Here is a 72,089-nt window from a genome sequence, read left to right as displayed (position 1 = left end):
TGTTCACTGCAGTGTGCTATTTAAAGAAATCAATGTTTACTGCTGTGCTATTTAAAGAAATCAATGTTCACTGCAGTGTGCTATTTAAAGAAATCAATGTTCACTGCAGTGTGCTATTTAAAGAAATCAATGTTCACTGCAGGGCTATTTAAAGAAATCAATGTTCACTGCAGTGTGCTATTTAAAGAAATCAATGTTCACTGCAGTGCTATTTAAAGAAATCAATGTTCACTGCAGTGCTATTTAAAGAAATCAATGTTCACTGCAGTGCTTTTTAAAGAAATCAATGTTCACTGCAGTGCTATTTAAAGAAATCAATGTTCACTGCAGTGTGCTATTTAAAGAAATCAATGTTCACTGCAGTGTGCTATTTAAAGAAATCAATGTTCACTGCAGTGTGCTATTTAAAGAAATCAATGTTCACTGCAGTGTGCTATTTAAAGAAATCAATGTTCACTGCAGTGTGCTATTTAAAGAAATCAATGTTCACTGCAGTGTGCTATGTAAAGAAATCAATGTTCACTGCAGTGTGTTATTTAAAGAAATCAATGTTCACTGCAGTGTGCTATTTAAAGAAATTAATGTTCACTGCAGTGTGCTATTTAAAGAAATCAATGTTCACTGCTGTGCTATTTAAAGAAATCAATGTTCACTGCAGTGCTATTTAAAGATATCAATGTTCACTGCAGTGCTATTTAAAGAAATCAATGTTCACTGCAGTGCTATTTAAAGAAATCAATGTTCACTGCAGTGTGCTATTTAAAGAAATCAATGTTTACTGCAGGGCTATTTAATGAAATCAATGTTCACTGCAGTGTGCTATTTAAAGAAATCAATGTTCACTGCTGTGCTATTTAAAGAAATCAATGTTCACTGCAGTGTGCTATTTAAAGAAATCAATGTTCACTGCAGTGTGCTATTTAAAGAAATCAATGTTCACTGCTGTGCTATTTAAAGAAATCAATGTTCACTGCAGTGTGCTATTTAAAGAAATCAATGTTCACTGCAGTGTGCTATTTAAAGAAATCAATGTTCACTGCAGTGCTATTTAAAGAAATCAATGTTCACTGCAGTGTGCTATTTAAAGAAATCAATGTTCACTGCAGGGCTATTTAAAGAAATCAATGTTTACTGCAGTGTGCTATTTAAAGAAATCAATGTTCACTGCAGTGTGCTATTTAAAGAAATCAATGTTCACTGCAGTGTGCTATTTAAAGAAATCAATGTTAACTGCAGTGTGCTATTTAAAGAAATCAATGTTCACTGCTGTGCTATTTAAAGAAATCAATGTTCACTGCAGTGCTATTTAAAGAAATCAATTTTCACTGCAGGGCTATTTAAAGAAATCAATGTTCACTGCTGTGCTATTTAAAGAAATCAATGTTCACTGCAGGGCTATTTAAAGAAATGAATGTTCACTGCAGTGTGCTATTTAAAGAAATCAATGTTCACTGCAGTGCTATTTAAAGAAATCAATGTTCACTGCAGTGTGCTATTTAAAGAAATCAATGTTCACTGCTGTGCTATTTAAAGAAATCAATGTTCACTGCAGTATACTATTTAAAGAAATCAATGTTCACTGCTGTGCTATTTAAAGAAATCAATGTTCACTGCAGTGCTATTTAAAGAAATCAATGTTCACTGCAGTGTGCTATATAAAGAAATCAATGTTCACTGCAGTGTGCTATTTAAAGAATTCAATGTTCACTGCAGTGTGCTATTTAAAGAAATCAATGTTCACTGCTGTGCTATTTAAAGAAATCAATGTTCACTGCAGTGTGCTATTTAAAGAAATCAATGTTCACTGCAGTGTGCTATTTAAAGAAATCAATGTTCACTGCTGTGCTATTTAAAGAAATCAATGTTCACTGCAGTATACTATTTAAAGAAATCAATGTTCACTGCTGTGCTATTTAAAAAAATCAATGTTCAATGCAGTGCTATTTAAAGAAATTAATGTTCACTGCAGTGTGCTATTTAAAGAAATCAATGTTCACTGCAGTGTGCTATTTAAAGAAATCAATGTTCACTGCAGTGTGCTATTTAAAGAAATCAATGTTCACTGCTGTGCTATTTAAAGAAATCAATGTTCACTGCTGTGCTATTTAAAGAAATCAATGTTCACTGCAGTGTGCTATTTAAAGAAATCAATGTCCACTGCAGTGTGCTATTTAAAGAAATCAATGTTCACTGCAGTGCTTTTAAAGAAATCAATGTTCACTGCAGTGTGCTATTTAAAGAAATCAATGTTCACTGCAGTACTATTTAAAGAAATGAATGTTCACTGCAGTGTACTATTTAAAGAAATCAATGTTCACTGCATTGTGCTATTTAAAGAAATCAATGTTTACTGCTGTGCTATTTAAAGAAATCAATGTTCACTGCAGTGTGCTATTTAAAGAAATCAATGTTCACTGCAGTGTGCTATTTAAAGAAATCAATGTTCACTGCAGGGCTATTTAAAGAAATCAATGTTCACTGCAGTGTGCTATTTAAAGAAATCAATGTTCACTGCAGTGCTATTTAAAGAAATCAATGTTCACTGCAGTGCTATTTAAAGAAATCAATGTTCACTGCAGTGCTTTTTAAAGAAATCAATGTTCACTGCAGTGCTATTTAAAGAAATCAATGTTCACTGCAGTGTGCTATTTAAAGAAATCAATGTTCACTGCAGTGTGCTATTTAAAGAAATCAATGTTCACTGCAGTGTGCTATTTAAAGAAATCAATGTTCACTGCAGTGTGCTATTTAAAGAAATCAATGTTCACTGCAGTGTGCTATTTAAAGAAATCAATGTTCACTGCAGTGTGCTAAGTAAAGAAATCAATGTTCACTGCAGTGTGCTATTTAAAGAAATCAATGTTCACTGCAGTGTGCTATTTAAAGAAATCAATGTTCACTGCAGTGCTATTTAAAGAAATCAATGTTCACTGCAGTGCTATTTAAAGAAATCAATGTTCACTGCAGTGCTTTTTAAAGAAATCAATGTTCACTGCAGTGCTATTTAAAGAAATCAATGTTCACTGCAGTGTGCTATTTAAAGAAATCAATGTTCACTGCAGTACTATTTAAAGAAATGAATGTTCACTGCAGTGTACTATTTAAAGAAATCAATGTTCACTGCAGTGTGCTATTTAAAGAAATCAATGTTTACTGCTGTGCTATTTAAAGAAATCAATGTTCACTGCAGTGTGCTATTTAAAGAAATCAATGTTCACTGCAGTGTGCTATTTAAAGAAATCAATGTTCACTGCAGGGCTATTTAAAGAAATCAATGTTCACTGCAGTGTGCTATTTAAAGAATTCAATGTTCACTGCAGTGTGCTATTTAAAGAAATCAATGTTCACTGCTGTGCTATTTAAAGAAATCAATGTTCACTGCTGTGCTATTTAAAGAAATCAATGTTCACTGCAGTGTGCTATTTAAAGAATTCAATGTTCACTGCTGTGCTATTTAAAGAAATCAATGTTCACTGCAGTATACTATTTAAAGAAATCAATGTTCACTGCTGTGCTATTTAAAGAAATCAATGTTCACTGCAGTGCTATTTAAAGAAATCAATGTTCACTGCAGTGTGCTATTTAAAGAAATCAATGTTCACTGCAGTGTGCTATTTAAAGAAATCAATGTTCACTGCAGTGTGCTATTTAAAGAAATCAATGTTCACTGCTGTGCTATTTAAAGAAATCAATGTTCACTGCAGTGTGCTATTTAAAGAAATCAATGTTCACTGCAGTGTGCTATTTAAAGAAATCAATGTTCACTGCAGTGCTTTTAAAGAAATCAATGTTCACTGCAGTGTGCTATTTAAAGAAATCAATGTTCACTGCAGTACTATTTAAAGAAATGAATGTTCACTGCAGTGTACTATTTAAAGAAATCAATGTTCACTGCAGTGTGCTATTTAAAGAAATCAATGTTTACTGCTGTGCTATTTAAAGAAATCAATGTTCACTGCAGTGTGCTATTTAAAGAAATCAATGTTCACTGCAGTGTGCTATTTAAAGAAATCAATGTTTACTGCAGTGTGCTATTTAAAGAAATCAATGTTCACTGCTGTACTATTTAAAGAAATGAATGTTCACTGCAGTGTACTATTTAAAGAAATCAATGTTCACTGCAGTGTGCTATTTAAAGAAATCAATGTTCACTGCTGTGCTATTTAAAGAAATCAATGTTCACTGCAGTGTGCTATTTAAAGAAATCAATGTTCACTGCAGTGTTCTATTTAAAGAAATCAATGTTCACTGCAGTGCTATTTAAAGAAATTAATGTTCACTGCAGTGTGCTATTTAAAGAAATGAATGTTCACTGCAGTGTGCTATTTAAAGAAATCAATGTTCACTGCAGTGCTATTTAAAGAAATCAATGTTCACTGCAGTGTGCTATTTAAAGAAATCAATGTTCACTGCTGTGCTATTTAAAGAAATCAATGTTCACTGCAGTATACTATTTAAAGAAATCAATGTTCACTGCTGTGCTATTTAAAGAAATCAATGTTCACTGCAGTGCTATTTAAAGAAATCAATGTTCACTGCAGTGTGCTATATAAAGAAATCAATGTTCACTGCAGTGTGCTATTTAAAGAATTCAATGTTCACTGCAGTGTGCTATTTAAAGAAATCAATGTTCACTGCTGTGCTATTTAAAGAAATCAATGTTCACTGCAGTGTGCTATTTAAAGAAATCAATGTTCACTGCAGTGTGCTATTTAAAGAAATCAATGTTCACTGCTGTGCTATTTAAAGAAATCAATGTTCACTGCAGTATACTATTTAAAGAAATCAATGTTCACTGCTGTGCTATTTAAAGAAATCAATGTTCACTGCAGTGCTATTTAAAGAAATTAATGTTCACTGCAGTGTGCTATTTAAAGAAATCAATGTTCACTGCAGTGTGCTATTTAAAGAAATCAATGTTCACTGCAGTGTGCTATTTAAAGAAATCAATGTTCACTGCTGTGCTATTTAAAGAAATTAATGTTCACTGCTGTGCTATTTAAAGAAATCAATGTTCACTGCAGTGTGCTATTTAAAGAAATCAATGTTCACTGCAGTGTGCTATTTAAAGAAATCAATGTTCACTGCAGTGCTTTTAAAGAAATCAATGTTCACTGCAGTGTGCTATTTAAAGAAATCAATGTTCACTGCAGTACTATTTAAAGAAATGAATGTTCACTGCAGTGTACTATTTAAAGAAATCAATGTTCACTGCAGTGTGCTATTTAAAGAAATCAATGTTTACTGCTGTGCTATTTAAAGAAATCAATGTTCACTGCAGTGTGCTATTTAAAGAAATCAATGTTCACTGCAGTGTGCTATTTAAAGAAATCAATGTTCACTGCAGGGCTATTTAAAGAAATCAATGTTCACTGCAGTGTGCTATTTAAAGAAATCAATGTTCACTGCAGTGCTATTTAAAGAAATCAATGTTCACTGCAGTGCTATTTAAAGAAATCAATGTTCACTGCAGTGCTTTTTAAAGAAATCAATGTTCACTGCAGTGCTATTTAAAGAAATCAATGTTCACTGCAGTGTGCTATTTAAAGAAATCAATGTTCACTGCAGTGTGCTATTTAAAGAAATCAATGTTCACTGCAGTGTGCTATTTAAAGAAATCAATGTTCACTGCAGTGTGCTATTTAAAGAAATCAATGTTCACTGCAGTGTGCTATTTAAAGAAATCAATGTTCACTGCAGTGTGCTAAGTAAAGAAATCAATGTTCACTGCAGTGTGCTATTTAAAGAAATCAATGTTCACTGCAGTGTGCTATTTAAAGAAATCAATGTTCACTGCAGTGCTATTTAAAGAAATCAATGTTCACTGCAGTGCTATTTAAAGAAATCAATGTTCACTGCAGTGCTTTTTAAAGAAATCAATGTTCACTGCAGTGCTATTTAAAGAAATCAATGTTCACTGCAGTGTGCTATTTAAAGAAATCAATGTTCACTGCAGTACTATTTAAAGAAATGAATGTTCACTGCAGTGTACTATTTAAAGAAATCAATGTTCACTGCAGTGTGCTATTTAAAGAAATCAATGTTTACTGCTGTGCTATTTAAAGAAATCAATGTTCACTGCAGTGTGCTATTTAAAGAAATCAATGTTCACTGCAGTGTGCTATTTAAAGAAATCAATGTTCACTGCAGGGCTATTTAAAGAAATCAATGTTCACTGCAGTGTGCTATTTAAAGAATTCAATGTTCACTGCAGTGTGCTATTTAAAGAAATCAATGTTCACTGCTGTGCTATTTAAAGAAATCAATGTTCACTGCAGTGTGCTATTTAAAGAAATCAATGTTCACTGCAGTGTGCTATTTAAAGAATTCAATGTTCACTGCTGTGCTATTTAAAGAAATCAATGTTCACTGCAGTATACTATTTAAAGAAATCAATGTTCACTGCTGTGCTATTTAAAGAAATCAATGTTCACTGCAGTGCTATTTAAAGAAATCAATGTTCACTGCAGTGTGCTATTTAAAGAAATCAATGTTCACTGCAGTGTGCTATTTAAAGAAATCAATGTTCACTGCAGTGTGCTATTTAAAGAAATCAATGTTCACTGCTGTGCTATTTAAAGAAATCAATGTTCACTGCAGTGTGCTATTTAAAGAAATCAATGTTCACTACAGTGTGCTATTTAAAGAAATCAATGTTCACTGCAGTGCTTTTAAAGAAATCAATGTTCACTGCAGTGTGCTATTTAAAGAAATCAATGTTCACTGCAGTACTATTTAAAGAAATGAATGTTCACTGCAGTGTACTATTTAAAGAAATCAATGTTCACTGCAGTGTGCTATTTAAAGAAATCAATGTTTACTGCTGTGCTATTTAAAGAAATCAATGTTCACTGCAGTGTGCTATTTAAAGAAATCAATGTTCACTGCAGTGTGCTATTTAAAGAAATCAATGTTTACTGCAGTGTGCTATTTAAAGAAATCAATGTTCACTGCTGTACTATTTAAAGAAATGAATGTTCACTGCAGTGTACTATTTAAAGAAATCAATGTTCACTGCAGTGTGCTATTTAAAGAAATCAATGTTCACTGCTGTGCTATTTAAAGAAATCAATGTTCACTGCAGTGTGCTATTTAAAGAAATCAATGTTCACTGCAGTGTTCTATTTAAAGAAATCAATGTTCACTGCAGGGCTATTTAAAGAAATCAATGTTCACTGCAGTGTGCTATTTAAAGAAATCAATGTTCACTGCAGTGCTATTTAAAGAAATCAATGTTCAATGCAGTGCTATTTAAAGAAATCAATGTTCACTGCAGTGCTTTTTAAAGAAATCAATGTTCACTGCAGTGCTATTTAAAGAAATCAATGTTCACTGCAGTGTGCTATTTAAAGAAATCAATGTTCACTGCAGTGCTATTTAAAGAAATCAATGTTCACTGCAGTGTGCTATTTAAAGAAATCAATGTTCACTGCAGTGTGCTATTTAAAGAAATCAATGTTCACTGCAGTGTGCTATTTAAAGAAATCAATGTTCACTGCAGTGTGCTATGTAAAGAAATCAATGTTCACTGCAGTGTGCTATTTAAAGAAATCAATGTTCACTGCAGTGTGCTATTTAAAGAAATCAATGTTCACTGCAGTGCTATTTAAAGAAATCAATGTTCACTGCAGTGCTATTTAAAGAAATCAATGTTCACTGCAGTGCTTTTTAAAGAAATCAATGTTCACTGCAGTGCTATTTAAAGAAATCAATGTTCACTGCAGTGTGCTATTTAAAGAAATCAATGTTCACTGCAGTGCTATTTAAAGAAATCAATGTTCACTGCAGTGTGCTATTTAAAGAAATCAATGTTCACTGCAGTGTGCTATTTAAAGAAATCAATGTTCACTGCAGTGTGCTATTTAAAGAAATCAATGTTCACTGCAGTGTGCTATGTAAAGAAATCAATGTTCACTGCAGTTCGCTATTTAAAGAAATCAATGTTCACTGCAGTGTGCTATTTAAAGAAATCAATGTTCACTGCAGTGTGCTATTTAAAGAAATCAATGTTCACTGCTGTGCTATTTAAAGAAATCAATGTTCACTGCAGTGCTATTTAAAGATATCAATGTTCACTGCAGTGCTATTTAAAGAAATCAATGTTCACTGCAGTGCTATTTAAAGAAATCAATGTTCACTGCAGTGTGCTATTTAAAGAAATCAATGTTTACTGCAGGGCTATTTAATGAAATCAATGTTCACTGCAGTGTGCTATTTAAAGAAATCAATGTTCACTGCTGTGCTATTTAAAGAAATCAATGTTCACTGCAGTGTGCTATTTAAAGAAATCAATGTTCACTGCAGTGTGCTATTTAAAGAAATCAATGTTCACTGCAGTGCTATTTAAAGAAATCAATGTTCACTGCAGTGCTTTTTAAAGAAATCAATGTTCACTGCAGTGCTATTTAAAGAAATCAATGTTCACTGCAGTGTGCTATTTAAAGAAATCAATGTTCACTGCAGTGTGCTATTTAAAGAAATCAATGTTCACTGCAGTGTGCTATTTAAAGAAATCAATGTTCACTGCAGTGTGCTATTTAAAGAAATCAATGTTCACTGCAGTGTGCTATTTAAAGAAATCAATGTTCACTGCAGTGTGCTAAGTAAAGAAATCAATGTTCACTGCAGTGTGCTATTTAAAGAAATCAATGTTCACTGCAGTGTGCTATTTAAAGAAATCAATGTTCACTGCAGTGCTATTTAAAGAAATCAATGTTCACTGCAGTGCTATTTAAAGAAATCAATGTTCACTGCAGTGCTTTTTAAAGAAATCAATGTTCACTGCAGTGCTATTTAAAGAAATCAATGTTCACTGCAGTGTGCTATTTAAAGAAATCAATGTTCACTGCAGTACTATTTAAAGAAATGAATGTTCACTGCAGTGTACTATTTAAAGAAATCAATGTTCACTGCAGTGTGCTATTTAAAGAAATCAATGTTTACTGCTGTGCTATTTAAAGAAATCAATGTTCACTGCAGTGTGCTATTTAAAGAAATCAATGTTCACTGCAGTGTGCTATTTAAAGAAATCAATGTTCACTGCAGGGCTATTTAAAGAAATCAATGTTCACTGCAGTGTGCTATTTAAAGAATTCAATGTTCACTGCAGTGTGCTATTTAAAGAAATCAATGTTCACTGCTGTGCTATTTAAAGAAATCAATGTTCACTGCAGTGTGCTATTTAAAGAAATCAATGTTCACTGCAGTGTGCTATTTAAAGAATTCAATGTTCACTGCTGTGCTATTTAAAGAAATCAATGTTCACTGCAGTATACTATTTAAAGAAATCAATGTTCACTGCTGTGCTATTTAAAGAAATCAATGTTCACTGCAGTGCTATTTAAAGAAATCAATGTTCACTGCAGTGTGCTATTTAAAGAAATCAATGTTCACTGCAGTGTGCTATTTAAAGAAATCAATGTTCACTGCAGTGTGCTATTTAAAGAAATCAATGTTCACTGCTGTGCTATTTAAAGAAATCAATGTTCACTGCAGTGTGCTATTTAAAGAAATCAATGTTCACTACAGTGTGCTATTTAAAGAAATCAATGTTCACTGCAGTGCTTTTAAAGAAATCAATGTTCACTGCAGTGTGCTATTTAAAGAAATCAATGTTCACTGCAGTACTATTTAAAGAAATGAATGTTCACTGCAGTGTACTATTTAAAGAAATCAATGTTCACTGCAGTGTGCTATTTAAAGAAATCAATGTTTACTGCTGTGCTATTTAAAGAAATCAATGTTCACTGCAGTGTGCTATTTAAAGAAATCAATGTTCACTGCAGTGTGCTATTTAAAGAAATCAATGTTTACTGCAGTGTGCTATTTAAAGAAATCAATGTTCACTGCTGTACTATTTAAAGAAATGAATGTTCACTGCAGTGTACTATTTAAAGAAATCAATGTTCACTGCAGTGTGCTATTTAAAGAAATCAATGTTCACTGCTGTGCTATTTAAAGAAATCAATGTTCACTGCAGTGTGCTATTTAAAGAAATCAATGTTCACTGCAGTGTTCTATTTAAAGAAATCAATGTTCACTGCAGGGCTATTTAAAGAAATCAATGTTCACTGCAGTGTGCTATTTAAAGAAATCAATGTTCACTGCAGTGCTATTTAAAGAAATCAATGTTCAATGCAGTGCTATTTAAAGAAATCAATGTTCACTGCAGTGCTTTTTAAAGAAATCAATGTTCACTGCAGTGCTATTTAAAGAAATCAATGTTCACTGCAGTGTGCTATTTAAAGAAATCAATGTTCACTGCAGTGCTATTTAAAGAAATCAATGTTCACTGCAGTGTGCTATTTAAAGAAATCAATGTTCACTGCAGTGTGCTATTTAAAGAAATCAATGTTCACTGCAGTGTGCTATTTAAAGAAATCAATGTTCACTGCTGTGCTATGTAAAGAAATCAATGTTCACTGCAGTGTGCTATTTAAAGAAATCAATGTTCACTGCAGTGTGCTATTTAAAGAAATCAATGTTCACTGCAGTGCTATTTAAAGAAATCAATGTTCACTGCAGTGCTATTTAAAGAAATCAATGTTCACTGCAGTGCTTTTTAAAGAAATCAATGTTCACTGCAGTGCTATTTAAAGAAATCAATGTTCACTGCAGTGTGCTATTTAAAGAAATCAATGTTCACTGCAGTGCTATTTAAAGAAATCAATGTTCACTGCAGTGTGCTATTTAAAGAAATCAATGTTCACTGCAGTGTGCTATTTAAAGAAATCAATGTTCACTGCAGTGTGCTATTTAAAGAAATCAATGTTCACTGCAGTGTGCTATGTAAAGAAATCAATGTTCACTGCAGTTCGCTATTTAAAGAAATCAATGTTCACTGCAGTGTGCTATTTAAAGAAATCAATGTTCACTGCAGTGTGCTATTTAAAGAAATCAATGTTCACTGCTGTGCTATTTAAAGAAATCAATGTTCACTGCAGTGCTATTTAAAGATATCAATGTTCACTGCAGTGCTATTTAAAGAAATCAATGTTCACTGCAGTGCTATTTAAAGAAATCAATGTTCACTGCAGTGTGCTATTTAAAGAAATCAATGTTTACTGCAGGGCTATTTAATGAAATCAATGTTCACTGCAGTGTGCTATTTAAAGAAATCAATGTTCACTGCTGTGCTATTTAAAGAAATCAATGTTCACTGCAGTGTGCTATTTAAAGAAATCAATGTTCACTGCAGTGTGCTATTTAAAGAAATCAATGTTCACTGCAGTGCTATTTAAAGAAATCAATGTTCACTGCAGTGCTTTTTAAAGAAATCAATGTTCACTGCAGTGCTATTTAAAGAAATCAATGTTCACTGCAGTGTGCTATTTAAAGAAATCAATGTTCACTGCAGTGTGCTATTTAAAGAAATCAATGTTCACTGCAGTGTGCTATTTAAAGAAATCAATGTTCACTGCAGTGTGCTATTTAAAGAAATCAATGTTCACTGCAGTGTGCTATTTAAAGAAATCAATGTTCACTGCAGTGTGCTAAGTAAAGAAATCAATGTTCACTGCAGTGTGCTATTTAAAGAAATCAATGTTCACTGCAGTGTGCTATTTAAAGAAATCAATGTTCACTGCAGTGCTATTTAAAGAAATCAATGTTCACTGCAGTGCTATTTAAAGAAATCAATGTTCACTGCAGTGCTTTTTAAAGAAATCAATGTTCACTGCAGTGCTATTTAAAGAAATCAATGTTCACTGCAGTGTGCTATTTAAAGAAATCAATGTTCACTGCAGTACTATTTAAAGAAATGAATGTTCACTGCAGTGTACTATTTAAAGAAATCAATGTTCACTGCAGTGTGCTATTTAAAGAAATCAATGTTTACTGCTGTGCTATTTAAAGAAATCAATGTTCACTGCAGTGCTATTTAAAGATATCAATGTTCACTGCAGTGCTATTTAAAGAAATCAATGTTCACTGCAGTGCTATTTAAAGAAATCAATGTTCACTGCAGTGTGCTATTTAAAGAAATCAATGTTTACTGCAGGGCTATTTAATGAAATCAATGTTCACTGCAGTGTGCTATTTAAAGAAATCAATGTTCACTGCTGTGCTATTTAAAGAAATCAATGTTCACTGCAGTGTGCTATTTAAAGAAATCAATGTTCACTGCAGTGTGCTATTTAAAGAAATCAATGTTCACTGCTGTGCTATTTAAAGAAATCAATGTTCACTGCAGTGTGCTATTTAAAGAAATCAATGTTCACTGCAGTGTGCTATTTAAAGAAATCAATGTTTACTGCAGTGCTATTTAAAGAAATCAATGTTCACTGCAGTGTGCTATTTAAAGAAATCAATGTTCACTGCAGGGCTATTTAAAGAAATCAATGTTTACTGCAGTGTGCTATTTAAAGAAATCAATGTTCACTGCAGTGCTTTTTAAAGAAATCAATGTTCACTGCAGTGTGCTATTTAAAGAAATCAATGTTAACTGCAGTGTGCTATTTAAAGAAATCAATGTTCACTGCTGTGCTATTTAAAGAATTCAATGTTCACTGCAGTGCTATTTAAAGAAATCAATTTTCACTGCAGGGCTATTTAAAGAAATCAATGTTCACTGCTGTGCTATTTAAAGAAATCAATGTTCACTGCAGGGCTATTTAAAGAAATGAATGTTCACTGCAGTGTGCTATTTAAAGAAATCAATGTTCACTGCAGTGCTATTTAAAGAAATCAATGTTCACTGCAGTGTGCTATTTATAGAAATCAATGTTCACTGCTGTGCTATTTAAAGAAATCAATGTTCACTGCAGTATACTATTTAAAGAAATCAATGTTCACTGCTGTGCTATTTAAAGAAATCAATGTTCACTGCAGTGCTATTTAAAGAAATCAATGTTCACTGCAGTGTGCTATTTAAAGAAATCAATGTTCACTGCAGTGTGCTATTTAAAGAATTCAATGTTCACTGCATTGTGCTATTTAAAGAAATCAATGTTCACTGCTGTGCTATTTAAAGAAATCAATGTTCACTGCAGTGTGCTATTTAAAGAAATCAATGTTCACTGCAGTGTGCTATTTAAAGAAATCAATGTTCACTGCAGTGTGCTATTTAAAGAAATCAATGTTCACTGCAGTGTGCTTTTTAAAGAAATCAATGTTCACTGCAGTGTGCTATTTAAAGAAATCAATGTTCACTGCAGTGTGTAATTTAAAGAAATCAATGTTCACTGCAGTGCTATTTAAACAAATCAATGTTCACTGCAGTGTGCTATTTAAAGAAATCAATGTTCACTGCTGTGCTATTTAAAGAAATCAATGTTCACTGCAGTGTGCTATTTAAAGAAATCAATGTTCACTGCAGTGTGCTATTTAAAGAAATCAATGTTCACTGCAGTGTGCTATTTAAAGAAATCAATGTTCACTGCTGTGCTATTTAAAGAAATCAATGTTCACTGCAGGGCTATTTAAAGAAATCAATGTTCACTGCTGTGCTATTTAAAGAAATCAATGTTCACTGCAGGGCTATTTAAAGAAATGAATGTTCACTGCAGTGTGCTATTTAAAGAAATCAATGTTCACTGCAGTGCTATTTAAAGAAATCAATGTTCACTGCAGTGTGCTATTTAAAGAAATCAATGTTCACTGCTGTGCTATTTAAAGAAATCAATGTTCACTGCAGTATACTATTTAAAGAAATCAATGTTCACTGCTGTGCTATTTAAAGAAATCAATGTTCACTGCAGTGCTATTTAAAGAAATCAATGTTCACTGCAGTGTGCTATTTAAAGAAATCAATGTTCACTGCAGTGTGCTATTTAAAGAATTCAATGTTCACTGCAGTGTGCTATTTAAAGAAATCAATGTTCACTGCTGTGCTATTTAAAGAAATCAATGTTCACTGCAGTGTGCTATTTAAAGAAATCAATGTTCACTGCAGTGTGCTATTTAAAGAAATCAATGTTCACTGCAGTGTGCTATTTAAAGAAATCAATGTTCACTGCAGTGTGCTTTTTAAAGAAATCAATGTTCACTGCAGTGTGCTATTTAAAGAAATCAATGTTCACTGCAGTGTGCTATTTAAAGAAATCAATGTTCACTGCAGTGTGCTATTTAAAGAAATCAATGTTCACTGCAGTGCTATTTAAAGAAATCAATGTTCACTGCAGTGTGCTATTTAAAGAAATCAATGTTCACTGCTGTGCTATTTAAAGAAATCAATGTTCACTGCAGTGTGCTATTTATAGAAATCAATGTTCACTGCAGTGTGCTATTTAAAGAAATCAATGTTCACTGCAGTGTGCTATTTAAAGAAATCAATGTTCACTGCAGGGCTATTTAAAGAAATCAATGTTCACTGCAGTGTACTATTTAAAGAAATCAATGTTCACTGCAGTGCTATTTAAAGAATTCAATAAACTCTTCTGTGTCAATCTTCACCATAGAAATAATATTCATGATTTCAAAATGGCGTAACATGGCGATATACCAGACCGTTTGATGGACAGTAATTGAACTATGTATGCTGGGTTATATAGATTTTGAATGTAACCACCAATGGAAAGGCAATGTCAAGTCTTACACGTTAAGATAGATCTAAACATCCATATTTCATTCGGCTCCACAGGTTGGGATACTGTTGAGGTACGCTGAGTGTGAATGAACCCCAAGTGAGCCATTCTGTATGTAAGTTTTACACCATCGTCACAGGAGACAAAAGTATTTGAGGCCTATTTGTTCAGATTGTTGATTGTCCTATTCAGTAGATACTCAAGTGTTATGTAGAGCACTATTTCCAAAACACCAATGTCTAAAAAAAAACAAAAAAAAAAACTGTGAATATTTGAAAGAGTTAATATTACCGAACTTCACCCAGTAATCTGAGTGGGACCTGGGTTAAGTTCGATTTGGGAATTGACGATAATACAGAAGTGGATGCTGTGCTGGCATCACGAATGTCAAACTTTTATTTGTGCACTAGGACTCTGTTAAGGATAACAATAAATAGTTCCTGTCGATTCCTAACGTATATTCTTGTATCTGTATGTAGGAGTTAGTATATACCGTAATAGTAAACAAACAACAAAAAAAAAACAGAAAAAAACAAACAAACAATTCTATCTACCAAAGTTCTTACATATTGTTTACCTGTTTATTATTATTATTATTATTGAAAAATCGAACACTTTAGTAAATAATAAACCCTGTAAACACAGTGTAGGAGTCACTATTCTTTAGAACATTTCATACTGCAGTAATAAAGTTTACATTAATTTATTCCACGTTTTGCTATATACATATCTATATATTGTTAACTGAAAAGCCTTGACTGACTCACTCACTGATTCACTCACCTACTGACTCACACAGTGACTCACCCACTGACTCACCACTGACTCACCACTGACTGACTGAATCACTCACTAATTCACTCACTGACTCACCCATCCACTGACTCACCCACTTACTCACCCACCGACTCACTCACCTACTCATTCACATACTGACTCACTCACAGACTCACTCACTGACTCACACACTGACTCACTCACCCACTGACTCACTCACTGCCTCACCCACCCACTGACTCATCCACTGACTCACCCACCGACTCACTCACGGACTCACTCACATACTGACTCACTCACTAACTGACTCACTCACTCACCCACTGACTCACTCACTGACTCACCCACTCACTCACTGACTCACTCACTGACTCCTCACCACTATTGCGCTGGACGAAGAAGTAGAAAAACTTAACCCTTTGTGTGTAAACAGTCCAACTCAACCATTATAACCATCGAAACCGTAGCGGTTAAATTTGCCAAAAAACGTTTTTTTTTTGTTTTTTTTTTTTTGGGGGGGGGGATCAGTTTTTGATGTAATATGTATTTGTGTTTAAAGCCAACTTATCAAAAAGTACAAGATAATATTTATTTGTCGTTGTTTCTAAGCACTGTGTAAACTCTTTTTGTGTTTAAATTTCAAGAGCCCTCCTTGGCGCATAGATTCCTTTTATAGAATAGCAATCTTTTTTTGTGTGTGTGTGTGTCAATCAAAACTGGGACAACGTCCATATTTGTACAAAGCCGCCATTGATTGATGACATATTTTGTGTTGAAGACTTTTCAAATCCAACTGAAATGTAGGCATACCTATATTTATGTGTGTGTGTGTGCTGAGGAAGGAGATTGAGTTCTTGGGTGAGATACACTAACGGATGGGGGGGGGGGGAGGTAGGACCGATATGCATAGAAAATCATTTACTTATCTTAATAATATATACTAATTATTTATATTTAAACCATTTTTTAATATATTATTTCGCCATCGCCCTCTCTGGGATGTTGGTCTATACTGTGGAAGTTTACAGGGCTCCTCAGAAAAAAAGCTGGCTAAGATGGGGAGCGAAGATTTTTTTTTTTTGGTTTATCGGGAAGGCGCCACTGGTTAAAGTTTAAAAAAAAACCCATTGATTTAAACTCTACATTTAACGTCGCACACTCTACATCTTCAAAGGAAACAAGAATTTAGCGTGCAAATTTGCCCCGAAGACTACTCCATAACTCAAAGTATCTTTGACAGAGGTGTAGAACAATGGAGGATATACCTACGAACGTAAGTAGGAAAAAGTTAAGTTGGTTCAATTCAAGTCTTGAACTGACTTTATGGGGCTTCATTGACCCCCCGCGACCCGTGTCGACTTCCAGTGAGGGCCATGACGTAGACGTCCGTTACTTGTTGCGTGACATCCAACCAAAGTCTGGGACCTGGTGGTTCATGTTGTACTTTTAGAGTCTGATCGAATCTCATGTACGTGTGGGGGCGGGTGGGGGTGCAGGGAGAAGAGGAGTGTGTTCCAATACAATAACATTGTCAATATTAACATGGGGAGAGGGCGCGGGAAGGAGGCATACACCATTTCAAAGTTGTAGTGGAAGTGCAGAGACACCCCCCCCCTCTCAACCTAATGTCAGCATCGACCAATATTTCAACATTGAAAGTTAAAGGCGCGGTCCTTTTCTTCTAAAGTGACTCCCTCCGAACCCATCCCTCTCCTTTTTTTCTTTAGGCCTACGTGTGTGTGTGTGTGTGTGTGTGTGCTGATAGCGGGGACCACTGAATGAATTAGACAAGCTACTTCGTGATGGTATACAAACTAAGAAAACTTGAGAACCTTTGTTGTTTTTTTTTTGGCCTTTAAACGAAGTGCTTCACTTGATCACACAGTCCTGTCCAGTCCAAGCGTCAACTGATAGCAGAATTGAGAACATTCTGATGTTGACCAAAAGTAATCTTCAGATATGGCCATAGATAGCCTGCAAGGGAATCTAGGCTCAGAGAATGGAGTAGGACCAGTTGCAGCCAAACAAAAAACACTCAACGCTTTGGCTAACCAGGACACCAGAAATCCAGATCACATTTGCTACAAAACCTAGAAGACTTGTAAATCAAAGGAACTACCAAACAGGCTCAACTGGTCTTCCAAATTCAGGCCACAACGAGCTAGAACTACGTCAGCCATCAACGTGATCAAGAAAGAACTGATCCGTTCCAAGGTTGGAGCAGGTAATAGTCGTGGTGGAGCGAAGCAGGACGTTTTTGCGCCGCCGTTTTGGCGCCGCCGTTTTGGCCCCGCCGTTTTGGCGCGAAGGTCGTTTTGGCGCGAGCCGTTTCGGCGACGGGACGTTTTGGCGCGAAATACATTATGTACGTTTATTTTATTATTTCTTTTAAAAGAATTATTCATATCTATGTTTTGCATGAGTGTTTGTGTTAAGACATATTTTTCACGTTCTAAATGTAAATGTGTGTTTGTTTTTCACATCATTTTCTTTAATAAACATTTTGGCTTGTGTATGTGTGTTTATTTAGAGGCACACTTTTATTTTCAAAAAAGTTTTTTAAGATATTACTTTAAAATTAAAAACAAAATGAAACGATGATAGACTAAAAATTGATGCAATTATTTGTTTACATTAACATTGGTTTATTTAATGACTGTATGGTATCTCCAGCTATACATACCAAACACTTGCTAATAATAAGTAAAAATATAATACATGTACGATGTTTCTCAAAAGACTTTAAGTTAGGTATACATAGACACCATGGTTATTCGCCTAAGTCGCTGGAATTCAAGGGTTCATTAAAAAAAAGCTACGTGCTTTTTAAATTATCGTCAAATGATATCTCGCGCCAAAACGTCCCGTCGCCAAAACGGCTCGCGCCAAAACGTCCCGTCGCCAAAACGGCGGGGCCAAAACGGCGGCGCTTGAAGAAGTTAATTGTGCAACATTTTATCAACTCACTCTGTCTGTCTGTCTGGTAAAATGTGTGTACACGTTATTTCTGAAATATCTGTTCTCGGATCAAACTGAAACTTTGCACAATTATTCATACAAATATGGCTACATTTGTTGGGTTTAGTTCCCTTAAATAATTCTTAACGCTATTTCTCCCACACGCATTATACGATCAAGTAGATACTTTAAGCAATTTTTTATTACATGAATCAATAAACAAAAATAATCATTTAGTCAATTAATGATTCGTAATTAATTATTTTGTTTAATATCGAATAAGAGAAATAATTTGTACATTATTGGTAGATATAGTTTTAAGGACGGAGTTCTTCCCCTTTAGATAGGCTTTTTTTTTATTTTTTAATGATTTTTTCATTTTTTTTTTTTTACTTGTAGTGTGTTTTTCATCAACATCTAGACTAGTAGAAATTCCCTTCTTTTCAACAGACTATACAGTTATAAGTTCTGGTAGAATGACTAAATTTTATTTACAGTACACAGTAATAGGTCTATGTATAAGCAAAAGTGTTTTCTTCTAGTTAATCGTTTATTTCTATTTATAGAAAAGTAGAAAAGGGAAGTTACAGAAAAAAATGGTGAAAGATTAACCATGTGATTATCTCCCTTAATTCTCCCACCAAAAAGTCAGATTTTTTTTTTATATTTATTTTTTGAGGTTGTATCTGTGTATTTCTAAGTGATAGCAATTTGTTTAAAATTCAATATTATTTGCCATTTTGCTTTCTAATCTTTTGCGAGCAAGCATTAGTAATTACAATTGAAACGAAAACAAGGTTCGATAAGGTCCGCCAATTCCCTGTGATCATCCTGATAAAATGAAGTCTCAAATTTCAATGCTTAAAGCCAAACATTTTTGTCTCTCGAAACAGAATTAAATATATTAAATATTGCAGAGATGGCTCGTAGATCATATTACTATAGAGGCTAAGGTCCCAATTAATTCCATGGTGTAGCATAACATATTTTGAATTGCAACCATCAGTGCCAAAGCATTGAACTGAAACAGCAATTTGTTAACTGACACATCAGTACATTGAAACATCACCAACATCAATATCTCAATTCTTTAGATACTTTATAGTTGTTTATACCAGAAGAATTTGATTTGCTTGTTTTTACCAGAATAATTCGATTTGCTTGTTTTTACCAGAATAATTTCTTCTTCTTCTTCATCGTTCTCATTATGTTGGAGTGTTCATATGACTAGACCAATACATGAGATGAACTGCGCAGTGGTTTCCAAATCAGGGAGCTCTCCATATAGTTTTCTTTCTATTGGGGTGATTTGGGGCCAATGTCTTATACGGGCCTCTTGGTAGAGAGCGCAGTTTTGGAGGACGTGGTCGGCATTTTCTGGTGATACTCCACATGGGCAGATTTCACTGGTTCCAATTTTGAGCTTCCGGAACATGTGTTGTCGCATTCTGTTGTGTCCGGTCCTGAGTCGAAAGATTAGACGTTGGTCTTGTCGGGATAGCTTATAGTAAGCATCATCTTTCTTGTGATTTGGATGGGAGCTCGTCCATTTCTCATTTATTTTATCTACAATTAATTTCTTCATTTCTTCTGGATAGAGTGCAGAGTTTACTTGTGAGTTTGTTCTCCCACTCTTGGCGAGTGTGTCAGCCTTCTCATTTCCTGCTAGTTGTATGTGAGCTGGTATCCATTGAATAACAGTTTTTTTGCTGCTGTGGTTGAGCTTTGTGAGTGCTGTTCTGAGGTTTTTAATATAAGGGGAATCAGAGTTTTGCAGGCTTTGGAGGGTTGTTTTTGCGTCTGTTAGAAAGACAATCTGACTGTGAGGGGAACTTGGATGATTTGCTAGCATGGTAGCAGCTAGTGCTAGTGCTTCCCTTTCTGCTCTGTGACTATCAGAGAGCTCTCCAGTTGCAAAGGATTTTTCTAGTTTTCCTCCATCTGGCCATTCGATAAGTATTCCTGCTCCTCCATTTGTGGTGGCTTTATGGGATGAGCCATCCGTGTAAACTCTGATCCACTGATTGCTAGGGTAATTGTTATGTAGAAAACAGTTCACTATTTCCTTGAGCTCTGTTGGTCTGTAATCAGATTTTCTTTTATGTTGGAGTTCCAGAATAATTTGATTTGCTTGTTTATACCAGAAGAATTCGATTAGCTTGTTTATGACAGAAGATTTCAATTTGCTTGTTTATACCAGAAGAATTCGATTTGCTTGTTTATGAGAGAAGATTTCAATTTGCTTGTTTATACCAGAAGAATTCGATTAGCTTGTTTATGACAGAAGATTTCAATTTGCTTGTTTATACCAGAAGAATTCGATTTGTTGTTTATGACAGAAGATTTCAATTTGCTTGTTTATACCAGAAGAATTCGATAAGCTTGTTTATGACAGAAGATTTCAATTTGCTTGTTTATACCAGAAGAATTCGATAAGCTTGTTTATGACAGAAGATTTCAATTTGCTTGTTTATACCAGAAGAATTCGATTAGCTTGTTTATGACAGAAGATTTCAATTTGCTTGTTTATACCAGAAGAATTCGATTTGCTTGTTTATGAGAGAAGATTTCAATTTGCTTGTTTATACCAGAAGAATTCGATTTGTTGTTTATGACAGAAGATTTCAATTTGCTTGTTTATACCAGAAGAATTCGATAAGCTTGTTTATGACAGAAGATTTCAATTTGCTTGTTTATACCAGAAGAATTCGATTAGCTTGTTTATGACAGAAGATTTTAATTTGCTTGTTTATACCAGAAGAATTCGATTAGCTTGTTTATGACAGAAGATTTCAATTTGCTTGTTTATACCAGAAGAATTCAATTAGCTTGTTTATGACAGAAGATTTCAATTTGCTTGTTTATACCAGAAGAATTCGATTTGTTGTTTATGACAGAAGATTTCAATTTGCTTGTTTATACCAGAAGAATTCGATTAGCTTGTTTATGACAGAAGATTTCAATTTGCTTGTTTATACCAGAAGAATTCGATTTGTTGTTTATGACAGAAGATTTCAATTTGCTTGTTTATACCAGAAGAATTCGATTTGCTTGTTTATGAGAGAAGATTTCAATTTGCTTGTTTATACCAGAAGAATTCGATTTGCTTGTTTATGAGAGAAGATTTCAATTTGCTTGTTTATACCAGAAGAATTCGATTAGCTTGTTTATGACAGAAGATTTCAATTTGCTTGTTTATACCAGAAGAATTCGATTAGCTTGTTTATGACAGAAGATTTTAATTTGCTTGTTTATACCAGAAGAATTCGATTAGCTTGTTTATGACAGAAGATTTCAATTTGCTTGTTTATACCAGAAGAATTCAATTAGCTTGTTTATGACAGAAGATTTCAATTTGCTTGTTTATACCAGAAGAATTCGATTTGTTGTTTATGACAGAAGATTTCAATTTGCTTGTTTATACCAGAAGAATTCGATAAGCTTGTTTATGACAGAAGATTACAATTTGCTTGTTTATACCAGAAGAATTCGATTTGCTTGTTTATGAGAGAAGATTTCAATTTGCTTGTTTATACCAGAAGAATTCGATTAGCTTGTTTATGACAGAAGATTTTAATTTGCTTGTTTATACCAGAAGAATTCAATTAGCTTGTTTATGACAGAAGATTTCAATTTGCTTGTTTATACCAGAAGAATTCAATTAGCTTGTTTATGACAGAAGATTTCAATTTGCTTGTTTATACCAGAAGAATTCGATTTGTTGTTTATGACAGAAGATTTCAATTTGCTTGTTTATACCAGAAGAATTCGATTAGCTTGTTTATGACAGAAGATTTCAATTTGCTTGTTTATACCAGAAGAATTCGATTTGCTTGTTTATGAGAGAAGATTTCAATTTGCTTGTTTATACCAGAAGAATTCGATTTGCTTGTTTATGAGAGAAGATTTCAATTTCCTTGTTTATACCAGAAGAATTCGATTAGCTTGTTTATGACAGAAGATTTCAATTTGCTTGTTTATACCAGAAGAATTCGATTAGCTTGTTTATGACAGAAGATTTCAATTTGCTTGTTTATACCAGAAGAATTCGATTAGCTTGTTTATGACAGAAGATTTCAATTTGCTTGTTTATACCAGAAGAATTCAATTAGCTTGTTTATGACAGAAGATTTCAATTTGCTTGTTTATACCAGAAGAATTCGATTAGCTTGTTTATGACAGAAGATTTCAATTTGCTTGTTTATACCAGAAGAATTCAATTTGCTTGTTTATGACAGAAGATTTTAATTTGCTTGTTTATACAAGAAGAATTCGATTTGCTTGTTTATGAGAGAAGATTTCAATTTGCTTGTTTATACCAGAAGAATTCGATTAGCTTGTTTATGACAGAAGATTTCAATTTGCTTGTTTATACCAGAAGAATTCGATTAGCTTGTTTATGACAGAAGATTTCAATTTGCTTGTTTATACCAGAAGGCCCGAAGAAATGAATTCGATTTGCTTGTTTCTACCAGAAGGCCCGCGAAGAAATGAATTCAATTTGCTTGTTTCTACCAGAAGGCCCGCGAAGAAATGAATTCAATTTGCTTATTCTACCAGAAGGCCCGCGAAGAAATGAATTCAATTTGCTTGTTTCTACCAGAAGGCCCGCGAAGAAATGAATTCAATTTTCTTGTTTCTACCAGAATGCCCGCGAAGAAATGAATTCAATTTGCTTGTTTCTACCAGAAGGCCTGCCAAGAAATGAATTCAATTTGCTTGTTTCTACCAGAAGGCCCGCGAAGAAATGAATTCAATTTGCTTGTTTCTACCAGAAGGCCTGCCAAGAAATGAATTCAATTTGCTTGTTTCTACCAGAAGGCCCGCGAAGAAATGAATTCAATTTGCTTGTTTCTACCAGAAGGCCTGCCAAGAAATGAATTCAATTTGCTTGTTTCTACCAGAAGGCCCGCGAAGAAATGAATTCAATTTGCTTGTTTCTACCAGAAGGCCCGCGAAGAAATGAATTCAATTCGCTTGTTTCTACCAGAAGGCCCGCGAAGAAATGAATTCAATTTGTTTATTTCTACCAGAAGGCCCGCGAAGAAATGAATTCAATTTGCTTGTTTCTATCAGAAGAATTCGATTAGCTTGTTTATGACAGAAGATTTCAATTTGCTTGTTTCTACCAGAAGGCCCGCGAAGAAATGAATTCAATTTGCTTGTTTCTACCAGAAGGCCCGCGAAGAAATGAATTCAATTCGCTTGTTTCTACCAGAAGGCCCGCGAAGAAATGAATTCAATTTGTTTATTTCTACCAGAAGGCCCGCGAAGAAATGAATTCAATTCGCTTGTTTCTACCAGAAGGCCCGCGAAGAAATGAATTCAATTTGTTTATTTCTACCAGAAGGCCCGCGAAGAAATGAATTCAATTTGCTTGTTTCTACCAGAAGGCCCGCGAAGAAATGAATTCGATTAAGTAAACGATAAAGCGAAAGTCGGGCAATTCATTTCTGGACGCTTCCAAGCTGCATCAAAACATGTCCTTGATTTGCTGAACATCTGCTAAGCATACGTGAACTCAGTGGGGCAAGGTTTACATTTTGTCAATTATGAGGCTATAATGGTATGGTTTGGGGGGGGGGGGACTATATTGTGGAAACTGTTAGAAACTTTTTGATTTTTCTTATCCTATTTTCCATCATCAGAAATGGCTAACAAGGAAATTGTTTTCAGTTCCAAATAGGCCTACAATCACACACTTGAGAGAAACCCTTCTCGTGACTAGCGAAGGTCTAAGGGCATATAAGTCTACATTTTGTTTCTTCTAATAATATTGCTATTGTTTCCCTTTGAATTAAACTTTTTTAATGCATTTATAAACTGAGTAAACTCTCTCTAAAATATTAGTTTTAATGGTCATCGACCTTAAATAAATAAATAAGACATAAATCCAACACAATAATATGAATACAAATAATTTGTAAAATCTACTGTTCAGGGGCGGACTGAATGTCAAAATCGTCCCGGGCTTTTTTAAATAATACGACCCACAAATTCTATATCATACGATGGACATCCATTTTTAGGTCTACCTGTCCTCGAAATCATTCTGTTACGTTTGATATTGTATTGATATGAATGCATTCAGTGAACTCTGAAATGTAGGTCTTATGTTGCTTTTTAATCGCTAAGTATGTAGGCTTGTTTGTAAAATGTATTTAAAAATTCGCTATACTGAAAGATTGAACCCATACATATTGAAAATAACGAAACTAAATACATTTTATCACTTCAAATTTCATAAAAGATGAACAAATGCACTAAAAGAATGTTTTCACATTTGTAAGGTCCCGGGAAATAAACTAAAAAAGAGGAACCACTTACTCAATATGAATTCATTTCTTCGCGGGCCTTCTGTTAGAAAAAATGAAGCCTACTAGTAGCACTGTATACGAATGAAGGCTATTACATTATTACTGGAAATATGTTAACTTAAAATAGTATTACACTGTAGAGTCTGTGAAAGATTTGTATTTAAACACGACGCTCAGATGGCTTTTTTATAAGAGAATATTATAAAACCTTAACCATTTTGATGTGTGCCATAATGGCATCGATGCGGCTATTTCAGTAGTCCTACCGGCCCATTTGGGTACCGGCCCACCGGGCATTTGCCCAAATGCCCTTATAGCCAGTCCGCCCCTGTTACTGTTTATGTACATTACACTGTACACATTGTACTGTTTTATTATTTCATAGATCATAGATCTTAACAATTTTTGCTTTAGAATAATTTCAAGCTATTATATATATAACAGTGTGACTTGTGACATTACTCTCAACTAGTAATTTGGTATATATTTTTTTTCACTATCTTTGTTATGTATTTATTTCTCTTTTTATTTTTATGTTCCGGAATTGAGAGTGTTTGTTCTTTGTTTTGGAAGGATGCAGGACTAACACGTTTTGTTTTTTTAAAAGAGAATATTGAGTAAGTGGTTCCTCTTTTTTAGTTTATTTCCCGGGACCTTACAAATGTGAAAACATTCTTTTAGTGCATTTGTTCATCTTTTATGAAATTTGAAGTGATAAAATGTATTTAGTTTCGTTATTTTCAATATGTATGGGTTCAATCTTTCAGTATAGCGAATTTTTAAATACATTTTACAAAGTATATTTCCTTTTTCCGTGCTCAGTTTAAAATTAATAACAATAAATGTTCTTGAATAAACTATTTTATTTATATAGACCTACTTGTGTAGCCCATTGTATTTCATTTAAAATAAAATGAAAGTATGTTCGTTTGAGTAACTCTACCTCTTTGGACATGTGTGTTCATCCTTGAAAACTCCATTTTTTTCTATTAAAATAGTTATCGTTGAAAGAGTTTAAATACAAGAAAAGTAATAATTTTTTCCCCACATTCAAAACCATACCGATGCGTACCGTCACAAAGGGTGTATTGGTGTGTGTATATAATTAATCTTTATTACTATGACTCTTTACCATAAAATAGACTCTTCCTTTAGTTAGTGGAAAAACAGTGGAAATATTGCCCTTGCCAGCTAGGCCAAGCATTATTTTCGCATTTAAAACTAAAAAGAGCAAATTCTGAGGTCTACAGAGCATTATCCTGCTGCTCTTCAATAAAAAACTGTAGGTCAAAATCCAATTCTGCTATTCAGTACACTTTATTCATGGAGCCCAGAAAATGGTAACTAGAGATTTACTTCATTGTTTTCATTGATTTTTCTTTTGATGGAAAAAAAAGGGGGAGGGTGACCTTAAAACTCCTATTGGCTACCTTCATAATGGAATTTTAGCATTGTAGTTTGCTTTAGATTTGTAGTCGATTTTTATCGAAAAGGGGAATTTTATCGACAAAATTAATTAATTTTTTAAACCCAAAAGCCCAATTGGCTACGCTCATAAAATTTGGCGACTGTATTTTATTTTATTTTAATTTTGAAGATGGGGGTATAAACCTCAAAACCCGCTCAAGTGGGTTTTAAAATCAACACCCTCTGGAAGGGGGCTTTAAACTAAAAATTCACTGGAGCTTGGCTTAAACTTAAAACCATTTGAGTGGGGTCAAACTCAGAACCTCACTTGGCTACGCTAATAGAATTTGGTGATTGTAGTTGGCTTAAGTTTTATATTGAAGAGGAAGGTTGGAGTGGGGTGTTAAAGTCAAAACCTTCTGGAGGGGTTTTATAACTTAACCCCCCCCCCTTTTTTGAAAAAAAAAAAAAAAAGGGGGGGGGGGGTAACTTCATTGCTTTAGTTTTATACTGAAGTTGGAGTTAGGGTTATGGAGTTGGACACGCTATATTGGCGTCATTGCTTCTGTTTGTTTTGCTTGGATAGCAGATCTTTGGCTGGAGCTCTCTGTTTGTTGTTTTCTTCCGCAGTATTGGGGACGCAGGCTTGGGACTTATTAACACCCTCGTTGTCAACTCTAATGTATGTGAGCAGTTTGCTTGTTCTAAGTACTGAATATATTAACGGATAGACTGTCAGGGGTCTTCCCCGGCACAAATTACAACCTCGGCAGAAATTTAATAACTGATCAATTAGGTGTGGAACCCGGTGGAGTATGTATTCCCTTAGATAAACTTGTAAAACCCATCTTGACAGTGATGACCTACATATTTTGCCTCAGTGATTAACAATTATGTATCTGTGACATTCTAACACACTTTCTTTCTGTCACAGCTTTTGAATGGAATGAGTAGATTCAAATTGTGTATTTGTGACTTAATTAGTTGCTTAAAGGTATAGAACTAAACAATTTTGCAAGTTATTACTGGTTAAACTTCTAAAATGTAATGGTGGACTCAAACCATGTTTATAATCTTTATAGGTGTACCTCACAGAAGATATATTTTATTCAAACTTATCTTCTGGCTTATCTTAAAATAATTTTCAAAAGAAAGTTAAAAAACAATTAACACACAGTGTATTTTTGTTAATTAATGTATAATTTATTTGATTTGTTTTTACAAAAACAAAAACATAAAAAAAAAGACACAGGTTATCCAGAAAGGTGAAAAAGATTTCACAAGCATCTAATGGTGGTATTAGACAAGAGAGTACGCAGAGAAGGCACAGAGAGACAACACTTAGGCTTGTATAACAATGAAGACACCTATCCAAACAGGAGAGTTTTAAAAAAACAACAAAAACATTGGATAATACAACTTTGTTTTCTGTTGACAACCCTTCCTTAATAAACCATTCTGAATGCAGCCCAAACTTTAAGAGTTATTTCCCCTCTGAACAGCAAAGTAAGGAAGTTCCTCACTCATTTGGGACTTCTCAGCCAGTGAGTAGGACAGCTGACCATCAAGACTGGAAATATAATTTTCCCATTATTTTGTAATTTTCTTTTTCTTTGGTTGATTAAAAGAAAACCTAAAAAAAAAATTTAATGGCAAAGTATGAAATTGAAAAACAATAAAAATGCCCATTTGCCATATTTATATAAAATATTGTAATCAAGAATATAACATGATCCCTGTTAGAAGCACGCCAGCATGCCAAGTGTAGATCACAGGATATATTCAAAATTAAGCCATACTTTACAAAGGCTTTGACCATTTTTATAGCTAAATATGGTTTGATTTTTGAGCAGGAAAATTATCCTCCCCCTTTCCCAAAAGCCTACAATAAAAAAAAAATATGAAAGAACCACAAAGCTTTAAGTGGATAAAACCTTTTTTTTCTCTACTCTAGATTTTAAAATTGCTTCCTCAAAAGTGGCCAGCACTAGTTGGGAAACAAATTTAATGTAGAGCTGAGATTAAATGATGACAAGTAATTGTTTCTTTTCTTTTCTTTAAATACTTTTTTAAAATAAACTTGAGTGTAATGGGAAGTAAATTGAAGGGAAGAGGGGCTGACCCTGACCTTGGAAGATAACAGAACAATTTTGTATAATTAGGCAATACAACAAATAGTTATATATATATATTTATATAAATGTACAATTCCATAAAACCTTTTAAGCCAGCTTAAAATCTGTCCTAGTCATGTCCCGCATGACAATTGTACTGACAATTAATTTTCACATGCAGAAAAAAAAAAGGTCACGAGCCAGCATGACATTTTTTTTTTGTCTACTGCATATGCCATCATGTTTAATAAAAAAGCAATTCAATAAAAAAAAATTAAGGTCATGACCTGCAATGACCTCAGTATGCTGCAGCGATATTTAATAACCAATGAAATGATACAAATATGTCATTGACACAACGCTAATGAGACTACGTATCCCAGTGACAGCAAAAAAAAAATGTTAATGTGCTACTAATAATGAAATAAGCAAGTGACCAGCACTGACCATTGAACAAGAATTACGATTATTATTGTGAACAGCTTTGAAAGGACAGGACAAAAGTGGATGGCATAATAAATGATCTGCTGCTATCAAAGCAGTGTCAAAACATGAATTGTTTTTATCATGAAACAAAAATGTTATTTAATAAAAAACACGTTCAACAAAATAATTAAACAGAGACATTTTCTTGGTGTAGTTGAAATTATCCAAAGTAGGCCTATTTCTATAAATATTTATCTAATAGTACTGAAGAAATAAATTTCTACAACAATAATCAAAATAGACAAGAATTTTTCATTTAAAAAATAAGCAAGAAAGAAAAAAAAATCATTTTGAAGAAAAAAAAACAACAAAATTTAAATCAATAAAAATGATTATTTACAAGAAACAAATTTAGTTTTTCTTAAATTGTAATGTTTTAATGTGAAATGATTACAGAAATGATCAAGATAAAAAAAAAATCATAAATATAAATTAATTCTGAAACTTAAAGCAGATTAAATGTCTGATATTACTTTGTAAATTGCCAGGTACCACATTGAACATGTTTAGTTTTAAAATGTGACAATTCACACCAAGAGAAAAGGCTAAATATCATAAAGATAATGAACATATTTGCCATGTTTGAACAAACTATTGCAGATCCAAACAACCAGTGTTTGAAGATCTGCTTTTGTTTTTCTTTGAGTCTCATTATGCACTTGGGAGAGTTGACTAAGTGACCACTGACCGGCAGGTGAGTCACGTGTCCCTCTTCATTCTATTTCTGTACCTCACCTCCCTAGTTACTTCTTGTCTTTATGCTCATGTGACAAGCGAATGCCACGGTGCCCCACTGCCAGCAGTAAGACCTGTGACAGGAGCCGGCTTGCCACAGCCATGCTGACCAGCAGCAACAGCATCATAAAAAAAGCTACACATGACAATATGCCATACAGTGTGAACGTCTTTGAGAGTGTAAAACAAGTATTACACCACAGGAAAGCCTACTGGCCGTTTTTGATCAAGTCCAGGGATCCTGTAAATACAAAATGCATTCACAAAATCAGCTCATTGCATAAAATGACAAAATGATTAAGGGATCAAAATAATATTGAAAATATATTGGTAGTGTATATTACTTTAGCCAAATGTGTTTGATCAACATGAAATAAGCTAGATGGGTCGGTAATTAATTAAAAACTTCTATTGTTAGCTCATGTTAGAAGCATAATATTCAAATATCAATTATGAAGTCTAGGATTATGATCCTATTAGATTAAAGAAACAGAGTTTAAAAGTTTTTGGAGATGATGTATATATTACAAGAGTTAGACTTCTTTGCTTATGCTAGTAATGCCCCTTGTTTTAAATCTGATTTTTAATCAGAATGGTCTCTTTTAAAACATCTTACTTAAAGGTTAAAGAATATGTTTATTCTTGATCATATCATTAATTATCCATAAAAACCTTTTGAAACTCTTTTTAGACCTTCTCTTTCTTTTTTAAAAATATCTCGCTGAGCAATTTTAAATTAAAAAAAAAAAAGCTTAATTGATTTTTAAACAATGAACTTAAATTAATCAATTTTTAATGTTACATTTTTTTAAAATTATAATAAAACTTTTCAGACTTTAATATGCAATGCAACATCCTGAGATGAGACTATAAGTTGGATTTCATTGAATAAAAACAAAGTATTTACCCTCTGAAGCAGGGAAGAAGTCAGAGAAGTCTAATTTGAATTCATCATGCATACAGAGAACATCTCCATCTTTGAAAGAGTTAGTGGATGGATTCTCCCCAAGTGCAGTCTCCAGCATGTCAGTGGAATGGTCTTCTTCTAATGCAATGTCATCCTCCCCAGATAGAGAAGAGCTGCTTGACAATGGGCTCAGCTGGTGATCCATTTGCCTTTGGTAGCTGTTATACTGATCCATGTGATATGATTTCTGGTAGAAGGTATCATCCAGAAAGTCCTGCGTGGCAGAGCGATCCAAGTAAAAGCTGCTAGAATCAGTATGGAGGGAAGAGACATCAGAGCCATCATCTGAGAAATAACTCAGCAGGTCATCAATTTTCTCCTGTGAGCTCATGAATTTGGGCTGAGGAACCAAGACTAGATCTTTTGATGACTTTGTCAGTGGTGGATGCTGGTTTTCATTGGCTGAAATATCAGGGTTAAAACTGACTCTATCAGCAGGTTCATAGTAGGTTTCAGATATAGCAGATGACAAGAACATTGAAGGAGCTTGTGGCTGAGGCCTGTCTACAGAGGCAGGGACAAAGTAAGGGGGACTCATGCAAGGTTGCTCTTCCTTCAGGGCGGCAAAGTTAGGAATGTTTTCAGCAGAGATGGATTCTTCAGGGAGTTCCACTTTAATTTCTTTCTTCAAGGGCAGAGCTTCCAGCTTGGGTGATGCTTTTGATTGAGCATCTGGCATCTTCAATGCATCGAAAAAATTATCAATGTCAAAAGCATCAAAAACTGGAAGTTCTTTTCTCATTTGTTTAGTTTGGGGTACAATAGGGATCTCAGTAGGAACACTGCTCAATCGCAGCTCTTGTGGCTGAGCTGCAAGCTTCTCGAGGGCTTTTAGGATCTCTTGTGAAGTCTTCACTGGCTCAGATCTCGCATCACTGTCCATCACCTCAGTCTTCACTGTCATGCAGGAAGGTTCAGGGGACGAAATGGGTGAAGGGTCTGGGGTGAGGTAAGATTCTGGTAAATGAACATCAGGTACTACCTGCTCTGATGAGAACATGGTACCCATAGATGATACCATTCCTTGGCAATCATAAAATTTATGGCTAGACTTTGCTGTCATAAGTCCTCCAATTCTGTATCTCGGTGGGACTGCAATCATTTGTTGACCAGAAAAGTCTGAGTGCCCCTCAGTCATTGGTGCATGAGAATACTGTTCCATCATGGGCAGGCTCTGGTCTGACTCTGGGAATCCATTTCCTCCACCACTTCTATCAACACTCCAGTTGGTGCGGGGAATTTTAGTTGGTTTGCAGGTATTGGAATGGGGCCCTTGGATCTTTCTCTTTAGCCGAGCCTTCAGCTGGTCAGTCTGGTCCAGGGAGGATGAAGAGATCATACTGTTTAGGTCATGGTGGTGGGACTGATCAATCCCACAATTGTTTAGCACTGACATGCCAGAGCTGTACATGGATGGCTGTCCACTCTGGCCTATGTAGCTGGGGATGTTGCTCTGGTAGCTGGGTATGGAGACTGGACTCATCTTTTGGACCCAGTGTCCACTGGGTGGCTCCTGGCCAGATGGAAAATGATTTCCCCACATTTCATGTGGTCGACTGGGAAACATGGGGAGCATGTGACCTTGAACTTTTATTTGAAAGGCTTCCTGTGCACTGTAAAGTAAGAATAATGTTCATAGCCAACTATCAAAAGATTATAGCAATTTTTAATCAAGCAAGCTATTATAATATGTATCATAATAAATTTTGGTACATTTCTAATGATTTGCCACACTTTTTTTAGTCTGTAATAAATCAACTATTATTATATTAAAAATATAAATGTTAATCAATTCCAAAACAAAATTGAATTTTGAAGTTGTTTTAAAACTTTACTCAAAATAAAAAGTTGCACATTTGATTAGCTGTTTTCAAAGTAACGTCTGTATGAATACCAAAGAATTTTATAACAGTTTACTTACTCAATAACTTGATTAATGCAGACAATAAGTGGCTCATCATTCTGGGCCAGGCTAGCTTGACGTACGTGCATGACCAGATTCACCCAGAATACACTCCCATCTGCTTTCAGCATACGTACTGTCATCATGCAGCCCATTTCATGATTGGAGCGAATAACTTTGTGAGAAAACAAAAAGAAATACCTTTATAATGAATAAATATAATTGACATTAAAGAATTATAATTGATTCTTATTTCAATTTTGTATGTATGTATATCATTAAGTTTGTTTTAAAGTTTTATCATCATAAAATAATTTAAATGGATATTTTAATGTCTGAAAAAGTCAAGCAGATTTAAAAGAATAACATTTTAAGCTATGTCAACATGTTGTTTCATTTAATATGATAGTACTAGTAGTTATGAAATTGAACTTAGTAAAATACTTGAGATAAAGGTTTGTAAAATTTGGTAGCTAAATAACTAAATCTTTACTGCATTAAAAATTTGACTACATACGCTGTAAATGTTTCTCTTTGGCTTCATGAATATCTTCAGGATACAGCATTGAGTACCAGGATTTCTTGTAAAGTTCCTCAGAACTCATTCCCAGGTGGTACTCAGCTCTGTAAAGCAGAGGATAAATCAAATGTCTTATTTACATCTGTAGTGTAAATTCATTAATTCACATTCTCAGGGTTTTGAACTTGCTACATTCACTTGATTGGTATTAATGCCAACAGTTATTATTATTATTATTATTTTATATGTGTTGTATCTATACAAGACCGTTTCAACTTTCATTGCTCAATCATAACCAGACTATTCATTCAAAATAACCAGATAGGAATGTTAAATTACTAAAAAAATAAAAAGAGTTAAGGAAAATATACATTAATCTACACTGACTTAGCAAATATTGAGATCATATATATGGATAGATTATATGGATGTATGCAAACGCGACATGAAGCTCTTCAAAATCGACACCGTCAGCTGAAAAGAGGTGGCACTGGATAGATCCACATGGAGAGAGAGCATAAAGGAAGGGTCACGGATAGCAGATGTCATTCACAACAGAAGCAGAAAGAAGGGTGGAAATGCAACAGGCCCTAGTGATTATATATGTCCAACCTGCGATCGCAGCTGCGTATCAAGGATTGGCCTCTTTAGTCACACAAGAAGTTGCAAAGGAAAAAGATCATCTCTCGAGACGTAAAATGCCATAAATACAGTGCTTTATTTGTAATATATATATATATATAAATATATATATATATATATATATATATTGCTTTATTTGTAAAAAAAAAATAGGTGCCGGTACTCAGTGATTAGGTGCCGGTACTAAGGTAGTTGATTGCCTAACTTTAAACTACTAAAAATTAATAATATACGTTAAAATACAAGAAAAGTAATAATTTTCTCAAAAAGGTGCCGGTACAGCGTACTGTCACAAAAAAAAGCCTTGTATATATATATATATATATATTTGCATTGGGAAAAAAGTTTTGATAAATTGACCACTCACGTTTTTGTGACTTCATAGTATGTCATGTCCAGCTGGTGGACAGTCTTGAAAACCATTGTGTTGTTCTGTACCAAGTTTTCCTTCAGGTCAGGTGTGATCAAAGGGGAGCAAGTGGCCATGAAGACACACTGACTGTCCACAGGACATCCAGGTTCAGTGGCCCCTGTTCCAATAAAGTGGCCACGGACATGCATGACCTGAAATTGATGAAAAGATTTATACCATTTAGAATTCAATCATACACTTCCAGTTTCTAGATTCTTGAACAAAAAATGTTAATATTTAAAAAAAAAAAAAAAAAGGTTAACATTATTTATTGTAAACTTTTATAAGATTAAAAAAAAAAGTATAATTGTCCTTGCAGTTTGCATCAATGACAAAACTGATGTTATGTATTTAGGAAAGGGGGGGGGGTATAAGAAAAGAAGTGATGCTTAGCCAAATAATAGAATGTTAAGTTTAGGAGTGGATTGGAGTGGAGTGTTGTTGTTTTTTTTCAGTGAGCCAAAGGTAGACAACTCAAGTGCAGGAAGTAACAGTAAGGTAACAGTATGCAAATGAGAGCCAGAGGGAAGGAGTGTTTGATTGATGAGACAGCAGTTTTCTTTCCTCCCCAACTTTGTTCTACAGTATAATGAACTTTGAACTGATACACAGGGTCAAATGTCACAATGAAGAAATATGTATGTTGCCTGAACAAAATGTATAGCCATGGTTATATTTTTTTCCCCCCAGTAGCCTAGTTCTAACCTTAACTATCAACTTAATGAATAGAGAAAACACATTTTTTTAGAAAGAAAGGTAAAAGCTCAAATGGCTAGTGTTGAGTTATATATAGAAAAAGCCTTGCAGCCATGATTTAGTAGGATTTGAAGCCTATACATTAAAATGACAGGCTATCTATTGGTGTGTGTGTGTGTGTGTGTGTTATTAGTTGTAAGTGTATTGAGATAGAGATTAAAAAAAAAAAGAAAGTCATTTAAATACTTCAGTTATAGAATTTTTTAAAAAGTCCATGACTGTATTAAAAAGAATGATTTTTTATTTTAAGTGCACAAAAAGACTGCAAGAGTCTTTAAAACATTAACTAGATGTACTAGTGGATAAATTGTTTCTATAAAGTAACACATATACATAAATTACATAAACATTTTAAATTGTTACACTGTTAGAAAATTGTAAGGGAAATACCCAGAATAGTTTTTTGTCACAAAGAGAATTATCAGATGAAAATACTGCATGCATGTTTATTATTTTCTACATTCAGTTTATCAAAGAGAATTAATTTCTAATTTCCCATGTACTGACTCATATGCCTTTAAAAAAACTAAAATAAAAAATTATTAAGGTATCTTTAAACTAGTATTTTAAAACATTTCTTTGTTAAAAAAAATTAGCCAACATTCAAAGTTAGAAATGATTATGTCCCTTGATACAGGATTGTTTCCCTTGGCAAAATGATGACGCAAGAGAATGAACCATTTTGAAAATGTCAAATCAATCAACATTGAGAATTAAAAAATAAAAAAGGTTTTCACTAAATTGATAAATGAAATCCTGAAGGTTGTTTTTTTTTTCTCAGTGAGATACAGCAGCAGATGTAAAAATAAAACCCATTTAAAATTAGACGCTGTCACAATAACAAATCCTAATGGTTACATTCTACATGTCCAGCCACTGATCCGCCATCCATTAGCACCGAAAACAAAGGGCTGAATAACAAAATAAATGTTTAAGAATCCTAAGCCACTTTGAGAGAGCAGTTTCAGTTCAGAGTCTCAGGGGACTAGTCGATTGTGACAAAACAAGACCTGAATCAACACAATCATCTAATGGCATTACTGACCAGGAGAGCAACACCTTCAGACAACACAATTAATAGGGGAGGTAACCACATGAGGATACAGAAGATGGAAATAATAGGACAGAAAATAATTCATGTTTAAAAGTTCAAAAGAACTTTTTATTGTGACATGATAGTATTTAAGATTAGCCCAATTCCCGTTAATAAAATATAAAACAAGCTCTAAAACGTTATTTACAAACATAATAATATATGCAAATTAACAAAAGTTGTTTTTTCTTGAATTGGATTGCAAAAAAGGCTGCTAAGGCACATGCTCTCATATTGTGCAATGGGGTCCTACTACACATTCTTCAATCCACTTTATAGTTTTCTAGAGTCAACATATTGCATTGAAGATTTTTAAAAAATGTACATATGGAATCATAATGTTGGTAAGTACTTAGTAAATATACAATGAATACACTTTACCATATAGGCGGCTGTAGACTAAATAACAAACCTACCTTGACATCGCCAAAACCAGATTGGCGTTTCAGAGTTCTGGACATGTTCATTCGGCAGAAAAAGGACACGTCTGAGAGTGACCTCTTGTCCTCCATGTTACAGCCCTGCTGCAACTGACTGCGCACTGTAGTGTGGTCTCGCTTGTCTACAATATCATACAGGCTGTCTCCCTGTGTCTTCATGTCAACCTGCCCAATGGTCATTCAAACTTATCACTTACACATAGGCATTCTATAGTAGAACATGAATGATAGTGTTGTAAATTACACATTAATATGTCTAAAATTGTGTCATAGGAGAAATGTGCGCCATCGATATTCTGAACGTTGTATTCGATGATTCTTTGTATGCTTTGAAACAAACTCAACCTACCATTGAATGGCCAAGAAAGTCTGTCACATTTTCTGAGATGTACAATAACTTTCCTTCTCGTGTGGTGACCAATAAGAAGCCTGTTAAAGCCTGGCGATGACATAAAACAACAGCATTTATAAACCAGTTTAGCTCCACTCAATTTCACGCATTAACCACTTTAGCTCCACTCAATTTCACACATTAACCAGTTTAGCTCAATTCCACTCGTCGACTAGTTTAGTTAGTTCCCTTTTAGGACCTTGCGATCTTTAGGGCAGATGATGTAAAAGTTATCTCGATCTTTAGGGCAGATGATGTAAAAGTTATCTCGATCTTTAGGGCAGATGATGTAAAAGTTATCTCGATCTTTAGGGCAGATGATGTAAAAGTTATCTCGATCTTTAGGGCAGATGATGTAAAAGTTATCTCGATCTTTAGGGCAGATGATGTAAAAGTTATCTCGATCTTTAGGGCAGATGATGTAAAAGTTATCTCGATCTTTAGGGCAGATGATGTAAAAGTTATCTCGATCTTTAGGGCAGATGATGTAAAAGTTATCTCGATCTTTAGGGCAGATGATGTAAAAGTTATCTCGATCTTTAGGGCAGATGATGTAAAAGTTATCTCGATCTTTAGGGCAGATGATGTAAAAGTTATCTGTTTCTGTGGCACATGGTTTTCACCGGGGTGTCACGTGACCAACACAATGACTTTATTTTCTCCAATGTAAGGTACCCACTAGAGATGGGGGGACTCAGAGGCACCCTAACAATCCTGAAATTTAAAATCCCTGTCTTCACCAGATTTCAAGCCCTGAGCCTGTAGTTCAGCCACCTCGCCTCCCATTACCTAGGTTAGCTCCACTTAATTTCCCACATGAACCATCTTAGTGACACTCAATTTCACTCTTCCATTCAAACTAATACAATCAAAGAAATCTAAACATTCCCAGATGTCAAAATAAAATGTTTCTTTGCGATGTCTCTGAATGTTTTGTTGATTTTCTCTTTGCCATTTCAACTGCACGTGTTGTAGGAAGCTGAAACATTTTCTGTTTGTTTAGAAAATAACGTGCAGGCGGGAAATAGATTCTGAGTGGGTGAGCGCTGAATCAGGAGATGGAAATTTGGTGACTCATCTGATAGCCAAAGTTATTTTGTTGGCACTCATCTTTTTTCCTTCCTGTAGTTTTAAAGTTCGAATTGGAAAAGTTAAAAAAAGAAAAACAAAACATCACATGTTCAATGTTTTACACTCTCGATTCTAAACCTAAACATACGTGGACTAGCCTGCTCTTGTAATTTTTTTTTTTCGGGATTATTTGAAGCAAGGGCAATAAACTTAGAACTGGTTTTAGCAAATAATTAAACACGTATTTGAAAGGATTTTTGTTTTTGTGATGGCTGCGAAGAGCATGACGTAGAGATCTAAACAAACAAACAAACAAAAACAAAAACAACGACCGACGCCGAAAATCAGTTGAATATCAAACTCAATGTAGACTTTATTTTTTTAAATGTCAAATTCTTATTTAATTAACGGTTCTCTTGGCTGTGTAAATTATTGAACAGTCTAGAGAATTTCATTTGTTTGATTCTACCCCATATGCCGTTTCTGGAAATACATTGCAGAGGAATTGATCAAGTTTATAAGTTAAACATCGACATCGTTCTGTGCACAGCTAATGCCCACCCGGCATTCCTTCATTTCATTTCCATGTGATGACCTATAGTCACTTCTCGACTGAAGGAGACCATAGATAAGTTAAAAAAGAGACAAAAATAAAAAGACCAAAAAAAAAAAAAAAAGCCAGTATGTAATTCTACTCAAAGCAAAAATTTCTTCAGTAAACAAAAAAAACCTGTGACGTAAAACACGCAATCAAAATTAATTGGCCGGTCAGAAGCTTTGACAACGAAACTATTTTATGCTGCGTACAAAAATAAAGAACATTTTTTTAAATGGCTGAGTGCTACACTCAATTCCCCCCCTCTTTTTTTTGTCTGTACCTTAAGATTTGTTTAGACCCAAAGCCCCCCCCCCCCCCCCTCAAAAAAAAACTTAATTGGCCTACGCCGTGCTGAACAATTAGGACTTAGCCTAAGAAAGACGAATTTAGTTTGTCATGACGTCAGATTCGTCTTCTTTGAATAAAACGTTTTGCGCTCGTCTTCTTTCTGTAGAGTTGGCGTTCATTGGATGATAGCACGGTCACGTCTGCTAAGTCTACATCTTAGATTATGTTGTTGTTTCCGGAATCTATTGTAAGACGTTTCTAACTGCTCCGCAGCAAAAGTTACAATAATCAAATCGTAGAGAAGGAACTAAAAAAGGAGATAACAGCCAAAACGGCAGGTCTCGAAGTGATTGCTCTTTACAGGAATGAAAAAAAAAATTTCGTCAGAACCCATACATGCCACAAAACCCTTGCAACCATAAAGTCTTTTCCCAAGGAAATGGTGGTACAGCACTGGGAAATGAAGCATTCTATACCAGAGTTGCATTCAGCTGACAGCCAGACGGCAGCTAGTGTGGTTTGTTTGCATCTCGTTTGACCATAGGGGAAACAAAGGGGTGGGTGGGGAGCTTATCCCTGGCAATCCATGTGTTTGTCTTCTGGGTTAAATTGGGTTTTTTGTTTTGGATTCTTTTCATGAGCACTTTGAATAGTCTGTACACAGCCTATCTAATAGATAGATATATCCCAACATCATGCCCTCTTAGGTTTGGGAGACTATAGAACAGAATGGGAGAGTAAAACTAGAGTACAATCATTAGGTGATTACCATGTTTATCGCTCTTTTAAATCCACCCTTCACACACACGCACACATTTTGTGTGTAGCTGTATTTGGTTATAGGACTATATATGAATAAAAATAGCGGGAGTTGTGGGTGGTTTCTAGTATTTTATCTTCAACAAAGAAACACTCTATTGAGAAGGGCATAACATTTACACCGCCATTGTTTTGCATTGTTTGGGAGGTCAAATTTAAGTATCATGACAATTTGGCTTCAAGAGTATTTAAAAACTTGACCCGCTGGGGAAAAACAAAAGGCGGTGATTATTATTAGTGTTGATGACGCAAATACTCAAAGTACTTGCAATAGCACGACCTACTTATTTCAAACATATTGTTGTAGTTTTTCAGATTGCTATGAATAGAAATGAACAACACAGGGTCCAAGCCGAGCAGCAAACTCCGCGCCACTATGGCGGTGGAAACAAAAATCAATTTTCAAGCTTTAAAAAAAACAAAAAACTGCAGTCATTACACCAGGCCTGTTCCACGTACCGTTCACACACCTTGCACCCACAGCAGAACACTATTAATGACGTCATCAGTAAACGCGTACACAATTATGTCTTCGCTTCTATGTGTGTGTGCGCGCGCGCGTGTGTGTTGTCAGCCAATCAATGCTGCAGCTTATTTCTGCCTACAATGGTTCCATCTAGTGAATGATCCCCCCCCCCCCCCCATTTATTTTTCATTCTTTCTTCGCTGTACAGAAGAATGATTCTTTTTCATATTACGGTTACATAAAAGATAATCTCAAGCTTTGTTTAGACCGAATGAACAGAATATCAAAATGATAATAGATGAAGTTAAAATTCTAAAACTATTGATAGACTATTGACATAATCTAAACCACCCATTGACGTGTTAACAAAACTTAAACTTTTCATTGCCTGACAAGTAAGGTTTGTTCAATCTGATGTGTTATCATGTCGCATCTCATTAAAACGGATAAACTCAAATGGACACCATTGATCTTCGGAATCATGATCTGCAACATGAGGTTATTGAAAGAAATACAACTAGCCAGAATCTTTTTTTTTTGTTTGTAATATAATCGGCCTACATGCATACCCTTACTCCTTACTTTTACATGGCTCATAATGTCTGATCTACAGTGACCACAATGGTCAGCGAAGTTGATAGAGAGCTTCCCACGCAACAATTCAAACTGCCAACAGACCAACACACCTTAGAAAAATTCCTTTTTCCGTACAACATTGTAAACATAATGATACGAAATGTTTACGCCTGCTATCACTTTCGCAAAAGTAGTGTGTGGCTAATCTGCAAGATAGTAATGTGAACTCTTCTTGAAGCTCTATCACTAGAATCTATAAATCGACAGAACTCTGTACCTAAAAACAAATGAAGTTGCGAAGCTTAACAGATGACGCAACATTTGTAATATTGGAACTTTCAAGACATACTCTATCTAGTCCTTGTTTTTTTTTTTTATTAGTCTGCGTTTGTTTAGAAATTATATTTAAAAATATAAACAAAAACATTCATATTTAATTATTGAAATAGTTTGTCCAAATGGTGACGCATTTTATTTCTTCTTGGGCGTCGCCTAACTTTCTGAAACCCTCGACCAGTCATTAGCGGCCACGTGATTTCATACAACTGGCGTCGAAAGATCTCAAGGTGTCAGTAAGAACTATTTCTTACATAAATAGATAGACCGGAAGTGTCCACCCCACCATTATGTTTTCAACAATGAAACTCTCCATTACGTCTACTTACAAACAGTCTAGTGTTGTTTTTTTTTGTTTTTTTTTAAGCATCGACAACTTTGAAAGATTTAGCTCCCTTCCAAACTAAACATTCCTCTGGAGACAAATTTATCCTTAAAAACAATTTTTCAGACTACTTCTTCCGGCCACAAAATCTAAACACTTATTACGAGGTTGTGTCGAACGAAATGAGTCTATAAACATAATTAAACTTTGTGAACATAGCAAGGCTTTTATTTTGATAGTGCACATAGAGCGCATGAAACAGAGATGTCATGGGCGAAAAGGTCAAAAGTCACAAGGTATGGGTAATGTCTTTCTGGTGGTAGCCTCGTTTGAAAGCTCAGAAAGGCGCTCCAGAGATTGAGGCAGCACATAGATAGGAAGAACGTCATTGCAGCAAGTAGCGCCTCCTATATTTCCTAGCAAGTAGCGCCCGCTATATTTCCTAACAAGTAGCGCCCCCTATATTTCCTAGCAAGTAGCGCCTCCTATATTTCCTAGCAAGTAGCGCCCCCTATATTTCCTAACAAGTAGCGCCCCCTATATTTCCTAGCAAGTAGCGCCCCCTATATTTCCTAGCAAGTAGCGCCCCCTATATTTCCTAACAACGATCCATCTCTTTCAACAATGTCAGTGATGATGTCAGTTCGCTTGAAACAAATGCAATCTTTCCATTGTAAACACTGACATTTTGAGACAGACTTTGACATTTACTCCCCCTTGTCGCCCCCAGCTCCTCCACCCTAAACTTACAGCAGTGGAACGTCAATATTAAAACTTGAGAGTGACGTCGTGGATGTAACAGGTAGAGGAGAATGACATATTACACAGGCCGGTGACGTTCTTGTACTGTTCAATTAGTACCTCCCATCTCGCCCCACCCCGGGCCTTCATCGTTAAACTATTCGATTTCAGGACAGTGTTTGCTCTATGTGTTCGCGCGCATGCTCGCTCGCGCATTTTAGTTTATGAAACGTCTTCCTGACGACCTAAAGTTTCATCAATTTCCCGCCACACCCACTTGGCCCCTTCCCGCCAAAACTTTCTGAAGTTCCCAGAAATCTAAAACTTAAGAACTGATAATTGCTGTCATATACGTAGAGATCAATTTTCTCAACAATAATTTGGGGGGGGGGGGGGGCACGTTAAGCTGACATTAAACATAATCTTCGTAAAGCAGTTAAAGGTCGGCCATTTTGTTTTTGCAGGAGCAGACAAGTTTCTGTTCAAAATGACGCTGCAGTGGTGCCCAATCTTTTCGGGTTTTTTTTTTTTTGGTGGAGGAGGAGGGGGGCCTTTTTTTTTACATTTGAGTCACGTGTCGAATGACCACAGAATTATAATACAAAAAAATAAGAAAAGGTCACATCCAATGGCAACGAACCTCATCGGCTACATTCAGCAGAAGTCTGGACAGGCCGGATGTGACCCACAAGCAGAAGTTTATGTATCACTGAACTATAGATTGAAATATTTTGTGCTCAAATATAGTTAGGTTTGGATTGCTGAGAAATGTAGATTGAAAAAATTAATCTTCTCAAATGGAGCCAAAATAATACGCCTTCAAAGTGACTATAAAGAACAGGTAATCAAAACTACAACCCACACACGATTACACACAAAACAAAATAAATCGACTAAAAAATACTAATATTAAAAATTGATACCTACAATAAAAATGAAACGCTGATGAATAAACATAGATCTACTTACACATTAACTAAAAATTATATCCCATCTTTTCGAGAAAAACAAAACAACAACCTATTTTTTAGTGAGTAGGAAGTCTAATATCTAGACACTTACAAAACAGTAGCATTGATTTTATTTCAACAGTTTAGGGAAGTAAAAAAACAGGTCTACAACAAACTGAATTATTTGTCTGCTAGGCAAGTCTGCGTCTCCTTCTCCTATAGCAATGGATGTGGTTGACTTTTAGAGAAAAAACCAAATTTCAGACGCTTCTTTGAGTTTGAATGAATGTGTACACGGAATAAATAAAATATTTAATTCATTTTGATTGAAAATCTTTTGTTTCAACAAGTTGACAACAGAGCGTTGGCGTGATCGAATCTTTCGAAAGTGACAACAGAGCGTTGGCGTGATCGAATCTTTCAAAAGTGACAACAGAGCATTGGCGTGATCGAATCTTTCGAAAGTGACATCAATGGCAATAAGCCCACATATATTAAAAAGACTTTTAAACCCATATAGATGATAATATGTCTGAGCCCTTATGATTGATAAGCCAATATGAATGATACTCTGTTCAAGGGCAAACATATTAAAAAAACAGATATTGAAACGAGATGTAGGGGGTTGCATGATAAGTTGAAATGATACAGTTGGCAAGAGTTGAAATGTCTCTACTCTTTGCTTGTAGGACGCCCCCTCCCCCATGTCTCTACTCTTTGCTTGTAGGACGCCCCCTCCCCCATGTCTCTACTCTTTGCTTGTATGACGTCCCCGCCCCCGTGTTCTCATACAGTTACCTAACACAGTCCGGTTTCTACAGTCAGGTAAATGCAACCCATTATTCACCGGGCTGTCACACCAACGCTAGTCTTCTCCAAAAATATTACATACACAATATTGTGGCATTGAAGTGGAAACCTAGAGGGGGGGGGGGGGAGAGAAGAGGTGGGGAGGTCCAAGGAGACGAACACGCTGAGGGTCGACAGAAGAATGGATAGAGGCGATGACGTCATCAGTATCTTTTTTTGAGGACATTGGTTTTGAATTTTTTTTTTTTTTTTGGGGGGGGGGAGAGAAATTGGCTGAACATTATGGCAGCCAAAGCGAGGCTATAGACAGATTCGTCTCCTCCCTTGATACTGAGCTGACTAACAGAGAGCTATGGGGGTAAGAATGTCATTGGAGACGGTGGGTTAAGGGGGGAGGAATGATACAATGTCACCAAAGTTACTTGTACAAAATGGATTGGAGGGGGGGGGGGGGTGGAATGATATAACGACCAGGGAGGGGAATGGGGGAATGCAGCCGAGCATGAATTTCTTTCAGTCAGTTCTTCTATTCGTACGAGTTGAAATACAAGAACTGTTTACGTACACATTTTAAAGTCTTTCAGAGAGCCAAAACAGTCATAGTTGAAGAAGTCAGAGAGCGGTAAAACATGACGTCGACTATTTCAGTCGAAATCAAACTTGTTTCCCCCCCCCCTTTTTTTTTCGACCTAGTTACCATGTACATTTTCGACACGCGCGTCGCGGGCCACACCGCCGCAAATAAATAAATCCTCAAGTCCAATGGAACCGAACCTCGACTTCTTCATTGATGCACTATGAGTGGAATTTTAAGGGTCGGATAGCACCGGGTCAAGGGCCGCACCGTGTGAAGGGTCAGATTTGGTCTAGATACAGTCGTTTAAACATCAACACATCTCGCGACGAAATCAGACGGTATGCAATCGAACTACAAACACGCAGTAAACGATGTGTGGTTCAAATCTTCCCAGACCTAGCATATAAAGTAAAGTAAAGTTTCCCTTTCAGACCTTGTGATCTAAAGGGCAGATGATGTAAAGGTCATCTGTTTCTCTGGCCTACGGTTAACGAGGGTGTCATGTGGCCAGCACAACGACCAACCGCCTTTACTAATGCCAGGTACCCATTAGAGCTGGGTGGACTCAGTGGCGCCCAAAAGATCCAAAAATCCTAGTCTTCACCAGGATTCGAACCCGAGAGCCAAGCGTTTTACCGCTCAGCCACCGCGCCTCCAGAACTAGCATATAGTGGGCGATAAAATAACAACAACAACACGCATAAGCTTCCAGGTAGAGGTTAAGTACCAAAAACAAACATTGAGATCTCCACTGTACAAAGTTTAGGAAAATAAACATGAATTCCTAATTGTACTTCTTCCTCCCTCCCCCCTCCCCCAATGAAACATCCTGGTAACTGAGTACAACTGATTCAGGTCGGTACTAGCTGTATGTGTGTGTCGGATGTGAATGCACCTGTGTTGGTGTAGATCTGCTGTTACGTTTCCATGTGTATGTATCAGTTTGTGTGCGTGTATTTTTCTATCCAAAAGGGGTGAAAAAAAAGGTTGGGGATTGCTATATAATTATTTCTGACATGCATTATGTCTAAGTAGACCCGGATCTAATCCTAACCTTCTAGCAGCCACCAAAACACGCAAAAAACCAAAACAAACGAAGGACGCGTGTGATCAAGCTCATTCTACTTTATTTTTATGACCAGTGATGTGCACCAAATGTGTTGTTGTTTTCTTAAGCATTTAACTTATTAAGGGGGAAACAATTGTTGTCACAAAGGCAGGCTCTGGCTAAACACCAAAAGAAACCTTTAATCTATTTCTATTTCTTTCCAAACGCTGAAGAGCTTCAGATAACTATTTCATTTCTAGGCAGAAGAATACCACTTCAGTTTGAAGAGTTCGTTGTTGTCATTATATGAGACATTCTCAAAATGCCACTCGGTGACACCCACTCCCAGAACACTAACAAATTAAATAGGATAATCAGGAATAAAATGAAGTGTCTAAATGGTCTCTATCGTAATTAATCTGAGAACCTTTGGTTAGATAATCAAGACCACTAATGTATTTTGTAAGATCGGAAGATAGTTGTTGGCATTAGATAACATAAGAAGGAATGTGTTCTGGCTATGCAACTAGACACAAGGCTAAGTGCTTTTAGTGAATTATCAACGAAGTTCATAGCAGCATCGCATTGGAGGAAAAGCTCACCATCTAAGAGTCCACAGGTTCTCAATCAATCCAGCTACATTATACAAATTTGTTATTTAGGTTTTGTTAATTTGAAATGAAGTTCGGATTCAAGTTTTTGTTTCTTATTGGCGGAGATTCTTATTGTAACTGTTGCTATATACGAAGCATATGCAGCTGTTATAACTTGTTTGTATAATAGAAATATATTCAGCATAAGGAGTATAATACTGTTAATATGTTTATATTGATAATCAGATATTATATATATATATATAACTCTTTCTTTCTCTCTCTAATGTATATATGTATATATATATTGAAATTGTTAGCATGAATAATAGATATAATCTTAAACGTACCTGGAAAAAGTCCAGTGCTTCAGGAAGACTCGTTTCTAAAGATTTGGTTCGAAATACTGTTGGCAATGAAAAAACAACAACAACACACTTTAATATAAATATCTAAAACTAGATGTACTCTCAACAGTGAAAAAATCTAATATATATTTTATTTATTTCACTTTATTCAAGTAACTGTAAACTTAGTTGTCTACATGTTAAATTACATAGTTTTATGTAAACAATCAATTATGTATATCGTATTGTAAATCTAATGCCATTGATAAATAAACAGAAATAGTTCAATGTCCCTTTAGGCCACACATCATAGGTAGAGATAGCCTAATCCTTTAACAATCCTAAACTAAACTTTACATTGAAATAAAAGCAATTGAAGTATATTGATCATTACTTTGCATTATGATTTATTGTAAGTAAACTTAAATAAAATTATTATCAAATGAGACATTGTCATAGTTAGTAGTCTAGTAAAGTTTCATAGATCTGTCTAGAGGTGTAGATCTATTCCCTCAGATTTTTCGAGAGGTCAAGTCGTCTGCAACTATTCGAAGCAATTTTAAACTTACATTTGTGGAGAACGTTGCATTTCCTAATGTAAACACAGGTCAGTGACATGATTTGAAGCTGGGAGAGGCGTTGGCGAGACGACTCCGGCAAGGGGAGTAATTCTCGCATTGTTGCAATCTCTGCATTGATTTGGTCCCTTCTCTGTTTGGAGGCCCCTTTGTTTGACCTGAATCAGAAGCAAGCAAAGTGTCAGTCATTGGCATGTCATTCAACAAAGTGCTGTTTGAAACATTTAGATCTAGACATCTATTCGTGGATCCAAACTTTTTCATTGTATATAAAAAAAAATTAATTAAGAGAGCCGTCATTCTCTAATACAATCCACACGATACTAAGTTTGGATTTACTGACATTTAATATAATCATGTAGGATTTTACAAGATTTATGTTTATCACAATGATCTGCACTTTATCAACGATTTGGTGTTTGGAGATCCGCTTTACATTATGTTAGCAATAAGGTACAGTAACATAGAAAAAGAAGAGTAAGCGATATGGAGAACTAGATCTATAAGGGAAACGCAAGATAATGAAAAGATGGAGATTGAGAAAGCTTTTATCTTATCTTATATAATACAGACGTTACTTCAAAAAAGAAGATGATTACGTCCTACGCGTCATGCATTTAGTCATGCATATTAACCAATGACTTAAATTCTGCCAAGTCACTGGTTTTCCTGGCTAGCTCAGGCAACCCATTCCATGCTCTAATAGCACTAGGGAAGAAGGAGTATTTGTACAAATTTGTCCTAGCATATGGGACGAGGAATGTGCCTTTATCTTTGTGTCTTTCAGAGTATTTTATTAAATTTTGTTTTTGTATTTGAAGATTATGGTTCAGTGTTTTATGTATGATTGCTACTTTACTTTTGAGCCTTCTGTCCTGAAGGCTTTCTAAATTTAGTGATTTTACTAAAGGTGTTACTCTAGTCAAATGTGAATATTCGTTTGTTATGAATCTCACTGCTCTATTTTGTGTCTGTTCCAGTTTCTTAATGTTTTCTTGAGTTGAGGGGTCCCAAACGGAGGATGCATATTCTATTATTGGCCTAACCAAGGTTAGGTAACATTTTAGTTTTATGTTCTTATTTGATTTATAGAAATTTCTTTTAATAAATCCTAATGCTTTGTTTGATTTTTTTGTAGTTTCATCAATATGTGGATTCCATGATAGTTTTTCATTTATTATAACACCTAGGTATTTTGCGTTTTTAGTCTGTGATACTGGTTTGCCATGAATAAGATAAGTGGAATTAATTTGTTTTAGTTTTTTTGTTACTCTTAACAACTGACATTTTTCTGGGTGGAAAGACATGCTCCAATTTGATTCCCATTTCTGTAATTCATCTAATTCTCTTTGTAAAATATCTGTGTCTTGTGTTGTTTTTATTGTTCTATATATTATGCAATCGTCTGCAAATAATCTGACTTTTGTTCCTGAACTAATGCAATTTGGTAAATCATTTATGTAAATTAAAAATAGTAGTGGACCCAAGACTGTACCTTGAGGTACACCTGAGTTTACTGTTATCGGTGTTGATTTAGAGCCATTTATTATTACAGTTTGTTCTCTCCCTATCAGAAAGTCTTTAATCCACTGATGCAGTGGACCATTAATGCCGAAATATTTTAATTTTTTAAGCAAACTATGGTGGTGAACTTTGTCAAAAGCCTTAGAAAAATCTAGTAAGATAGCATCTATTTGTTCACTATTATCTAAACCTTTTGAAAAAAGCTTTTGAAATGAATAGATAAAATAAACAAATAACTGTTGCCAACTAAAAGATCTCAAAAGCAGTAGTTGATCTTCGTATCAGCTTTGATTTATTGCCGCTAGTTGTAGATTTGTTTTCAAAAAGCGTTTTTAGTTGCTCCAATGTCATAGAGCGAGCCTCTCAAACTTATTCCATGTCATAAGGAACATTTAGGGGAGAGTATAGACATTGAATTCTGCAGTGCTAAAAAAAATGCGCTAAAATGATCTCCCTTTGAAAGAGCATATATATATATATATATATATATATATATATATATATATATATATATATATATATATATATATATATATATATATATATATATATATATATATATATATATATATATATAATAACCATTCTTCTAGGTCTGACAAATACATAAACGTCTTTCTGAAGAGCCTACTTTCCAAATGAATATGTTTGCACTATAAACCTCCAAAAACATTTTCAGCAACTGCAACTCTTTCAGAGTAAACAAACACCCCTCCCCCACACCAGTTGTTTTTTTTACAACACTTTCCACTTACCCCCCTCTCCCCCCCACAAAAAATATTGTATGTACCTTGTATTACTTAAGATTCAACGAAAGCTTTAATTGCTGGGAACAAGCGCGCACTACTCTTGAACGATTTGACATGGAACAGTTCTTTGGAAGGAAAAGACGAAACAGACATAGAAACACACACACACACACACATACATACACACAGAGGTCGAAATGAAAATGAGATCAGCTTGAAAGCACAATAACTACACTAGCACGTGACAGCGCTAATCAATGTTTCAACTTCGGCCTGTACTGTGTTGACAAGATTGACTGGTAGGTCTAATACTAAAACAGTAGATCTATCGGTTACTTTTTGCTGTTGTTCCCCTGCAGTCGGGGACGCAGTCAATAAATTCTGGGGAAGACGACACGTGACCAGCTTCCTCCGACTCCCCCCCCCCCAGCCTAGTTCCGGTGACATTTACTTCACATCCAATACCTACCCCCCCCCCTCTCTATCAAGGAGAAATACATAGCTAGGGTTGCGCACATGCAATTCGTAGCATATAAATAAATGTTTTGTCAGGAGCTGTTTAAAACTTAATAGATCTACAGTAACGCAGACATCCATGGAAGACATTGAGTCATTCAGTGTAGTTATTGGCCTGGCACTGCTAACCGAGAGAAACCGGAAACAGAACAAAATCAAAACTGAATGAGGATTGGTCATGGCTGAGAATATGCCGAGTTCAAACAGCTCTTAACAGTAAAGAGCAGACCAGGCTTGAGGTGGCTAGACCCTAAAGGTCAGAGGTTAAAGATGCACCGATCATTCTTTAAACGCGCATGGCACTAGTCAAGGCGAAATGTAGGATCAATATAGACTTGAGGTAATCCCTAATTAAGATGTTAATTCATCCCTACCCTTATAAGGTGTTAGCTAATCCCTGCCATAATAATAGGCTAGTGAATCCCTACCATTATAAGGTGTTAGCTAATCCCTGCCATATTAATAGGCTAGTGAATCCCTACCATTATAAGGTGTTAGCTAATCCCTGCCATATTAATAGGCTAGTGAATCCCTACCATTATAAGGTGTTAGCTAATCCCTGCCATATTAATAGGCTAGTGAATCCCTACCATTATAAGGTGTTAGCTAATCCCTGCCATATTAATTGGCTAGTGAATCCCTACCATTATAAGGTGTTAGCTAATCCCTGCCATATTAATTGGCTAGTGAATCCCTACCATTATAAGGTGTTAGCTAATCCCTGCCATATTAATAGGCTAGTGAATCCCTACCATTATAAGGTGTTAGCTAATCCCTGCCATATTAATAGGCTAGTGAATCCCTACCATTATAAGGTGTTAGCTAATCCCTGCCATATTAATTGGCTAGTGAATCCCTACCATTATAAGGTGTTAGCTAATCCCTGCCATATTAATAGGCTAGTGAATCCCTACCATTATAAGGTGTTAGCTAATCCCTGCCATATTAATAGGCTAGTGAATCCCTACCATTATAAGGTGTTAGCTAATCCCTGCCATATTAATAGGCTAGTGAATCCCTACCATTATAAGGTGTGGGTGAACCCTATAACGTATCCCACTGACGTAATGTACATCTCTTGGCAGACATAACGTTATGCCTGGCTTTAAAAGTAGCACTGGCTTTAAAAGTAGCAGAGTACTTTGAAGGTATATCTTAGGTTTAAACTATAGCACGCACTAAGGTTAACAAATTACGTTTGAGTTTAATGAGTACCACTTATCCATACGTAGGTAAACACACTTTTGTCGTCTTCTGTGTATTACACCCCCCCTTCCCTTAAAAACGAATTAGATTTGCATCCCTTCGAACTAAGCTTTCCTAGCCACAGGTGAGGAAAGACCCTTCCCAGGTGAACTATGTCCGATAACAAAAACCTTCCCAGGTGAACTATGTCCGATAACAACTAGAGGTCCGATGATGGGGTAAAGATATAAGGCTAGAATTCAATCAATGACCAGCCCTTGGAGAAGTCACAGAACTGTTCACGAGGCCAAAATTCCAGTACAAAGTAAATGAGATCACTTGTGTTAGAATTGTAGTTGGAAGCTAGCGTGTTATTTAAGATTGAAATGTCTACAGCACAAAGTAAATGAGATCACTTGTGTTAGAATTGTAGTTGGAAGCTAGCGTGTTATTTAAGATTGAAATGTCTACAACACAAAGTAAATGAGATCACTTGTGTTAGAATTGTAGTTGGAAGCTAGCGAGTTATTTAAGATTGAAATGTCTACAGCACAAAGTAAATGAGATCACTTGTGTTAGAATTGTAGTTGGAAGCTAGCTTGTTATTTAAGATTGAAATGTCTACAGCACAAAGTAAATGAGATCACTTGTGTTAGAATTGTAGTTGGAAGCTAGCGTGTTATTTAAGATTGAAATGTCTACAGCACAAAGTAAATGAGATCACTTGTGTTAGAATTGTAGTTGGAAGCTAGCGTGTTATTTAAGATTGAAATGTCTACAGCACAAAGTAAATGAGATCACTTGTGTTAGAATTGTAGTTGGAAGCTAGCGAGTTATTTAAGATTGAAATGTCTACAGCACAAAGTAAATGAGTTCACTTATGATGCAACCAGGGAGTGGCTGGCGGGAAACAGTTAACTAATCGATCCAGCCCGGCATCGTAAAACAAGATCTGAGATCACATTACATGAGCCTGCCGGACTTGATTGTTAATCCCAGCGTTTGATTAGAAAAAAAAGCATAATCCACAAGCAAAAACAAAACAAGGAAATTCGATATAGATAACATTTTTTAAAAAAATCCATCATATTATTCCCCCTTCTCCCCTCCCCTCCCTCCCCCCCCCCCGGTCATAATGAAGCGGAGTTAGTTTTTTTTTTTCAAACTTAACAAGAGCGAGAGTAGAAAAAAAATGTGATAGTGGTAAAGTATAAACCAGGTGGGTGGGTTGATGGTATATCAATTGTAGCTCACGATAGATTTTTCAAGAATCGAAGTAACAGTGTCATTACGAGTATAGTATTGTTAGTCAACTGATTACTTAACACGATGGAAGCGAATTCGATTACTCAATAGCACGATACTGTGGCCTCAAAGAAATGGCGTCGAGTATTTGGATGTCATGGAGTCCAGCTGGTGAGGACTAAACTGGATTATTGGTCTGGCTTCGAACTTGGTCGTGGAGGATACGTGGTTGTATTACAGGATGTCTGAGCTGGCTCTCCCCCCCCCCAGCACCAACATATACATGGCACTACGGACACTAACATATACATGGCACTACGGACACAAACATATACATGGCACCACGGACACCAACATATACATGGCACCACGGACACAAACATATACATGGCACTACGGACACCAACATATACATGGCACCACGGACACCAACATATACATGGCACCACGGACACTAACATATACATGGCACCACGGACACTAACATATACATGGCACCACGGACACCAACATATACATGGCACCATGGACACCAACATATACATGGCACCACGGACACCAACATATACATGGCACCACGGACACTAACATATACATGGCACCACGGACACTAACATATACATGGCACCACGGACACAAACATATACATGGCACCACGGACACAAACATATACATGGCACCACGGACACAAACATATACATTTACTATACAAAATGTTCGACTCCTCACAAAAGTGGCTACGATAAAATGAAAAACCCAACAATGTGATTGTATCACAACATAGAAAGACTTATTGGGACCGATGAGGCACTAACAAGGGACCAATGAGGCACTAACAAGGGACCAATGGGGCACTAACAAGGGGCTTTTGGGACACTAACAAGAGACCGATGAGGCACGAAAAAAAGGACCTATGAGGCACTAACAAGGGGATTATGAGGCACTAACAAGGGACCTGTAAGACTGATCAATCCACTTAAAGTGCCGTTTCATAATTTCAATGTCGGCAGCATAAGACAAGTGTACAAACAAATATCTACCCAGTTTAAGGAAGAAAAAGGCCACTCCCGTTTTGTTGGACATATTGTTATTATTAAAGCCTACAATGTCAAGCGAGAAAATACTTATTTGTTTCTGACAACATGGTGTAGATTGGAAGCGGAGTGATACAGTAGTAAAGCGGAGTGATACAGTAGTAAATCGATTGAATTTCATACAGTATGCTGTGAGTAGGCTAGGACTTTTTTTTTTCCTAGGGCGTCACCTAGTGTTAGAAAAGTGAAAGTTGCGAAAGTGATTTGCCGTTGTGCTGGCCACATGGAACCCTTGTAAACTGTTGCTTAAATACCGCATCTCCCATCTTAATGAATGTGGGGTTAGTAGGACGCATTCAAACTTTGTGAACTTTGACATCTAGCGAGACTGAGTCTGAGACGAAATGCCATAAACATCCGGGTTATTGAGCGGTTCTTTTATAGACAAAACCGAAACAAAAACCCAGAAAAAAATACTGGAGGGGAAAAAAAAATAGAACCAAAGAACACAACAAGGACATTATTTTTATCAAAGTTGTAATATGCAAGCTACCGTCCCAGCCCTGAGACCCACGACCAAGATTCCCACGAAGCTACTATTTTCATTACAGCTTCGTGGCCAAATAGGAAATTATGTCACGGTTATAAAGCAAGAGCAAACAAATCGCAGAAAAAATGTTGACGTCACAGTTATGTAATGAGCAGGAGATCCTAGAAAGAGGTCATTTTGTGTTGCAATGATGAAAGTGTAATCAGCCGAAACTGTAGGAAGTCTTTTGCAGAGTAAATCTTAAGTCACGTGGTTCAAGAAATCACAAGACGTTTTAAAAATACTTCAAGATTGTTAACAAAACTCGACCTATTGCATTAAATGGAAGTTTCTTTTACCAAGTCAAACATCAAGTCTAGAACTAGAGAGAAAGATGGCATCCAACAATAGAATCAGTTGAAAGGAAAGTTTTTACACATTTTGTCAGAGAAGTGAATCACATCAAAAAGCATTCAACTTCTGGGTTTTATCTATCTATCTATCTATCTATCTATCTATCTATATCTATCTATCTATCTATCTATCTATCTATCTATCTATCTATCTATCTATATCTATCTATCTATCTATCTATCTATCTATCTATCTATCTATATCTATCTATTTCTATCTATCTATCTATCTATCTATCTATCTATATCTATCTATCTATCTATCTATCTATCTATCTATCTATCTATCTATCTATCTATGACGTAAGACAGTTGTTCCACTGTCCACCACTGAGAAGATCGTGCTACTGAAAGATTTACTAGGCTGCCATATTTGTAAGATCATGTGACCATCTAATTTGGGTTCAGTAATAAAAACAATAAGAAAAGAAAAAAAAAAACTTCACTGAACAGGCTGATCTTATCAGGGATGCTGTAAATAGGGCAAGGGCCCAGGACCCAAGATAACAGCGTTCAGTATTGGAGGCCTGCTGTGACATTGGTTGGAAACTGGACTAGCTATGTAGACAGACGGATCTCACTATTCTAGTCCACAGTCTCTCTCTCCTAACTTATAGATACTCGTTTGTTTTTAAAAATAGTTTTTAAAAAGTATATTTTATTAACTAGGTTTAGTTTTTTTTTTTTTGTTTTTTTTTTTAGCTTTTTATGGAAATAAATGGGAAAAGTTCGAGGAAGCGACAACGTCATACAGGCTATATTTAGATTTAATTGGTAAGGGACGATATCTTCTAACTTATATCACAATCATAGGATTAGAAAAAAAAATTATTGGAGTTTAGACCAGTGGTTCCCAAACTTTTTCCTTAACGGAACACTTCGTACATTCTGAGAATTAAGCGGAACACTTTGCTTATTTATTTTTTTAGAGAGATTAATTCACGTGATGGCCTACAAATTAACTATTCCAGTAGTTCGTGGAACACTTATTCGGGTACCGCGGAACGCAGTTTGGGGAAACACTTGTTGAGATTACTGCGGCCTTTTAAAAACTAGACTTAGATATTTAAAAAAAATCATTTACGTAAATAATTGGTTTATATCAGTTTTCTAGAATGTACATTTTTATGTTTTTTTTTACAATCGATGAAATAAAGTGTTTGAAATATGTAGTTTCGAACTATTTTAAAATAATTACATTTTTTTTACGTACGTCTAAATATAGATCACTGTTGTTTGAGTTTTTAAGAATTTAAGATGGGCCATTTCCAGAGGCAGCCTTAGCAGTGCGCGGGGCCCTGGGCGAGGGTCAAATCAAGGCCACGAATGTTTCTACGATGGCTAACGGTGTCAAAAAATTCTCTTTATCACGGGGCTTCCTCAAACGCTGGGCTTGGGGCGGTTGCCCCACTCGCCACCTTCTAGGGTCAACTCTAGCCATTTCAGACATGTACTGTGTACAGCATTTTGTGTCTGGTGGGTACGATGGTGAGTTTTAAAGATTGTACCATGCTTTTATGGAGTCTGTGTGCGTGTTTCTATTGACTAATGAATTCTGGTGTAACCCTTCAGTAGAATTGATTCAGAGGAGTGTACAAAAATGGGGGCGACAGCAGATGAAAGTCAGTGGAAGCGGCAGACAAGACCCGCGTGTACTTATGATCTGATGAAAGCAGAAGTGTTCAAGTTGAAGGTTATTGTTTCAATTATCTGAGGTCTCATTTCATTTTCATTTTACATACATCTACGGTGATATTAAAGGCTGCAAATATTTTTTGAATAAACTAGAAGTTAATTTTGTATATTTAATTATCAATGTTGAACGTTTAGGTTCATTAAAAAAAAAAAGGCCGGCCCTCTCCGCCCTGACACACCAGTGACAAGGTACTAGTTTTGTTTTCAGTAACCTTTTGAGGTCAGGAGGTCACTCAGTCGCGTCCTTGCAAAACCTAGTTTCACTCGTGGACAGTTCTAGAACATCGCAATCTTTCTAGAATCATGGATGTATCAGCACCGAGCCTTGAATAGGGACAGAGTCGCTAGGCCTGGTCAGATGTAGCACTACCAAGCCATATCCTTGTACAAACGAATTATACTTCTGGTGAACAAATTGGAACTACTTTTTGCCTGTATCTTCTTTAGACAATTATTTTAATCAGTAGTTCTTACAGTGATCAGTACAACAAATGACTATGCCACATTCCAAATGTCTATCCCACATCCCAAATGTCTATCCCACATCCCAAATGTTTATCCCACATTCCAAATCTCTACCCCGTATCCCTATTTCCCGCAGACGAGACAAACGTTCTTCTGCTTAAATATTTCCCGCTTCCTAGATGAAAACTGTTTGGCGAATCCAGGCTGTGTCTTGTTCAGATAGGTCTAACGGAGGTAACACTCAAATAAGGAAATCAACGCGGGTGAAAGAGCAACAATATGGCCTAAGTTGGTCGACGCTGATACTGAATGTCGAACCAGACGTTTAATAATAACGAAGGGAAACGTCGAATGTCGTCAAGTTAAATCTCTACGTAAGTTGTTTTTTTTTTTAAAGTCTTGTTCTGCTCTCCCCCCCCCCCATTCTAGCCTAAAAAACAACTCTGTTGCTATTCTTAACGGGCAAAGGAACTGAGAAAACGAATAAAAAAAGAACAGAAATAGTCAGCCACTGTTTTCTATGGCTGACGGCTAACGAGGTTGTCATGTGGCCAGTTAACGAGGTTGTCATGTGGCCAGTTAACGAGGTTGTCATGTGGCCAGTTAACGAGGTTGTCATGTGGCCAGTTAACGAGGTTGTCATGTGGCCAGTTAACGAAGTTGTCATGTGGCCAGTTAACGAGGTTGTCATGTGGCCAGTTAATGAGGTTGTCATGTGGCCAGTTAACGAGGTTGTCATGTGGCCAGCACAACGACCAACCGCCTTTAACTTCCTTAACGCTGGTTGTACTTAGTAGTGTTGGGATGGAGTCTTTGCCTTCTAAATATCCCGAAATTCAAAATTCCAGTCTTCATGATTTGATCTCTAGACCCTTGGTTCGGAGGCCACGTCGCTATTTACAACTAAGGCAACAGGCCGCAGTAAAAATAAGAAGAAAAAACAACAACATTAAAATTGTTAAACCACTGCGCTTTGTAGACATAGATACATTCAAACAAACAATTCAGCTGTTAGAAAAACTAGAAAACATCAAAGACTGAAACCTGAAATCTTCGAAAATTGACAAAGGAAATGAGACAAAAGTTTGTAAGTCTCAAGATTTCAAGACCTCTGCACTAATTCCGATATACTTTAAAAAATATTAACTCTTTGAATGCCAGACTATCTTAAGAAGTTTCAACAGCAGGACAAAAAACGGTGCTTGCTAGCACAAAAAGAGTTAACGCCAAGACTAGTTGTGTCAGATACCACACAGGCGAATTAAGTTACAAGTTCAAACCTAACGAGCGCTGTATTCCCCAAAACGTGTACAACCTGTTCATTATAATAGATCATTGAAGACCAAACAACGGCACGCGGGCCATATCTGTCCCGTGAGGTAATGTTATCCGGCCCTTCGAAGAAATTCAGCCCACAGCGTAGAATGAAGACTCTGAGGATCTTTTCCGTTATAACACATGTATGGGAAATTTATTAGGGCCCAGGTCCGAAAACGTTGGGAACCACTGTGATAGATAGACCTATAGGCATGTGTGTGTGTTTGTGTATCTGTTATATGACGAGTGAGATGTGTGTGTGTGTGTGTGTAGCGATATCGACATGTCACATGAATTTGTTTACACACTTAACTATCTCCATGAACTAGTCTAAATTGAAAGTGACTCTCTCTATATACTCCCTCCCCCTCCCTCACTGCCAGGGTTTTACTTTTTTTTTTGCTAGAGTGGCTTCAATTTGTGTATGAGCCATCTACATCTAAAAGGAAGCTATTCCAAACGCCCTAGGCTTGAATTTTACACAGTCGCTATTTATAGTAACTCTGTTTCTATATATATACATATGTTAAACACACAGGGGGTCTCCCCGACTAGTAGAACAGCCAATGAAATGAAAATTTAATGCAGCGCTTATTCCTACCTGCTAATTACTTTGAATTAAACGAGTTCATTAAAACTCCATCCAAAATGTTAACTTACACCACTCACTGTGGGTAGGGAGGACATGGAGGGACATCTGTGGTTCTCAAACGTTTTGTTTTTTAAGGACGTCATCAATTTGAGAATAAAACCTTTTTGCCGGGACCTTGTATGTAGCTCAGAGAAAACAATACAATGAGCCCTCCCCACCCCAAACACCCATCGCCCCCCCCCCCAAAAAAAAACATGTGGCACCCCTGTGGAAGCCACCGCAGCGCCGTGTGTGTGTGTGTGGGGGGGGGGTGTCATTACGAGCCACTTACCTCAATGATTCATTTTTTAAATATATATATATATATATATATATATTGTTAATTCATGATGTTTTGGAAATAAAGTTTTTTTTTAAACATACTTTTAGACATTGCACAATCGGAGTTGAGATTAATGTCAGGGGGGTGGGAGAGAAAACGAGAGAGAAGGAGGGGCGGGGGGAGAGGGGGGGGGGAACTATGAGTCATGTCAAGTGCCACTGTCAGTCACCTGATGTTATGTGTTCAGCCACCTGTATCTCCTTTCCTCAAATGTAAGACTACCTACTGCCTGGGCCAGGTCAACACCTTAGTGGTTTCATTGTTTTTCTTACCAGAGGAAAAAAAAAAAGCAGAAATATAAAAAAAAAAGAGGGGGGGGGGAGTTTAGTCACATTTGACTTGTTTTTACAAGAAATAATCTAGACCTAGATCTAGGAAAACAATTTAAAATAGGACTAGATAGTTCTTCAACGACATACAACAAACACAGAGGCAGTCTAAATCTTTACATCTTAAAGTAAAGAACACATCGATTGAATTTAGATCTAGGTTGGACACTTCAAAATTAAAGTTAATCTAAATAAAGTACATTAGATCTTTACCAATTATTAAAAAAAGGTTATTCTTATCACGTGATTATTCCAGTTTCTAATAAAATTAGCTGAATATTTAACTCAAAGTTAAATTAAGAGAAAATAAGATTCAAAGATCTAATTCTGACACCATCTTAGGGCAATGAATTGTTATCAAACCAGACAGGAATCTAGATAAATCTAAACATTAGTCAGGTGATCATACATTAAGTATGAAACTAGACAGCTTTAGTGACCAGTTAATCTAATTCTGGAAACTTCATAGATGCTAGGTAAAAATTGCCTACCTGTCGAAATCCAATAGTGTCAAATCTTCTACAGGTGACATGATGATAACACATTCAAAAGTCCTAGGTCGAAATGGGTTAATGAAATGTTATTTTATAACTATTTTTCTTATTATTACTTCTAATTCTTGTTGCGTTTATGTTACTTTGTTTCCAAAGGATGAAAATAATGATTTCAAAATAAACACGCCAATACAAAATAAGGTGATTTAAAAAACGAAAAACAAATACACTTTTATTCAGGACCAAGACGGACCAGCCGCCTTGTATCGCCTGCGACAACTCCTGAATGATGTCACTAGCTCATTTCTATATAAATCTTTTTTTTTGGCGAAAGGCCGATGGGCGTGATGTCACGTGGTCTCGCGATTTGGCGCTGTGCTGGCGCGCGCGCGCGCGCGCGGTGGCAATACTGGTTTTGAAAACTCTTCTTTGCATGGGTCCAAGGCCTAGGCGTAGAAATAGTTGTAGGGTGAACCGCGTTGGAATGATGACAACTGCATGGATTGATGAGCTCAAGTGTACATCTTGTTCAGCGGACATCTGACCTCTTAGGCTTATGTAACTGACACTAAGCATATATATATATATATATATATATATATATAAACAAGGTTAAAAAAACTGTTTATGTCGAAACACAAATTACGACTTCTATGAAAACTGTCCTCGTTTAATGTTAGCGAAAAGGCCTTGGCTATGTTTTATCACGCTCACATCTGCAATGTTTTCAGTTTCAATATCACTGCCTGGTATGGCAATCTGAGCATTAAAAATAGGAATAAACTTAATAGAATCCTCAATGCTGCTGGCAAAATCATTGGCAAAAAACAAACCCCATTTGGGCAGTTATTTGAGATACACATCTATAATAAGGCTAACAAGATCCTCGAAATAAAGAATCACAATGTTTTTTGTTTGGTAATGCACAAATTGTAAGACAAATTTCCTTACGGATAATAAAGTTTATTATTATTATTATTATTAGACGATTATATAATTGATCTAATTGTTCTGTAAAGGGTCAATCTCTCAAGGAAAAAAAAACATTTTTGTAAAATAAATAAATCTCCCATTCCTTTAGTTTAGTGGTTTGCATAAATGTGTTAAAAATATGGTAAATAGTCATCTCCCTTACTAAATAGCCTCCCGTGTTTGTTACTATTAATAGTGAGTAGTTGTAAAAAATGTTTTTTTTATGGAAAAAAAACAACAACAAACTGCTTGCATAGTTGATTTTAGAAATTAATTTTTTCGCTTTCAGAAAAGAAAAAAGTAGCCGTTACATCAGAACTTTGAATGGTCTAAAATATCATGATGACGGATTTTCAATATCTTTTCTAGTTTACGAGATCTAAACTGGACGGACGGACAGACAGACCACTAAAAAACGCGTTGTATCTAGATCTAGCTTTTTTTTTTTAAATCTAAAGTTGACTAAAGTAATAGGATATGGATGAAACTTTACAATATGAGTAACTGACTCTTGTAATTTTACCTTTCCAATATTTTAGATTCCACACTATAAAAATAGGCAACTATGATTTTGAAAGATGAGCAGACATTCAGTGAAATTTGACTTTAGTTACTTAAAAAAAAATATGATTAATATGTACTGAAAATGTACATACTTATACCAGGAGGCGTTGCGAGCGATCCTGCAGGCTTTCTGTTGTAAACAAAAAAGATAACATTTTTCACAGTATTTGTTAGAGTATTATCAATATCATTTTTAGCGTCCCCCGAATGGCCCCGATAGGGGAATAGCCTTTATTAGTTTTATGTTGTCTGTCTGTCCGTCCGTCCCGTTTAGATCTCAAAAACTAAAAAAGATATTGACAATCCGATATCATATTTTAGATCTTTCAAAGTTCAGATGCAACGGCTACTTTTTCTTTTCTGAAAGCAAAAATTTTATTTTTTTAAATCAACCATGCATGCATTTTCACAACTATTCACTATTAATAATAAAAAAAAAAAAAACAAGTGAGACAATTTTAGTTTGGGAGATTATTTTTCTACTTATATTAAACACATTTACGGAAAAGGTTTTTTTTTTGTGTTTTTTTTTTCTAAAACAAGTATTTTCTGTCATGCACGCTACGTATATTTGAAACAAAATGTTTACTTTTGTAAAAAAAAAAATATAAAAAATCTTCTTAGTATGTATAAAAGTTTAATATAATTTAAAACAGGGATTAATAATTTATATCTTACTCCACAAAAGAGACATCCTCTGCGGGGCGGGATACGGTTATTAAAAAAACATGCTTGAACATTTGCATTTGACCAAAGGGAAAAGTTTTTTTTTTTTTAAACTGAGGCCTTGAATGAGAGATTGGCCCTTTACAAAACAAATAATGTCATGATAATGCCATTGATAAATCTCCGTATCCTGTCGTATCCTGTCGTATCAGGTCGTATCATGTCGTTCTAACAGTATCGGGCAACACTTTCGTCACTTGCACGTCACTTCTTTGGGTGTCGACGGAGATGAGTTTGTAGCTGTGGATGGTTGGTAGTTCATAGTTTCTGATAGTCTTGCTGCCTTGTGTAGCAGCCTGAGTGGACCACTTCGGGGGCCGATTTTGAGTGTGTGTCTCCTCACAAACCTGTCTTTGTAACCTTGTCATAAATATGGTTTTGTGGATTTGAGATCTCAATATCTCTCTCTGTCTCTCTCTTTCTCTCTCTCTTTCTCTCTCTCTATGTATACCGGTAAATCAAGAACGATGACCTGAGGTTTTATAACATCGCTTAGAATATTCACAAACGTTACAACACAAATTAGATTATGCACATATTCAGTGTTACTAAGTCAGAAAAACAAATGATTCGGGTGAGTCAGAAAATGATTCGAGTCAATCGAAATGATTCGAGTAATTTAAGAAATGATTCTAGTCAGACAAGAAATGATTCATTCAAGTCAGACAAAAATGATTCGAGTCAAAGAAGAAATGATTCTAGTCAGTCAGGAAATGATTCATTCAAGACAGACAAAAATGATTCGATGCAGACAAAAAATGATTCTAGTCAGACAAGAAATGATTCACTTTAGACAAAAAATGATTCGAATCAGACAAAAAATGATTTGAATCTGACAAGAAATGATTCGAGTCAGACAAGCTATGATTCGAGTCAGACAAGCTATGATTCGAGTCAGACAAGAAATGATTCGAGTCAGACAAGAAATGATTCGAGTCAGACAAGAAGTGATCTAACATCGAATATGCCATTTTCTTTATATCGAGCGCTTCATTCTTTTGTATTTTCTCTAGCAAGAGACTTCTTCTAGTTTATCATTTTGCTTTAGAATCAATTATCATCTTTGTTAAAGAACCTTTTTTTCTTAGTGGCAGTAAATCTACTTCAATGTAAAACGACTCGCTATCATGTTTGCCTTTTATATTCAGACATAAAAAGATCAACAATTACATTGATTTAAAAAAAAGGAAATGATCTTAATTAAAATGGCAATCTTGGAGTGTCTTGATATTGGTAGCAAGGATTTGAAAAAATTGATCATAAACTTATTTTAATTTTAAATACCAGTTAAAACTTTGAAAAGCTTGAAACTAAGTATGACACCATTGGAAGATTATAAATAGTTATATAAATTGCGAGAGAGGTCACCAACAGAACTAAAAGACGGATTGAACATTTTTTTTGTTACGATCATACAAAAACATATAAAAGTTAAAAATTGAAATGTAAAACTTGAAAATGTAAAAATTGAAATGTAAAACTTGAAAATGTAAAAATCGAAATGTAAAACTTGAAAATGTAAAAATTGAAAATGTAAAACTTGAAAATGTAAAACTTGAAAATGTAAAACTTGAAAATGTAAAACTTGAAAATAAAGTCAAGACATTTTTCGGTTTATTTTTGTGTCTGTTTATTTCTGTTTCTCAATACAAATATAGTCGGCTACATTCATTTACTCCGAAACAGAGTGAGGCGCCACTGAGTTGGGGAAGACTTAATGGGGGGCACACAATCTTACTTTAGTAGCCAAGCGTTCTAACCTAGTATGAACAAAAAACGCCGAATATGGGGTCGAAGTCTCTGACAGTCATTTAAAGGCAAACTGTAGCTATTCAAAAACAATAACAACAACAAAAAGTTTATAAATGTAGTTTGTGTGGAAACACAAACTCAGAACCGGACCACAAATTGGCCACTCAGGCAGGTAAAAAGGCAGATTTCAATATTTTCAACATGAATGTCAGTAGCTACAAACTACAACCATACCTCCGTCCACACAAAGAAGAGACGTATGCGGTTCGCAAAGTGTTGTCGATATGATTATATTGTAGGGCCGGCTGACAGCATGATACTGCAGGGTACGGAGATGTATTAATGTTGTTATTATTATTACATTGTTAATATGCATATGTATTTAATGAACTGGTTGTTATGATTGTTACACTAGAATCTGTTCAGCCCGTACCACCGAAGTATCTGCCTACAATGTTAACCATAGTTACATTAGAAGCACGCTCACAAAGTGCATACCAGATCTACGACAGGCAAGGGTTTCAAATAAAGATTTGAGAACTGCAATGACGCTTGCTCAAAATGTTAAACGTCGTCGATATTTAAAAACAAACAAATACATTCTGTACTATGTTACGAATATCAAATGCTATTGTCGACATTGTTTATTTGTTCTTGTTGTATTCAGTAGTATAGTATGAATGTTGTTTTTTTCAAAGTAGCAATAAAGAAAATAAAAGATGTCACTGACGTCATTCGCGTCTAGAATTTCTTCAGAATGGACTCAACAATACTGAAATGTGACACTATTGAGAATGAGAGATGACCGAGAGAGGGGGGGGGGAGTTAATTCTTAATTTAGAATCAGTGTACAGCTGCTGGTTGTGGTGCCGTCGCCGTCTCTACCGCTCCGACTTTCTCTCGGCGTTCAGACCTCTCTCCCATGAGCTCAAAGAGTCAAAACCTTTCTCGTGCTCTCAAGAATTCAATGACCTGTTCTTTGACGTTACGATTGTGTGAATGTGTTTGAATAGACTGAAAGCGCATCCTTCACTGCGGTCCAAGCACGGATCTGATGACCTCTGCTAGGCACACGCTAATTCAGTGTTTCTCAAAGTTTTACTAGTGGTAACCCCCCCGACGAAAATGCTGATTATAACAATTTTCCGTTTTTTTTTTATGCATATAGATCTACGATATCTTTGGAATAAAAATTTACAAAATAAATGTTCATCAAAGTAAGCCCTTTTAGTCTTTATCACTACACTACTTTTTAGTAATGGTTTGAATGCTAGAAAACACTACTGTCTCAGGAGATAGTCTTGAAGGGGTAGCTGGTTCTTCGTTGAGGCAGTGAGAGGAGCCCCGGCGCAGGTAGCTTTCTTGCGTTCTGAATTGCATTTTCCTGGCGCCTACAACAGACATTATTGTAAGAAATACCTATTCAAAAACGGTTTAAAAAAAAGGCGTGGCACGGTCCAATACGAATGCCAATTTAAATCTACTTAAGAAGGAGGCCAAGTGACCGATTTGGACACATGGTGTCCGTACTTCGTTGACATCATTTTTTGTGTTACGTCAGACGTCTTGTGGCGGACTTTTGTGTTACGTCAGACGTCTTGTGGCGGACTTTTGTGTTACGTCAGACGTCTTGTGGCGGACTTTTGTGTTACGTCAGACGTCTTGTGGCGGACTTTTGTGTTACGTCAGACGTCTTGTGGCGGACTTTTGTGTTACGTCAGACGTCTTGTGGCGAACTTTTGTGTTATGTCAGACGTCTTGTGGCGGACTTTTGTGTTATGTCAGACGTCTTGTGGCGGACTTTTGTGTTACGTCAGACGTCTTGTGGCGGACTTTTGTGTTACGTCAGACGTCTTGTGGCGGACTTTTGTGTTATGTCAGATGTCTTGTGGCGGACTTTTGTGTTATGTCAGATGTCTTGTGGCGGACTTTTGTGTTATGTCAGACGTCTTGTGGCGGACTTTTGTGTTATGTCAGACGTCTTGTGGCGGACTTTTGTGTTACGTCAGACGTCTTGTGGCGGACTTTTGTGTTATGTCAGACGTCTTGTGGCGGACTTTTGTGTTATGTCAGATGTCTTGTGGCGGACTTTTGTGTTACGTCAAATGCCTTGTGGCGGACTTTTGTGTTATGTGAGACGTCTTGTGGCGGACTTTTGTGTTATGTCAGACGTCTTTTGGCGGACTTTTGTGTTATGTCAGACGTCTTGTGGCGGACGTTTGTGTTATGTCAGACGTCTTGTGGCGGACTTTTGTGTTACGTCAGACGTCTTGTGGCGGACTTTTGTGTTATGTCAGACGTCTTGTGGCGGACTTTTGTTTGTCTCGACATAACGATGTACGACAGAAAACGGGCTGACAAAAAAAAAAAAAAGTCGTGAAAAATTGCGTTAGCGCTAGTTGTCAGGAAATGCCTTCTTCAAAAAATGTGAAGTTGATATTGTTGCAGACGAGTCTCGCTAAAACGGTAAACAGTCTAAAAGTTATACACAGAACAAAGTCTCTTATTTAAATTTTTGAAATATTTTGAAACATTTGTAATAATGTCATTTGATTTTTTAAAAATCTTTTTTTAAACAATAAATTGACTGACTTTCCGCCCATTGTCAAGACATCGCACCCCTCCCCGCTCTTAGGGGCGCACCTCGCAGTTTGAGAACTGCTGCACAAATTCCTTTCTTTTGAAAGCTGCAGTCTATTCTCTTACAGTATATTCACATCCAAGTTTCTAAGGAAGGGTAGAGCAGTATAAGCTACGGGTCTAGTGTGAGTGCCAACAGATATGTGGAACTAGCCCGAGAACGACGTACTCTCGCCACTTCTCGCCATTTCTCTCGTGAACTAATTCTCTTCAATACGGTTCATCATCTTTGTTTTTCTTTGTTCTGCTTACTACTCCGGATGTGTTCTCATACCATATGGCTTCCTAGTGTCGCGAAGTGAGAGTATAAATTATTATATAGAAATGGGATGAATGCCTGGGCATTAGCTTTGGTCGGAACGATGCCGCCCACACCTCAGCCAGTCTTATTTCACCAGATGTATATACTTTGTCAACTTGATGACAGAGAGAAAACTGGTTAACGTATATACTTTGTCAACTAATGACAGAGAGAAAACTGGTTAATGTATATACTTTGTCAACTAATGACAGAGAGAAAACTGGTTAATGTATATACTTTGTCAACTAATGACAGAGAGAAAACTGGTTAACGTATATACTTTGTCAACTAATGACAGAGAGAAAACTGGTTAATGTATATACTTTGTCAACTTGATGACAGAGAGAAAACTGGTTAATGTATATACTTTGTCAACTTGATGACAGAAAGCACCAACGATTCATTTAGAACTGTGTAGACCCTCAATGACCTCATGTCGATCTTTACTCCCTCTTCCACTTCATGTCATCCTAAGTCAACATTCTATTGGGGAAAAAAAAAACAAGAGTCACAGCCGCCATATTGAAAGATTTGTTTGACATTGGCCTAACTGCACTCTTGCGAAAGGTCAAGGATGACAGCTAATTCTTTCAGTATCACGTGCTATATTTAGAATTGGAACATTTAAAAGCCAAATAAAAAAGTCTTAATAGTGACACAAGACAAAGAAAGGGCGAGGTGCACATCTGAAACAAATGAGGTGAGTGCACCTCTTAGACCTAGACAATTTGTTGCATTTAATAGGAAGTTACCCCTCTGGTCAGGCAGACTACTCACGCGAGACAGGATCTATTTGTTTTTTACAGTTTGGTAACACAGTTGTCATATATGTTGTAATAGCAGACGATAAATGAAATGTCATTGCAGACAACAGATGACATCACCAAAAGAAAGGACAGCAACGATTAAGACTACTAAGAAACATGTCCTCCTAGAGTATTAGTCAAAAAAGCCTTGTCGATGTATAACCTTGCTGTATTCTTACATATATATATATATATACCTACCTTATACAACTTATAATAGAGCGATAGTCAGGTCAAGGTAAATATTATCCAGTTCTGTTTTAGTCAAATTGAAATGGATTTTATACTTCAAAAATGGTAACGGTCAAACTCGAGTTGTCCGGGTGTGGCCAACGAGCTGGTCATTCTTTTCTCAGCGATATACAGCAACTGTGAGTCCTGGACGTTTTAGTTTCTATGAAGGTATGAATTGACTGGAGGTATTGTCATGAAAACGTTGAATCATAATCATTAAAATGAGGCATTGTCCTTGAAACCAATGAACAGAGAAGACTTGTGTAGTTTATGTGCATACATTGGTTCATACGTGTAGAGAAGACTTGTGTAGTTTATGTGCATACATTGGTTCATACGTGTAGAGAAGACTTGTGTAGTTTATGTGCATACATTGGTTCATACGTGTAGAGAAGACTTGTGTAGTTTATGTGAATACATTGGTTCATACGTGTAGAGAAGACTTGTGTAGTTTATGTGCATACATTGGTTCATACGTGTAGAGAAGACTTGTGTAGTTTATGTGCATACATTGGTTCATACGTGTAGAGAAGACTTGTGTAGTTTATGTGCATACATTGGTTCATACGTGTAGAGAAGACTTGTGTAGTTTATGTGCATACATTGGTTCATACGTGTAGAGAAGACTTGTGTAGTTTATGTGCATACATTGGTTCATACGTGTAGAGAAGACTTGTGTAGTTTATGTGCATACATTGGTTCATACGTGTAGAGAAGACTTGTGTAGTTTATGTGCATACATTGGTTCATACGTGTAGAGAAGACTTGTGTAGTTTATGTGCATACATTGGTTCATACGTGTAGAGAAGACTTGTGTAGTTTATGTGCATACATTGGTTCATACGTGTAGAGATGACTTGTGTAGTTTATGTGCATACATTGGTTCATACGTCTAGAGATTACTTGTGTAGTTTATGTGCATACATTGGTTCATACGTGTAGAGAAGACTTGTGTAGTTTATGTTAATACATTGGTTCATACGTGTAGAGATTACTTGTGTAGTTTATGTGAATACATTGGTTCATACGTGTAGAGATTACTTGTGTAGTTTATGTGCATACATTGGTTCATACGTGTAGAGATTACTTGTGTAGTTTATGTGCATACATTGGTTCATACGTGTAGAGAAGACTTGTGTAGTTTATGTGCATACATTGGTTCATACGTGTAGAGATGACTTGTGTAGTTTATGTGAATACATTGGTTCATACGTCTAGAGATGACTTGTGTAGTTTATGTGCATACATTGGTTCATACGTCTAGAGATGACTTGTGTAGTTTATGTGAATACATTGGTTCATACGTCTAGAGATGACTTGTGTAGTTTATGTGCATACATTGGTTCATACGTGTAGAGAAGACTTGTGTAGTTTATGTGCATACATTGGTTCATACGTGTAGAGAAGACTTGTGTAGTTTATGTGCATACATTGGTTCATACGTGTAGAGAAGACTTGTGTAGTTTATGTGCATACATTGGTTCATACGTGTAGAGAAGACTTGTGTAGTTTATGTGAATACATTGGTTCATACGTCTAGAGATGACTTGTGTAGTTTATGTGCATACATTGGTTCATACGTGTAGAGAAGACTTGTGTAGTTTATGTGCATACATTGGTTCATACGTCTAGAGATGACTTGTGTAGTTTATGTGCATACATTGGTTCATACGTGTAGAGAAGACTTGTGTAGTTTATGTGCATACATTGGTTCATACGTGTAGAGATTACTTGTGTAGTTTATGTTAATACATTGGTTCATATGTGTAGAGATTACTTGTGTAGTTTATGTGCATACATTGGTTCATACGTGTAGAGATTACTTGTGTAGTTTATGTGCATACATTGGTTCATACGTGTAGAGATTACTTGTGTAGTTTATGTTAATACATTGGTTCATACGTGTAGAGATTACTTGTGTAGTTTATGTGCATACATTGGTTCATACGTGTAGAGATTACTTGTGTAGTTTATGTGCATACATTGGTTCATACGTGTAGAGAAGACTTGTGTAGTTTATGTGCATACATTGGTTCATACGTGTAGAGATTACTTGTGTAGTTTATGTGCATACATTGGTTCATACGTGTAGAGATTACTTGTGTAGTTTATGTGCATACATTGGTTCATACGTGTAGAGATTACTTGTGTAGTTTATGTGCATACATTGGTTCATACGTGTAGAGATTACTTGTGTAGTTTATGTGCATACATTGGTTCATACGTGTAGAGATTACTTGTGTAGTTTATGTGCATACATTGGTTCATACGTGTAGAGAAGACTTGTGTAGTTTATGTGCATACATTGGTTCATACGTGTAGAGATTACTTGTGTAGTTTATGTGCATACATTGGTTCATACGTGTAGAGATTACTTGTGTAGTTTATGTGCATACATTGGTTCATACGTGTAGAGATTACTTGTGTAGTTTATGTGCATACATTGGTTCATACGTGTAGAGATTACTTGTGTAGTTTATGTGCATACATTGGTTCATACGTGTAGAGAAGACTTGTGTAGTTTATGTTAATACATTGGTTCATACGTGTAGAGATTACTTGTGTAGTTTATGTGAATACATTGGTTCATACGTGTAGAGATTACTTGTGTAGTTTATGTGCATACATTGGTTCATACGTGTAGAGAAGACTTGTGTAGTTTATGTGCATACATTGGTTCATACGTGTAGAGATTACTTGTGTAGTTTATGTGCATACATTGGTTCATACGTGTAGAGAAGACTTGTGTAGTTTATGTTAATACATTGGTTCATACGTGTAGAGAAGACTTGTGTAGTTTATGTGAATACATTGGTTCATACGTGTAGAGATTACTTGTGTAGTTTATGTGCATACATTGGTTCATACGTGTAGAGATTACTTGTGTAGTTTATGTGAATACATTGGTTCATACGTGTAGAGATTACTTGTGTAGTTTATGTGCATACATTGGTTCATACGTGTAGAGAAGACTTGTGTAGTTTATGTGCATACATTGGTTCATACGTGTAGAGATTACTTGTGTAGTTTATGTGCATACATTGGTTCATACGTGTAGAGAAGACTTGTGTAGTTTATGTTAATACATTGGTTCATACGTGTAGAGATTACTTGTGTAGTTTATGTGAATACATTGGTTCATACGTGTAGAGATTACTTGTGTAGTTTATGTGCATACATTGGTTCATACGTGTAGAGATTACTTGTGTAGTTTATGTGCATACATTGGTTCATACGTGTAGAGAAGACTTGTGTAGTTTATGTTAATACATTGGTTCATACGTGTAGAGATTTCTTGTGTAGTTTATGTGAATACATTGGTTCATACGTGTAGAGATTACTTGTGTAGTTTATGTGCATACATTGGTTCATACGTGTAGAGATTACTTGTGTAGTTTATGTGCATACATTGGTTCATACGTGTAGAGATTACTTGTGTAGTTTATGTGCATACATTGGTTCATACGTGTAGAGAAGACTTGTGTAGTTTATGTTAATACATTGGTTCATACGTGTAGAGAAGACTTGTGTAGTTTATGTGAATACATTGGTTCATACGTGTAGAGATTACTTGTGTAGTTTATGTGAATACATTGGTTCATACGTGTAGAGATTACTTGTGTAGTTTATGTGAATACATTGGTTCATACGTGTAGAGATTACTTGTGTAGTTTATGTGCATACATTGGTTCATACGTGTAGAGAAGACTTGTGTAGTTTATGTGCATACATTGGTTCATACGTGTAGAGAAGACTTGTGTAGTTTATGTGCATACATTGGTTCATACGTGTAGAGAAGACTTGTGTAGTTTATGTTAATACATTGGTTCATACGTGTAGAGATTACTTGTGTAGTTTATGTGAATACATTGGTTCATACGTGTAGAGATTACTTGTGTAGTTTATGTGCATACATTGGTTCATACGTGTAGAGATTACTTGTGTAGTTTATGTGCATACATTGGTTCATACGTGTAGAGAAGACTTGTGTAGTTTATGTTAATACATTGGTTCATACGTGTAGAGAAGACTTGTGTAGTTTATGTTAATACATTGGTTCATACGTGTAGAGATTACTTGTGTAGTTTATGTTAATACATTGGTTCATACGTGTAGAGAAGACTTGTGTAGTTTATGTGAATACATTGGTTCATACGTGTAGAGATTACTTGTGTAGTTTATGTGCATACATTGGTTCATACGTGTAGAGATTACTTGTGTAGTTTATGTGCATACATTGGTTCATACGTGTAGAGATTACTTGTGTAGTTTATGTGCATACATTGGTTCATACGTGTAGAGATGACTTGTGTAGTTTATGTTAATACATTGGTTCATACGTGTAGAGATTACTTGTGTAGTTTATGTGCATACATTGGTTCATACGTGTAGAGATTACTTGTGTAGTTTATGTGAATACATTGGTTCATATGTGTAGAGAAGACTTGTGTAGTTTATGTGAATACATTGGTTCATACGTGTAGAGATTACTTGTGTAGTTTATGTGAATACATTGGTTCATACGTGTAGAGAAGACTTGTGTAGTTTATGTGAATACATTGGTTCATACGTGTAGAGAAGACTTGTGTAGTTTATGTGAATACATTGGTTCATACGTGTAGAGATGACTTGTGTAGTTTATGTGAATACATTGGTTCATACGTGTAGAGATGACTTGTGTAGTTTATGTGAATACATTGGTTCATACGTGTAGAGAAGACTTGTGTAGTTTATGTGAATACATTGGTTCATACGTGTAGAGATGACTTGTGTAGTTTATGTGAATACATTGGTTCATACGTGTAGAGATGACTTGTGTAGTTTATGTGCATACATTGGTTCATACGTCTAGAGAAGACTTGTGTAGTTTATGTGCATACATTGGTTCATACGTGTAGAGATTACTTGTGTAGTTTATGTGAATACATTGGTTCATACGTCTAGATCATAGACATATATATATATATAGACTGGACGATAAAGAACAAATTATTATCGGAAATATTTGGGAAAAGATAAGTTTGTAGATCCACATCACAAACCTATATATATTTGCCTATGT

At 35.7% G+C, this 72,089-nt stretch overlaps 1 protein-coding gene across 1 annotated transcript; it reads right to left on the bottom strand.

Moving 5' to 3' along the window:
- Positions 1-27,160: 27,160 nt before the first annotated feature.
- LOC106060393 (uncharacterized) lies at positions 27,161-59,334 on the bottom strand. Its single transcript, XM_013218235.2, has 10 exons — positions 59,030-59,334; positions 46,555-46,721; positions 45,989-46,044; positions 36,399-36,488; positions 36,026-36,214; positions 33,716-33,912; positions 32,704-32,810; positions 32,205-32,361; positions 30,224-31,896; positions 27,161-29,557 (listed from the first exon to the last, which is right to left on the bottom strand). Exons 1-10 carry the CDS (start codon positions 59,068-59,070, stop codon positions 29,526-29,528), a joined length of 2,709 nt encoding a protein of 902 aa, XP_013073689.2. The 5' UTR covers positions 59,071-59,334; the 3' UTR covers positions 27,161-29,525.
- Positions 59,335-72,089: the final 12,755 nt, after the last annotated feature.

The sequence above is a fragment of the Biomphalaria glabrata genome, chromosome 3, assembly GCF_947242115.1.
Source record: "Biomphalaria glabrata chromosome 3, xgBioGlab47.1, whole genome shotgun sequence".
NCBI classification, from domain to species: Eukaryota; Metazoa; Mollusca; class Gastropoda; family Planorbidae; genus Biomphalaria; species Biomphalaria glabrata.
Note: the sequence above shows the minus strand (reverse complement) of the source record. Positions and strands in the feature narration are given on the sequence as shown.

Bases quoted from the DNA above. Each gene is read 5' to 3' on its own strand.
- LOC106060393 (XM_013218235.2), bottom strand. From the start codon at position 59,070: ATGTCACCTGTAGAAGATTTGACACTATTGGATTTCGACAG. The intron at 36,489-45,988 runs GTACGTTTAAGA...TGTCATCGCCAG, and splicing joins AAGCACTGGACTTTTTCCAG to GCTTTAACAGGCTTCTTATT. The intron at 31,897-32,204 runs GTAAGTAAACTG...CTTACTTTACAG, and splicing joins TGCATTAATCAAGTTATTGA to TGCACAGGAAGCCTTTCAAA.